The 71,839-nt window shown below is 42.7% G+C and overlaps 2 protein-coding genes across 4 annotated transcripts in view; one reads left to right on the forward strand and one right to left on the reverse strand.

The window, feature by feature from the left end:
- The first annotated feature begins 13,617 nt into the window (after positions 1–13,617).
- On the forward strand, positions 13,618–33,608 carry LOC111159744 (chromosome unknown C12orf66 homolog). 2 transcript variants are annotated; one of them, XM_022522326.1, is made up of 3 exons: positions 13,618–14,353; positions 20,112–20,397; positions 32,363–33,608. In XM_022522326.1, the coding sequence occupies exons 1-3, from the start codon at positions 14,119–14,121 to the stop codon at positions 33,177–33,179; spliced, it is 1,338 nt and encodes a 445-aa protein (XP_022378034.1). In that variant the 5' UTR covers positions 13,618–14,118; the 3' UTR covers positions 33,180–33,608. The 2 variants fall into 2 exon arrangements, with proteins under 2 accessions (XP_022378034.1, XP_022378035.1); XM_022522327.1 differs by having other exon boundaries at positions 13,618–14,194.
- Positions 33,609–67,056: 33,448 nt separating this feature from the next.
- LOC111159733 (SLIT-ROBO Rho GTPase activating protein 1) overlaps positions 67,057–71,839 on the reverse strand; it is a 274,927-nt gene continuing 270,144 nt past the window's right edge. For both annotated transcript variants that reach the window (XM_022522308.1, XM_022522307.1), the window contains exon 22: positions 67,057–71,761. In XM_022522308.1, the coding sequence (XP_022378016.1) occupies positions 71,384–71,761 (378 nt within the window). In that variant the 3' untranslated portion in view covers positions 67,057–71,383. The remainder of the gene's footprint in view (positions 71,762–71,839) is intronic.

The following is a 71,839-nucleotide window of genomic DNA, read 5'->3' on the forward strand; positions in this document are numbered from 1 at the left end:
CTAGTTGTTATTATTATTTTTAAATATGTAGTTTATTCACTCGGATGAATGGTTCTTAATGGTGGTCTCCAATTTTGTCTTCCAATTTTGTCTTCTCTCTGAGTCTTTCTTTCCCTTCTGGTCTATATTCTTTCCTTGAAGAAAACCAAACCAAAAGCACATGGACCCATCTGTGCTGACCCTGCCCAGTTTGGGAGCTGTCCACCTGCTCTGGATCAGGCTTCAATTCTTCCTGCATTGTTTGCAAGGACCTCAAGTGTCCCAGGTTTCTAAATTCATCCAATCTGCTAATATCAGGAATATTCCCCAAGGTTAAGGAAAAAATCCTTGATCACAGTTCCTGTCTTCTCTGTGTCACACTTCATCCTAGCTGTGCCACTGTCCCCTCCTCTCATTTATTCCCCAAGCACCATTATACACACGCGATTGTTTATTACAGACTTTTAATGAAAGCTGAGGAATAACAGAGGAGGTAGTATAATACAGCATAGGACAGGAAATATAAGTACCTGAAAGTTCTTTGGCCATTTTCAATACAAGGAATTTCTTTGTTTTTTTCTTCTCAGGGCCTGCTTGCTGCCATTTTCCTCAGACTTCCTTCTCCATCGCTTTCCTGAGCTCTTCAGGTCCAACCTCTGAAATTCTATTATTCTGAGCAATGTAATTCTCATTGTCAAACCTCCTTCCATATGAATCGACCACACCAAAAGGCCAACCTTTTATATTCTTTCTCAAGCAAAAGCTCCATTTACCCAAGAAGTGAATTTTGCCCTTCCCCTAGAATGTAAAATAACAGCTTAAAAGAACTATTTTAAAAGTCACTTATTATTTTTCCCTGTTCACATGCTTTTTGGCTTAACTTTCCCATTTGATCTATATTTAAGGTACTGTTTTTCTTGAGACTATCTGAAGGACAGATGTAAAGTCAAAGTTTCAGAATCATTTTTGCATTATGCATAAGCCATCCATAGGTTTGGGAGAACTCTAGTTCTTTTTTCTTTGTCTTTTTTTTTTTTTTTTACTTCATTTTCTAATAAGTAATTCCTCAAAGATTCAGAAAAGCTATGGAATGACTTGTGAGTTTCTGATAGTCCTATAAGAGATAAGATAAAGAATAAAAATGGCCTCCCTGTTGAAAACACCCTACCATATCTGGCATTATCCACAGACCGGGAATGAGGCACCCAGCACAATTTTCATAAAAGAAATCTTTCTATATTCGGTCACAGGAAGAGATGCTTAGGCAGTGACCACAACTTTGCTTAAGGATAAGAATCTTATCTCTGACTACAGAAAAGTTTCCAAAGGTGCTCACTACGGGTATCTCTGAGGTAGCCCCAAGTTACGGCTGAATGGTATCTCCAAAGGAAGGTAACATACAACAATAAGTTCAACTTCTTGTGAAGATAGATAGTTCCCTTTGGACAGATCTCAATTTATGTATCTCCATATACACCTCCATGAGGCTGTTATGTTTTATGCTGAGCACTGGATTAGGTACCTTGAAGATGTGAGAAAACAATAAAACAAAATCAAGATCCTATAGGAACTTAGAATTCAGAGAGTGAGAAAAGTCTTACTATACAGAAGTGAAAATTATGGAATGAAAAACAAAGTAGAATTGATTCAGAGTTTTAGAATTTTAGAACTAGAACTGTTTTAAAAATCATTCACTGATTTGCAGAAAAGAAAACTAGAGCTCAGAAGGGCTTGTAGTTTGCCTGAAGGCACACAATGAATTAGTGGCAGAGCCCACAGATATTAAGAGGTTTGTCTACCTCACCACATGCAACAAATAGTAAGCATCAATTCGATGCAAGGAAATATAGTGCTTAAGATAACACATGTAAAATGCCTAACACAGAGGTGCCAAGGTGGCTCATACAGGTGAGTGTCCGACTCCTGATTTCAGCTCAGGTCATGATCTCAGGGTCGTGGGACTGAGCCTTGCATCAAGCTCTGCGCTTGGTGGAGTCTGCCTGAGATTCTTTCCCTCTGCCCCTCCCCCCACTCATGCTTGTGTGCTCTCTCTCTCTCTAAAAACCAATAAATAAAAATCTTAAATGCCTACCACAATGTCTGGGACCATCAGCTGTCACTGTTAAAATAATCATCATCTCATCACCATCATCATCATGGCTAAGAGCACAGTTTCTGGTATTAGCCAGACCCTGATTTGAGTCTCAGTTCTGTCACTTGGTGTAAATGTAAATAACCTACTCACCTTACCTAAGCCACAGTTTCTTAATCTATAAAATGGGAATAAAAATAGTGTCTACCTAATAGGACACATACTTCAGTGTATACACTTAAACACATATGCTGCAACTGTTCAAATATTAGCTGTTCCATGGTATTCATTAACCTATATAAGTACACTGAGTCAATTAAGAATATAGACAGGGGTGCCTAGGTGGCTCAGTGGGTTAAGCCTCTGCCTTTGGCTCAGGTCATGATCTCAGGGTCCTGGGATCGAGCCCCGCATTGGGCTCTCTGCTCAGCAGGGAGCCTGCTTCCCCCTTTCTCTCTGCCTGCCTCTCTGCCTACTTGTGATCTCTCTCTGTGTCAAATAAATTTTTTAAATCTTAAAAAAAAAAAAAAAAGAATACAGACACATAGAGCATTGGTGAAATTTCTCTTTGCTTCACCTAAATGAAAGCCAGAAAGTTAACAAGTACTGAGCTTTCACTGTATACAGATATCAGCACAAAGGAAGATGGAACGACAAAAACAGAAGAGATGCTATTTGCAATGTTATAACACACAAACTATTACTCTCAACAAGTATACACCAATTATTTACACAATAATGAGTAAGACTGTTTGTGCTTTCAAGGAGCTTGCAATCTAGTGGAGGAAGAAAGCAGGCTGTTCCGATATGGAGTGGCACAGATGGAGCAGAGCCAGAGCTTAGAGCTATGGCGGCTCGCAGGACGGCACCCTATCTGGCAATGGTGGAGGTAGGGAAGGGAGTGTCAGAGAAGGTTTCTCAAATAAAAGAATAAGAAGTTGGCTAAAGATGAGAAGAGTCGGAACGAGCCTGAAGCCACCAACCAGCTGTGGTGGGTACTCTGAACTGGTTCTCAGCATCCACTCTAATCCTCTAGGTGTGTCTTTGGATCCTGCAGGGGTTAAAGAAGGGAAAAGCACATTTCCTCCATCTCCCTGCAGCGAGGATTCTGCTTTAGCCAATGAGAAACACTCGAAAGATGGACCCAAGGCTGGAGCCATGCGCTTTGTTTCTGCTGTAAACTCCCCTGTGGACCCATCGGGCTTTCCTGTAGCCATTATTTCAGTGTCCAGATACTAACTTCCTAGGCGTTGAGAGGTCGTCCCAGGGCCAGCGGGGCTTCCTGACCTTGGATCACAGCTACAGGGGCATGTCTTTGAACTCTACATCACCACCTTTCTGCTTACTGCTGAGGTAGCAGCTCCCCCCGGTAGGCCAGAACAGCAGTCTTATCCTGGGAATCATTCCTGGAGACCCCATAAGGGACCCAACCACCCTATCCAATGATTTGCTAAGCTCCTGATTTCCTGTATTAAATCCCCTTTTGTTTAAAATGGTATGAGTGGTTCCCACTTCTTGCACCTAACATATCAACGAAACACGAAAATGTACAACGGGCCACGAGTAATAGAGCTTGTGGGGGCTAGTAAACTTCTGTAGTGGGCCAAGATAGTAAATACGTTAAGCGTTGTGGGCCGCTCGTGATCTTCACCTCCCCTCCCTTCCCCTCCTCCATGTTAAGTGTATTCACATGCTGTGCAGCCACCTCCAGACATTCCCATTTTGCAAAACTAAAACTCTATGCTTCTCAAATAGTCAGTCCCTATTCTTCTCCCCTTCCCCTCCTCTCCTGGCCCCTGACAACCACCATTCTATTCTCTGTCCCTATAAATCTGACTACTCTGGATACCTCAAATAAGTGGAATCACACAGGATTTGATTTTTTGTGACTAGCTCGTGTCATCTAACATAATGTCCTCAAAATCCACACTGTAGCATGTGACAGGATTTCCTTCCTTCCTTCCTTTCTAAGGCTGAATAATATTCCATTGTATGGATATGACACATTTTGTTTATCCATTCCTGTTTATGGATATCTGGGTTGCTCCCACCTCTTGGCTATTGTGAATAGTGCTGTTATAAACATGGGTACATAAATATCTCTTCAAGTCTTGCTTTCAATTCTTTTGGATATACACCCAGAAGTGGGATTGCTGGGTCATATGGTAATTCTAATTCTTAACTTTCTGAAGAACCACCACACTGTTTTCCATAGGGGATGCACTACTTTATATTCCTACCAGCAATGCAAAAGGATTCTAGTTTCTCCATATCCTTTATAACACTTGTTATTTTCTAGCTTTTGTTTGGAGCTATCCTAATGAGTACAAGGTAACATTTCACTGTGGTTTTTATCAGTGACACTGAACATTGTTTCATACGCTTGTTGCCCATTTGTATATGTTCATTGCCCATTGTGAAATTGGGATATATGTGGTGCCTGGCTGGCTCAGTTGGTAGAGTATATCATTCTTGATCTCAAGGTCATGAGTTCAAGCCCCACGCTGGGTGTGGAGCCTACCTAAAACTAAAAAAAGGAAAAAAATAAAATGGGGATATATGTTTTTTTGTTGCTGTGTCATACGACTTCTTTATATAATATGGATATTACAACCTTATTCGATATATGATATCCTTGGGTTGCTTTTTCACTCTGCTGCTTATGCAAGTTCAGTTTTAGTCTATGCTCATGAATGGCAGTGTAGTCTGGAGCAACTTGCAAGCAGTCTGGCCAGACCTGGAGCTCTCTTCCATCCTAAGCACACTAATAAGAATGAGCCAGGACATCTTTAACTTGGGACACTTCAGGTCTTAGATACTCTGATTCATTACGATACCAAAAAATCATCCCCATGCCTTTACTTTGAACCAGAACCAGCCAACTTGAGGTTTCTGGGCTGCAGAATTAGAAACGGTGTCAAGACTGCATGAGTAAGTGGGAGTCATGGAAATAGATTCACCAAATTCAGGTTTTGAATTGTCTAGTGCCTGCCACTAGAAAACAGAAATCAAACACAATTTCAGTATCTATTTTGCAATCGACACTGCTCTTTTCCACTTCAAATGGTAGTTCAGTTCAGCTTCTTTGAATCTCCATGTTTATTCTGAGAGGATAAAATATCCCAACTCTAGAGATACTAATGATTTCCAGTCAAATGTATGGAGAGTTAGTTAATTCATGACTTAGTCTAAAATGCACACAATACTTGCTCTGAAAACCCTTGCTGATTCTGTATTAGTGGATGTAAACACCATGGCTCAGTGTATTTGCTAAAATATCCTATGTGAAGAGATAACTTTCTGATGTATAGAAGGTCTATGTCCTCTCCCAAATATTACTGTCTTTTGGAAAAATTTAGGAAGCCTATGTATGCTATTTTTCTGGTCTTCACAAAAAGAAAGTGGTTAAGTTAAGGACAGAGCTGCATCTGGTCAAGGAGGAGAAACGTTGTAAATGCAAGATCCTAATTCTCTTCCTGATTTTTATGTTAAGTTGTTGCTATTCAAGTATTTACCCACAATGTTCATCACTGTGTTACTTCTAATCATGAATGTCAGGAACAGTGATGTTTATAAATGATCTCAGCTGTAAATAACAGGAAATCCAAACACAAGTACGTTAAAAAAAAAAAAAGTTCTTTCTCATCATAGCAAGAAATCCAAAGATAGGTCATTGCTGGCAATGGTTTAAACGTTCTATTTTCTCAAGGTCAAAAGCCTTGAATTTTCTCGACTTCTCCCTCATGGATGAAAGATGGCTACTATAGCTCTAGACATCTCACTGCTCACAAAGCAGAAAGAACAAGCAAGAAATGGTACCAGTTTGGGCTATCCCATTTTATCTGGAAGGCAATATATGTACACCTCACTTTCCTGGAACTTCCCCCTCAACCTCAGTAATCTACACCTTACTTCCTGATGATTAAAATTGATATTAGCCCTAGTTGTAAGAAAGATGAGGAAAACAAACTATATGGGAATATTTGGTTTTCCTATCCTATAGGCAGGTGAGTAGGAGGAAAATTGGGAATGGGTGTTGACCTGCTGAGATCCAGGGTCTGCCAGAGTAAAAACCAAGAAACACCAAAATGTCTGAGAACACAAGCTTAACCGACTATGATATGCCAAATGAATTCCAGGTGGCTGTTAAAAATTGTGGTACAAGGGTGCCTGGACAGTTCATTCGGAAGAGCCTGTGACTCTTAATCTTGGGGTTGTGAGTTTGAGCCCCACTTTGTATAGAGATTAAATAAATAAAACTTAAGAAAAATTGTAGTACAGAAAAAGACTTAGGTGTGTGCAAAATTAATCATGAAATCTTAAGAACCAGAAAATTAACATATAAAGCAATAAATAAGAAAACATCAAATTTGTTGGGGTAAAATTTAGACAGATATTAAAAACTTAAACAGAGGGCGCCTGGGTGGCTCAGTTGGTTAAGCAGTTGTCTTCGGCTCGGGTCATGGTTCCAGGGTCCTGGGATTGAGCCCCACATCCAGCTTCCTGCTCAGCAGAGAGCCTGCTTCTCTCTCCGTCTGCCTGCTGTTCTGCTTACTTGTGATCTCTATCTTTCTGTCAAATAAATAAATAAAATCTTTAAAAAAAAAAAAAAAACAACTTAAACAGAGATCTGCAAAAAGAAAAAAAAAAAAAAAAACACTAGAACTCACCTTCTGAAAATATTGACTGAGGCCGGGATTTGCATGTAGGTGGTTTACTCAAGACCACTCTCAGGAGCAGGGCCTGTGAGGGAAGCAGGACTGGGCAGGGGAAGGTGAACTGCAGGGCACTTGCCACAGTGGCTTTAACTGGTCCCATGGGAAATTCCAAGGCTGAATGTGCCAGACTGTTACAGTTGACGGCCTGTGCCTTGCACCTCCACAACTGACCAGTCATTGGACTTCAGCTGCCCCAAGGGAGTGAACATGACCTAGGATGAGGCAGTTTTCTTCACAGAAGGCAGTTTTGGAGAGAAATGCAAGTGTGAGTCGTCAGCAGCCAAGACTCCTGGCCTCTGTATCTTGGGATCTGGGCAGCTCACTACAGCATCTACTAGAAATCACTACAGCATCCACTAGAAATGTCAACAACGATTATCTCTGGGTTGGGGATTAAGGTTGGTTTTCTCTTTCTCTTTTTTATGTTTTCTAAATTTCCCACAACAAACATAGTATTGTCCTAAGGATTAAATGAGTTAATTCAAATGAAGCACTTAGCACAATTCCTGGAATACATTAAGTACTGAAATTTAGTTATAATTATTTTTTATGTAGAAATATATACACATAAAACATTATAAAGAAAAAGTATAAATGTGAATATTGCCAAGAAGAAAGTATGAAATAGAATTAAAATAATTATAGACCTTGCCATTCGTTCTGGCTTATTTTGTTTCATCCATGAAATTCTTTCTTATGCTATTGCTTCTTTCCAGCACTATCCCACTGAACTTCTTATTTTTTTTTAAGATTTTATTTATTTATTTGACAGAAAGAGATCACAAGTAGGCAGAGAGGCAGGCAGAGAGAAAGGGGGAAGCAGGCTCCCTGCTGAGCAGAGAACCCGATGCGGGGCTCGATCCCAGGACCCTGAGATCATGACCTGAGCCAAAGGCAGAGGCTTAACCCACTGAACCACCCAGGCGCCCCACCCACTGAACTTTTTCTAATGCTGGAAATTCTGGTATAGGGCCATCCAGGATAGTAGCCACTAGCCATGGGTGGCTACTGAGCATTTGAAATGTGGCTAATGCAAATGAAGAACTGAATTCCAAATTTTATTTACTTTCAACTCCTTTAAATGTAAATAGCCACATATTGCTAGTGGCTACCAAATATTGGACAATGCAGCTCTGTACCAATACTAGCCAATGGTTACTTAGAGAACAGATCCGAAATATTCTTTCTCTCTTTAAGCTTGGATTAGTTTCTTAACTCATCATCCTAATATATATATAATATATACATATATGTATAAATAATTATATATGTATAAATGTATTATACATATACATATATACATTTATACACACATATATACATACATATTATATATGTATACATTTATATATTTATACATATCATACACACATATATTTATATATAAATATATATAATATATATGTATAATCTCCTAATCTTTATTTCAAAGTCATGTTATATTAATATGTGCAGAAAAACAAAATGGGAAGTTAATTAATTGTAACAAAAAGTGGCATGTGTTTTTTTGTGTGTGTGGGAGATGGTTTGCTTTTTTTTTTTTTTGTCAGACTTTTTTTTTTAAGTAATCTCTCCACCCAACATGGGGCTCGAATTCACAACCCTGAGATCAAGAATAGCATACTCTTCCAAATGAGACAGCCAGGGGTCCCTGGTCAGACTAGTTTTTATTTTTTTTTACATACAACAAGGAAGGTAATTTAGCTGAAAGTTAGGTGCTGAAGAGCTATATAATGTATCACTACTTGTCTGGTATTTTTTAGTAAATAATCTGAAAAGAAAATGAAGGAAGTTGTCCCATATCAGATATCTGGTTCCTCTTGGTAAGCCGAAAAAGACTTCTCCCTGAAATCATAACTTTCAACCATTCTGTCAACACAGGAAGGAAGATACCTACAGAAAAAATTTGAAAATGCCTGAATAACAATGTGGACGTCTCTGACCTCTCAGGTGGGAGGCATTCGTATGGGGGATAAGTCACTAACATCATCCATGCTCAAGGCAGGAAAGAGACCCAGATCTTGGTTTACATCCCAGCCCTGTCAGTTACTGCGTGTATTCTGGACACATTACTTATTTACTACACAAAGGGTGATAACCACACCTCTGAAAGTTTGTTGGAAGATCACTGAGATGTGCAGCACCTGGCACATAGTAACTGCTAAATCAATGAGCTTTATTATTATGTCAATATTATGTCAAGAAAATAGAACAGCAAAAGGGAAATGAGCCCAAATAATATAAAATCTATGCAATAATTCAATGGCATAATCATTAAGTTGTAAAATTATTGCTGGTGTATGTTACTGTATGTGTCTATTGACCACACATAAAATTTAGTCCACTCTTTATCAGATAAATGACAAGAACAGATGCTTGAATAAAGGAATGAATCATCACCTTGCCCTCTTGCTAATGTTCTTTTGCCCCCAAAATGCGTTGTTACCACTAAAATGGTTTTGTCACTGGTACTGTCACTAGGGAAATTTTCAAAGAAGTTGTAAAGAGCAGTATCAAATCAATAGTCTTGAACAGAATTGTTTTTCTAGACTTAAGAGGAGAGATCATGGCTGAAACTAAGATACAACTTTTTTTTAAAGATTTTTTTTTTTTTAAGATTTTACTTATTTATTTGAGAGGGAGAGAAAGGGCGAGCACACACAAGTGAGAGAGCACAAGGGGCAGGGAGAGGCAGAAGGAGAGAAGGGAGAGGGAGAGGGAGAAGCAGATTCCCCACTGAGCAGGGAGCATGATGCAGGGATCCATCCCAGGGCTATGAGATCATGGCCTGAGGTAAGGGCAGACACTTAATTGAGCCACCCAGGCAATCCTTAAGATTTTATTTTATTTTATTTATTTATTTCACAGAGACCACAAGTAGGCAGAGAGGCAGGCAGAGACAGAGAGAGGGGGAAGCAGGCTCCCTGCTGAGCAGAGAGCCCGATGCGGGGCTCGATCCCAGGACCCTGGGATCATGACCTGAGCCGAAGGCAGAGGCTTTAACCCACTGAGCCACCCAGGTGCCCCAAGATTTTATTTTTTAAGCAATCACTACACCCAATGAGGGACTCAAACTTACAACCCTGAGATCAAGAGTCACACGCATTTCCAAATGAGCCAGACAGGGGCCCCAAGAAACAACTTCTTGAGCAATATTATAAAGGAACACATAAGGGCTTCCATCCTTAGACACTTTTAAGCAGACAATGCTCCAGCTGAAAACGTCATCTTCATCTGTGGTAACCAGCCCTCAGGATAGCCTCTACTGACCCTTACTCCCCAGCACATGCCCTTCATTACTCTCCTGCCCAAATTCAATCAAGGCTGGCCCTGAACATGGCTGACGTGATGTTTGAGTTCCAAGGTTGTGTTATAAAAGGCACTTCAGCTTGTGTTTCAGTCTTTCAGATCGATCACTTGCTCGAGAAGAAGCCAGTTGCCATGCTGTGGCAACACTCAAGCTGTCTGTGGGAAAACCCATGTGGCCAACAGTCTAAGCCAACTTGCCAGACATGTGAGAGAACTGCCTTGGAAGTGGATTCTCCACTCCAGATAAGTCTTCAGACAACCACAGCCCTAGCCTACATCTGACTGCAATCTTATGAGTCTGAAACAGAAATGCCCGGTTGAAACCCACCTGAATTCCTGACTCCAAAATTGAGTGAGAAATAATACATGACTTCCATTGTTTTAAGCCACTAAGTTTTTTTGTTTTTGTTTTGTTTTTTTAATATTCTCCAAGCCCAATGTGGGGCTCAAACTCATGCAGCAGGCTCTACTGACTGAGCCAGTCAGGCTCCCCAAATACTTTTTTTTTTAAAGACCTTATTTATTTGAGAGAGACAGAGCATGAGCAGAGGGAGGGGGAAAAGGAGAGGGAAAGACTCCCCTCTGAGCGCGGAGCCAGACGTGGGCTCAATTCTAGGACCCTGAGATCATGACCTGAGCTGAAGGTACACATTTAGCCAACTGAGCCACCCAAATACTTTTTTTTCTTTTTTAAAGTAAACTCTACCCCAATGTGGGGTTTGAACTCATCACCCCAAGATCAAAAATCACATGCTCTACCGATTAAACCCACCTAGCCTGCTTGGTGTGTACTTCTGGGTTATTTGATATGCAGCAAAAGATAGCTAACATATCATCCATAACAGTTGTTTTTTTACTACTGTACAAAGTATCCTGCTTATAGGCTGAACCACATGATCATTCCAGATAACTTCTTTATAGCTTTAATTTTTAACAGGTTGACATGTCATTAACTCTATGTATTTTCCTATAAAATTCTTTTTTTTTTTTAAGATTTTATTTATTTGACAGAGAGAGAGGTCACAAGTAGGCAGAGGCAGGCAGAGAGAGAGGGGGAAGCAGGCTCCCCGCTGAGCAGAGAGCCCGATGTGGGGCTCGATCCCAGGACCCTGAGATCATGTCCTGAGCCGAAGGCAGAGGCTTAACCCACTGAGCCACCCAGGCACCCTCCTATAACATTCTTATGTGATGGGGCGCCTGGGTGGCTCACTGAGTTAAAGCCTCTGCCTTCGGCTCAGGTCATGATCTCAGGGTCCTGGGATCAAGCCCCGCATCAGGCTCTCTGCTCAGTGAGGAGCCTGTTTCCCCCTTTCTCTCTCTGCCTGCCTCTCTGCCTACATGTGATCTCTGCCGAATAAATAAATAAAATCTTTGAAAAAAAATCTTATGTGACAAGGACAATTAGCCAATCAAATATTTAATGAACATCCACTAAGTTAAGGTATTATTCTAGGCACTGTGCTGATTAAAAGGTATGATAATGTTATTGATAATAAAAACAATAGTAAAAATAATGACAGGCACGAAAACTAAAAATGTATTGTCTTGGTGTTCTAGACACTGTACATATATACTCTCACTTAACTTAAATGTATATTGCCAAATGTTTTGCAATTTTTTATGCAATGTTTTTATGACCAGAAAGGTCATACTAAGTTACACTCCATCTGCAATGTTTAAGAACAAACTCACTGCAGATGTTTATCCACCAGCACTTAAAAGTTTTCAAAAAAACCTGATAGGTGAAAAATAGAAGTTTAATCTGCATTTCTAGGATTACCAGGTCTTAAAATGTTAAGCACCTTAAAGTTCTGTCTGACATATGTTACAATGTTGGCACTGTGTTTTCTTGACATTTTTATAGTCAAGTCAACCTCTTCCTTTGTACTTTCTTCCAACCCTTTCATAATTAAAAGGCTCTTTCCTATCCCTGGATCAATTAAATTTTCGCTTGCATTTGTTTCCTAGTTTACAGTTTTATTTTTTATACATGTAGTTGTATTTTGTGGCAGGACATAGGAATTTTTCCCCCCCATAATCACATCTTCTTCACTATTAAGTTTTTCTTTGCCCACTGATTTATGATGCTACCTTTATTATCTTAGTAATTCTTATATTACTTGGGTATGGTTGTGAGCTTTATAATCCTTTCTCATTGGCTGTTGGTTTCAATGTTAGTACTGTGCTTTTAAAAAAAAAAAAGATTAATTATTTATGAGAGAGACAGCGGGGAGAGAGGCAGAGAGACAGAGAGAGAGAGAGAAAATCCAGTAGACTCCCTGCTGAGCACAGAGCCCACTAAGGGGCTTGTCTCACAACCCTGAGATCATGACCTGAGCCAAAATCAAGTATGGTTTAACTGAGTCACTCAGGGGCCCCCATACTACATTTTTTTTTTATTACTAACTTCTACTCATTCATTAAAAACCATCACATTCTCCTCTAGAAGCCTCCCTGATTCTTCCAAAAAGATATGAATGCTGCTTCCTTTTTCACCTTCATAACATAAAGTTTTCTCTTGTATCACAGTTAACAGGGTTGATTTTATCCAATTATGTTTTTTATTTTATCCAATTATATTTTTATTTTTGTATAAATTATATTTATACAGTCATTAAAATTTGATTACTGGATTTGCATTAAAAGGTAGTGATGGCGGGGCGCCTGGGTGGCTCAGTGGATTAAAGCCTCTGCCTTCAGCTCAGGTCATGATCCCAGGGTCCTGGGATCGAGTCCCGCATCGGGCTCTCTGCTCAGCAGGGAGCCTGCTTCCTCCTCTCTCCTCTCTCTCTGCCTGCCTCTCTGCCTACTTGTGATCTCTGTCTGTCAAATAAATAAATAAAATCTTTAAAAAAAAAAAAAAAGGTAGTGATGGCAAAACAGGTCTAGCTTGGCGATAAAAATTGAAAACACACAGTTCCTTCATTTCAACAAACATTATTGTGCTACCCCTTATGAAAAGATTATAAAGGTGAGTGAACCCCAGATTCTGCCTTAGGGAGTTCACCATTGGGCAAAGAGACATGCGAATATCCATGATTAAATAGTGTGACTAGTGTAAAATAATCACACACAAAAAAGGAGAAAAGAAAAAACTAACTGAGCAGGTAGTGGGCAGAGTTTCAGAATAGTAGACACAACTATGAGCTGGCTTTATGGTGCTTCTTAAATGTCAAAGGAATTTGTAATTAATTTGAACGACAGTGCATCAGTTCAGAACCTTTAACAGAATTTACATTAATTTAACATTCTTCGGTGCTCGCTTCGGCAGCACATATACTAAAATTGATCCTTCTCTGTAGAACTTTTTAAGGAACCCTAACGTAGTTTGGGTAGCATGGCCAAGCTGAAGAGCTCTGCTTGGAAGCTGTTTCCTTAGCGCGAACGTGAGATGCTTTGCATAGGATACAGGTGCGAATAAATGCAAAGTGTGTGACTGCGTGAAAATCAGACATAGGGATAAGATATAAACCTTTACCAGTATCAGGTACTATAATCCACTCACCTGCGTTAGTTTAAAAGCTATCAGAACTGATTCCTTGTGAAAGGGCACAATTCCAGCCACTAGCTTCACCGCTCAGCGCCCCGGAGGCCCAAGGCAGGCTTAAGGCAAACCCAGGCCAGATGTCAGAGCACGAACTACTGACGTCATGTAAGCGTGACGTCACCAGCACTGACGCAGTCTCACAGGGAGGGGCCTCTCAGCTCACCTCAGAACGCAGTCTGGTCCGAGGAGCTGCGAGTTGACGGTCTTGCATTCTGCCCCAAAGGTCCGAATGGTCAGCGCTGCGGGAACCGAAGAGCCGAAGCCGCTCCGGAGCTGAAAACGGGCCACTTCCCTCCTTCCTCGGCCCTTACGGGCCTCCTCTCTAAGGCCCCGGCGCGGTCCAGGCAGCGGCGCGCTCACGAGCCCGTCGCTTGCGGCGGTCACGCGCACGCACGCTGGTGCGCACGTTCCCTGAGAACCCGGAAGTGCGAGGGAGAGGAGAGCCACGTGGGTGGAGCTGGATCGCGGCTCGCATGGGGGAGTCTATCCCGCTGGCCGCCCCGGTCCCGGTGGAACAGGCGGTGCTGGAGACGTTCTTCTCTCACCTGGGTATCTTCTCTTACGACAAGGCCAAGGACAATGTGGACAAGGAACGAGAGGCCAACAAGAGCGCGGGGGGCAGCTGGCTGTCGCTGCTGGCGGCCTTGGCCCACCTGGCCGCGGCCGAGAAGGTCTATCACAGCCTCGCCTACCTGGGGCAAAAACTAGGTACCTCCGCCCCGCCCCCAGTGCCCTTTTGAGGAGGAAGGAAAGGGGGTATATTCCCCGATCGGCCGTGGCTTGGGTTCCTTGTCTCACTCCTAGCCTCAGGCTCAACTTGGCACTCCCAGATCTCCTCCCACCGTTCCCTTCCTCCCCTCGGCTTCCACAAACCCCGCCCACCGGCCTCTGCTGCTGATAGATTGGCCGCCGGGTTGGATGCTCTTTTCAAGGCTGTGTCTCAAATCGAAGGGTGTATCCATTTTGCTCAGTGCATGGATTGGTGCCATAAATGAAAAGTTAAGCAGACTGTGTGTCTTCGCTCTTCTGACCAGTGACAACTGTGGCCACAAGAGCAAAACTTGGCAATACAACCTAGTTAGAATTAATGAACACTTTTGTCTGGCCTCTTTTAACACTTTTGTTAAGGCCCCTGCGAGTTACAGATAGAGTCCTACCCCTTCTAGGCAGTCAATAAATATTTAATGGATGAGGAAATAAATGAATACTGGAGAGGAAAGGCAAGAAATATGCCTAACACTAGTAAGAGGGGACTTAAGGGGAAAATGGTAAACACTCCTATCATTCCATCATAAATCTTGGCCCTGAAAATAAGATGCAAGAGCTGATTCAACCGATTTTCACTAGTAGAAACAATTAGTATGAGTAGATCAGAAGGAAATAAAATATGTGAAAGCCAAGGGTATGCATATAAAGTATTACTACTTACAATTACCAACAATCAATATGAATCCCAGAGCTTTCAAAGTTAGTATTTTGGCCCATTTTTAGACCCTTTAATTATCAGAAGCACAGAATCTGGTATGAATGAAGAACACATATATGCAATAAAGAATAGAAAGGTAAAGTTGAGTGCAGATTCCATTTTGATTTTTAGGGCCCCATTTCTTTGTATGGCCTGAAGGTGGCCATGTGCATATTGCTTTCAGTAAACACCCAAAGGGCAGGGCTTTCTGAAATCTTAACTTCTGCCTTAGCTGTTTAAATAATTTGTTTAGTACGTTGACTTACCGGCAAAGTGCTTAGACAGAATCACCGTGTGTATTTTTTCCACCCCTTTTTACAGTGGCAGTTCTCACAAATTTGCAATTGCTGTTGAAATGTTATTATTCCCCTTTCTACAGATTAGCAAATTGTTTATGCGCACTTGTGTGGGTAGGTGACAGGTCTCAAACCAGAATACCTGCCTTTGAACTGTCAGATTGTGTTTTTATACGTATGATTTATTCTTAAAAATTGCTGTATTATAATTTAAAAATACGTTGTATATACAGTTGACACTTGAACGATAGGGGTTTGAATTGCATGGATCCACTAATACACGGATTTTTTTTTATAAATACAATACAGTACAGTAAATGTATTTTTTATCCTTCATGATTATCTTAACATTTTCTTTTCTCTAGCTTACCTTACTATAAGAATATAATATATAATACATATAACATATAGCGTATGTGTTAATCTGTTGTTTATGTTATCATTAAGGCCTCAAGTTGACAATAAGCTATTAGTAATTAAGTTTTGGGGGAGTCAAAAGTTGTACTCGGATTTTTGACTGCTGGGGTAGGTCAGCTCCCTAACACCCCCTCCACCACTCCTGGCATTGTTCAGGGGCCAGCTGTATTTGGAAATGGGGAGAATTCTAGCTGTAAAATTGAAGGTGGGTAATTTTCTGGCAGTTTTAGTTGTTTTTAGATCCCGTCACCTCATGAAGAATGGTGATTGGTCCCCGTCCCATGATCTTAAGTTTGTTTAGGTTCATGTATGAGAATTTGATGAAGCCCATGGACATATATGGAATATATATGGGAAATACAATTTTGCATTTAATCTGCAAGGGTTCAGCTGGATTTCCTAAAGCCTATTGATGGACCCCAATTTAAAAATCTGCTATGCCAGTTTAAGGTGTATGTGTCTGGTTTCAGGAAAACAGAACTGCCCTGTGTGTAAGAGCACGTGTGAGATCATCACTGTTTCTGCCTTGGGTTCTGTGAAATGGCCCTCTGTTGCTGCTGAAGCGAGCACTAGCCCTCATTATGTAAAGTCATTAGTTCTGCATAGACCCCTAGGTTGCATGGATGAGCCTGAAGGCTGCACCTTGAAATTGACCCAGGAGCAATTTATACTATGAAACATGCCCAGGCGTGGTTCTGTTCCCAGGTGATCTGTGATTTCTAAGTGAATGTTCCTAAGCATGGCATGTTTAATGCCTCATTAACTTATTCACATGTATAGTAAATGTAGGTTCCAGATTTTAAATTTTAACTTTGCATCTTACAGTTTTTTGATACTGGAATGTTTGTGATATTAACATGCTTATGACTTTGTGACTTTTTTATTGAAAACTTGTGAAAAAATTTTTGTGTTGCCACTTAAGACATTTCCACGTTCTTCAAATACTTTGTTAATTAGAATTTTTTTTTTTTTTAGGCAAAACAAAAAGTTTTATGTGTATTTTTAAACATTTAAAACATGGTCCAAGAAAGTGAGTCTCTCTGACTCACTCTTATGACTGGTTGTTGATCAGAGACCTTGGCAGTGAATCCTGATTATAGATGCCTGTATGGGCAAACACTTTAGGCAAAGGACAGATCTGACAGGGAGCCTTCTGCTCCTGTATTGGCTCAGTTCTGAAAAACTCTGGGTGGGCCCCTTATCTTAGAGCTTTCTCTTTCCTTTGAGGGGAGAATATACCTGTTTGGGGAAGGATCAGTGATAAAAATATGCCATCTCAATGCTTTTGCAGTCAAATGCTCTACCCCTGCCATCTCAATGCTTTTGGAGGTTTTTAGGTCATACTTTCTCCCTTCTTGTTTAATTACTGGAGAGTTTTCTCAATCTCTGGTTGCTAGAATTTAGCATAGTAGAAAATGACTTGAGAACCGGTGTTTATAAATTATCATTAACAATAAGTTGTGGGATAAAATACTCAATTAGACATTTTACATACTCCTTTAGTATATTTATTACTTGAAATTTCATTATGTGAGATGGACTCCTGAAATCTTGAGAAATAATGAGGATTCAATACATAGAACCTTCTGGAAATAATTTAAAATAATCGTACTTTATAAATCCATAAAATTGTAGAGAGGGAGATGTCTGGTGTCTCTGCTTCCTTGTTTCCCAGTAAGAAGGAAAGCCAGTCTCCATTGGATATTCCTAACCAGGGTAGTCAACAAGTAGGACTGTGCTCCTTAGAGCTTTGAGAAAAGAGACCTGTTAGAAGAAATTCATCAGTGGTCTCTCCCATCCTCGTAGTGTCACTTGGTTTCACTACTAGTGATCGATGTTTACTGATAAGCTTTTCAGGGTATTCTTTGTGTTTCCACTCCCTCAGATAAGGGTTATCTGATGGAAAGGTATTCCTTTTTCACCCAGAGTTAAAATTGTCACCAAGGCCACCCTATTAACAGCAGAGTTGAGTACCCGGTTGAGGTCACCTAGCTAGCTAGCTATGAAGTAGGTAGCTATTCTTTTTTACAGTACATGAAGCTCCCAATTTACCATAGAGTTTTAGAAGTCCAATTAGTAGTAGTTAGAATTTTCTTACATCAGTTATAAATGGAAGGAAAAGGGATTAGTGATGGAATACTCACTTTGCTCCAGGCACATTACATACCAAATGGTATTTTATTTTGTCTTCTTGGCTCTATTACTTGTTTCATGTTAAAAACAACTAAGGCTCAGAGTGGCTAAGTCATTGGCACATTCCACAGCTTCTAAGTTCAGAACTGGAATTTGGAACTAAGTTGGTCAGACTTCCAGACCTTTTAGGTTTTTGGGTTGTTGTTTTTTTGTTTTGTTTTGTTTTGTTTTTTAAGATTTTATTTTTTAAGTAATCTGTACACCCAATGTGTGGCTCAAACTCACAACCCTGAGATTAAGAGTTGCATACTCTGCTGACTGAGCCAGCCAGGCGCCCCATAGATTTTGCATGGTACTCTCGTCTTGTTACCTACCTAACCTAAGAGAATTTTTTCCTAAACTTGGGCACAGAGGTCTATTTATTCCATACTGTTGCCCCACAAAATCTGTAAGGTTAGACTGAAGATAGACAGGGAGGGAGGGCAAACCCTTCAGGGTACAGTCCTGGGTGGGATGTGACTGTTGGGGTCAATCCAGCTGCACCACGTGGCTTTTGCGGCTCTTAGTAGGAGAAATGATTTGAATGCAGGTTACTTTGTTTAGGCAGTATATTGAAGGAAACATTTTTTAAAGTAATAACACTTTGTGGAATAAGTAGTAAGTAGGGTGACCAACCTTCTAGGTTTGCCCGGTGCTGGGGGCGTTCCCAGAACATGGGACTAAGTCTGGTTTTCCAAGATGCCAGGTTTTCAGTGCTAAAACCTAGAAAGCCCTGGGTAGACTGGGACAAGGTGGTCACAGTAGTAGGAAAGTTTGAAATACAAACTGGGCCGTGAACTAGAAAAGAACATTGTGAAATGATTCATTTGTTAAGGGGATATTTTACAAATGCCTTGATGTATTTAGAATAGTAATAAATTTATTCATGAAAGCATCCTGTGTATATCAAGAGAAAATTTAAACTGTCATCCATCTCTTAGGTTTTAACTTATATATTTCTAATATATAAATATTAGATACTAGATAATATTAGATAAATATATATAACATGTATTTCTATATAAATATTTTTATTTATATATTTCTAATTTATATATCTCTAAGAATTACTGTTTTAAACCTGCCCTGTTTCTTTTCATTCTTCTAATGTCTTGCCTGTGACCCTTTCTTTAGTGGGGTGCAGAATTGCTTAAGAAAACATGTACGAACCTGGCTATATAATTATTAGAAATAGAGTTGATCATGTATTAATACAAAGCAAGAAAATGATGTCTCTGCCACTTGATCCTTTTTAACTGTTGAAAGGGATGTATTTGGTCTTTTTTATTTTATTTTTTCCTGATTTCCTTTGGAACCCCTGAGTTACAGCAACAGTTATTATAATTGCTTCCTGCTCTTAATCATTCACAAAGTGGTGCTTGCTTTGTTATAACCTATAGTGTCAGCCTTGTCAAGAGTATTAAAGATTTCTGGGTGCCTGGCTGGCTCATTCAGAGGAGCATGCAATTCTTGATCTCAGGGTTGTGAGTTCAAGCCCCATGTTGGGTTTAGAGCTAACTTAAAGACAGAAAAAAAAAAAGTACTACCGATTACCTTTTTTCTGCTAGGATCCCAGTAGTCTGTGTTCTTGTGAAGGGAAATACATGTATGTATATTTTCCATTTTCTGGTATGGCTTAAAAGATAAGATTCAAAGGAAAATGCAACTCTAATGCAGAAATAATATTTTCTGATTTATCAGGAATAACAACAGTGTTTTCCAATTAGGTATTCTCTTTTGTTTTAAATACATGTCTGGGGAAGGAGAGCTATTTAGCTCCAGGTAGATGGTACCTGCTAGGTCAATTAATCTCTGAAATAAATATGAATCCTCATTGAAATGGGATAAGGGAGAGTTGATACTTGGGTAAGGAAATCATACACAGGTCTGTTGTTACACTAATGAGTTGCACCAGACATTCATTTCTTATTCCTCTGTGAAATTATGAATCACAAAATATTTAAATTCCAATCACAGGAGTCAGAGAATGTGGTAGATGATATTAACTCCCTGAGCTCAACAGACTCCACTCCTTCCTTTTTGGATGCTGGGATATGTTTGGTCCTTCTGGGGTCTCTTCCTCACTTGTCATGTGCTAATGTCATTTGCCTCCCAGGGGGCCAGTCCTTCTTCAGCCGGAAGGATTCCATCCGAACCATCTACACGTCCCTGCACAATGAGCTCAAGAAGGTGGTGACTGGCCGGGGTGCCCTTGGTGGGACCGCCCCCCATGTGGAGGAACTACTTTCCCACCTGTCAGAGCAGCTCTGCTTCTTCGTTCAGGCCCGGATGGAGATCGCAGACTTCTATGAGAAGATGTACACCCTCAGCCCGCAGAAGTTCATCAACGCTGAGGAGCTTGTTGGCCTCTTAGACACCATCCTCAAGAAGTACAGCTCCAGGTGAGTGTAGGTGAGGAGGGAGGAAAGGACACACAGAGCAGTCACACACACACACACACACACACACACACACACACACACGAGCTCCCTCCCCGCACTCTTATAAAGAAAATCTATGATGAAATGACTGCAAAGGGAAGAAATAGTCATTTTACTTTTTTTTTTTTAAAGATTTAATTTATTTATTTGACAGAGATCACAAGTAGGCAGAGAGGCAGGCAGAGAAAGAGAAGAAGGGAAGCAGCTCCCTGCTGAGCAGAGAGCCCGATGCGATGCGGTGCGGGGCTCAATCCCAGGACCCCAGGATCATGACCTGAGCCGAAGGCAGAGGCTCTAACCCACGGAGCCACCCAGGCGCCCTATCATTTTACATTTTATACATATTAATTAAGCAACAGGTGAACATTAGTTCCCTTCTTTGCGCTTCATTAACACCATGCTGGGTAGATACTACTTTAAGCAATGGCCAAAGACCAAGAATGAAGTCATCCTTAAAAGATGTATTATAACTGATTTTGCTACTTATGAAAGAGTTCGCACAAAGGGGAGCATTGTATATAAAATAATGGGGTTTTTTTTGTTTTTTGTTTTTTTTTACTAAACCATTATTCAAATCAATATCCCTTTCAAAGTAATCACCTTGGTGAGTTACCCACTTAGTCCTCAGATTACTTACCATGGGTTGGAAACTTCTTTATAATTGCTTTCAGCATCTGTGGCATAGTTCTGGTTTTGTTTTAAACTTTCTCAGTGGAGACAGGTATCTGTGTTTTTGAGGAGAGCATACTTAAATTTTTTGTAATAATCAAAAGGCTATTTGTAGCCAATTTAATTTTTTTTTAAAAGATGTCGATTAGCTGGAAAATTTGTATTTGAAGGAAACTGCTACTTTTACTTGAAAAAAAATGAGCCTAGCTCTTATGTATTCCTCAGTGCCTGAACCAAAAAACAGTACGCAAGAAATTTGAGAAGTACTGCGGGTTATTATTCAGCTGTAGAAAGGAATGAAGTATGGATACAGGCTACAACATGCATGGACCAGTTACAAAAGATATCATATTCTGTCATTACAGTTACAGGAAATGTCCAGAATAGGCAAAGTCATAAATAAACACAGAAAATAGATTATAAATTACAGATTCAGAAAATTTTTGTCAGGAATTAAGGGGGAAGGTGAGAGTGGGGAAGTGACTGTTCATGGGTATAGGGTTCCTTTTTGGGGGGTCATGAGACTATGCTCAAATTAGATAGTGGTGATGGTTGCACAACTCTGACTATACTAAAGTCATTTTTTACTATGGTAAAAAGTATACTTTATGTATACGAGTTAAGTAGTAAAGCTTTCATGAAAAAAGAAATAAAGCTGTGCAAGGAACACACAAACATCCTTCCCCTGGACTCATATTATTAAATGTTGCTATGTTTGCTCTCTTTCTCTCTGTATATAATTTTATCCCCCCCCCCCCGAATTGTTTGGAAGTTAGATGCAAACATCATGACATTCTATGCCCAAATACTTGGATTGTATCTTCTAAGAATTAAAAAAAACTGTAGCATAGTTTCCTACTCAGGAAATTTAGCACTAATATTTTTTTTCTACTATCAGCAGTAAATAGTATTTAGATTTCCCCAATTGTCTCCAAAAAGTCCTCTGTATTATTTTTTATTGTCATATATTTTCTGTTTTTATGATATATTTTGGATTTTTGTTTTATCTATTTTTACTGGGTAGTACATTAATATGGCTCAAAATTTATAAAGTATGAAATAATACATAGTGAAAAGTGCTCCTTTTCTTCATCTACCTAATTCCTTTCCTAAGAGGCAGTGAATGTTGGGTGTTTTTTTTTTTTTTTTTTAAGATTTTATTTATTTACCAGAGAGAGAGAGAGAACAAGCAGGGGGAATAGCAGGCTGAGCACACAGAGGGGGAAGCAGGCTCCCTGCCAAGCGAGGAGCCCAATGAGGGACTCGATCCTAGGACCCTAGGATCATGACCTGAGCTGAATGTGGATGCTTAACCGACTGAGCCACCCAGGCATCCCAGTAAATGTTGTTTTAGCAAGTTCTTCCTATCATTCTTGAGAGATAGTCTGTGCATATGAATATACACGTTTTCTTTTTTTATTTTATTTTTTTTTAAAGATTTTTTTTTTTTTTTTATTTGACAGACAGATCACAAGTAGGCAGAGAGGCAGGCAGAGAGAGACAGGAAGAGGAGGCAGGCTCCCCACTGAGCAGAGAGCCCAATGCGGGACTCGATCCCAGGACCCTGAGATCATGACCTGAGCCGAAGGCAGAGGCTTTTAACCACTGAGCCACCCAGGCGCCCCCGTTTTCTTTTTTTAAAACAAATTTTCCATGTTAACAAATTTTCTGTGTTTGGAACTATTTTACTTCTTCTTCAAACCTAATTGGTACATTTTTTTTTAATAAAATAATTTTTTGAAATGCAAAAACAAAAATGCTGTTGGAGATATGATTCTTACAGAGAATCTCATGTGGTGATTCCCAAATACTAACTTGACAGTAATTTGCTGAATGGTTTGGGAAACTTAAAGAACCAAACCTGCCCCTTGTCACCCTGCCCTCCTTCCCTGAGGGTTAAGAGTTAGTGATTCTCAATTGGGTGCGCAGAAACCTGTATGTTTTAAAAGTTCTGGGGCACCTGGGTGGCTCAGTTGTTGGGCTTCTGCCTTCGGCTCAGGTCATGATCCTGGGGCCCTGGGATCAAGCCCCGCATCGGGCTCCCTGCTCAGCGGGAAACGTGCTTCTCCCTCTCCCACTCTCCCGGCTTGTGTTCCCTCTCTCGCTGTGTATCTCTCTGTTAAATAAATAAATAAAATCTTTAAAAAATAAATAAAATAAAATAAAATAAAAGTTCCCTGTGATATTGAAAATAGTCTCCATGAAAAAAAATTGTTTTGATAAATAAAAGAAAGATACCAACACTGCGATATACTAGGTATTGAACCTTAACTGTGTGTATGCACGTGCGTGTATATGTCTTATAGGAATGATTATGACCATTTAACTATTTTCATTTTCATTTGATTAGGTTTGTGATCTATCCTATTTGCACCTTCTTTGAAACATCCCACTTCCCAGACCTTTGAGAATTTCTTCCATTTTCTGCAAAAGCCCAGTTTTCATTCTTGAAGCTTTTAGGGCAGTACTTGGCTATACCAGGTACTGAGTGGACACTGATGAAATTGATGGAGCCGGGGGGCAGTATCACCCAAGGTCAAGGTATTTTATCTGTCTATATTCTCCACCCATGCTGCCTTTATCTAATTAAAGGGAATTACAGATTATAGATACATCCAACGCTAAAAATTATCTTAATTACAAACCTAAGGTTAATTTGAACAACATAAATTCCTTAGTTAAAAAATTCTGAAAAGTTGAAATTCTGTATAATATGTTGATTTTGGGGGGAGAAGGTGGAATTATTTTAGGTATAAATTAACATACTTTCCTTTTGCCAGGATAATATCCTTTATTTCTATAGACCTTTTTATTTCTTCTTCATAATATCCTTTTTTCTGTAGACCTTTCTTCTCCTCCTCCTCCTCCTCTTTCTCCTTCTCCTTTTCTGTAGACCTTTTGATTTGGCATCTGTGCTATACCAAACATGTTTCTTTCATGGCTCCAGTGTTCTAGAGAAGTAATTCATATTTTGTATTCTCTTCTGTTGAAAGAGTAAATCCTTTTCCCAAATGACCCAGTTTATCTTTCAGGAAATGTTTATTCACCCCAGTATATCTGATCCATGTCAGAACGCTTCTTTATCTCGTAAGTCGTTCATCTTTCAAATGATAAAATGCTTTTGCAGTAAAGAATTAACAAGCATAATGTATATCATGGAGTAGCCCTGATTTGAGATGCAGATTCTGTGTGCATTACTGCAAAGGCCAGTCTGCTTTCAGAGACGAAATGGGAAACACGTTTGTTTTTTCCCTTTGGAAGGCAGTTGTATTCAGAGTAGAACTGTATTAAAGGTTTCCTCCTTTGGCAAACTTATTACATTATTAAGCAAATGTAAATTATTGCTTATGAACCACAGTCATTGAGATGCTTCATTTCAAATCGAATAATTAACGTTAATCATTTTTACAGTTTCCACTGTGTGCCCTTAGAAGGAAAAATATGAATTTAGCTCATACAGGATCAGGATATCTACTATTCCTTGAATACTTTTGAGGAGAGGTAGAACTTGGTGTGTTGTTTTTGTTTTTGTTTTTGTTTTGTTTTCTTTCCAGAGAAAACATCAATGGAACATTTTTTGATTCTGTAGAATTCATTTTTAATTTACTTACCTCTTTTGTACAGTGAGCATAAAAGAAGATTCTGGCAAATTTTTCTATTTCATAGTTAAACAAAGCTGGAAGATGGGTTATAAATGCAAAATATTTACTAAGTCGAGAGTAATTCTTAGTAATTCTTTTAAAGAAGTAATTCTTTTAAAGAAGCAAGTATTTATTCATTCCAGACAGCTTTTAAAAATCCCTTTGATGGGGGCGCCAGGGTGGCGCAGTAGGTTAAACACCAGACTCTTGGTTTCAGCTCTAGTAGTGATCTCTCCACTGGGCTGTAAGATTGCCCCTGCCCCTGCATCAGGCTCTGCGCTCAGCAGGAGACTGCTTACGACTCTTCCCCTCCCTCTGCTCCTCTCTGCCCTGTGCCAGCATGTGCGCTCTCTCTCAAATAAATAAATAAATCTTTAAAAAAAAGAATCCCTCTCAGGTGGCAATAATATACCATTAAGTGACTTATATCCTGTAACCATGATTTTACAGATAGATTTTAAAGAACTTTTTTTTTTTTAAGATTTTATTTATTTATTTGAATGACAAAGATCAAAAGTAGGCAGAGAGAGAGGAAGGGAAGCAGGCACCCCTGCTGGCCTTGATCCCAGGTGAGATCATGACCTGAGCCAAAGGCAGAGGCTTTAACCCACTAAGCCACCCAGGCGCCCCTGAAGAACTTGTTTTTAAAGATTTTACTTTTTTTATTTTAAAAGATTTTACTTATTTGAGAGAGAGCATGCGTGAAATAGAGGGGGAGAGAGAGAGAGGGAGAAAGGAAGAGGGGGAAGCAGAAAGGAAGAGGGGGAAGCAGAGGGAGAGGGAGACTCCCCGCTGAGCAAGAAGCCAGATGTGGGACTTGATCCCAGGACCCTGGGATCATGACCTGAGCTGAAGGCAGCTGCTTAACCCACTGAGCCACCCAGGCATCCTTAAAGATTTTACTTTTAAGTAATGTCTACACCCAGTGTGAGGCTCAGACTTACAATCCTGAGACCAAGAGTTATGCTCTCCACCAACTGAGCCAGCCAGGAATCCCAGAGAACACTTTTAAAAATTGAGTTACATGAAGTTTCTGTTTGCATTTTAGGGAACACAGTTTTTGATCTGAATGCTTCAGATGACAGGATTCTCACCAAGGGCAGAACTGTGATTTATTTAGGCCTTGTGCCCTTTTTCGTTCAAGAAAAGATTTGTGATGATAAGTGAAATTAACTGTTAGTTGTGTGTGTATAGTTCAACAAGGTGACTTTCTGCCCACTGAAAATTTCCTAAGCAAAACCAACCAGAGTGCCATTTCTGTGGGACACGGTCTACGCTAGGCATTCGGCATGTCTGAATCTTAACAGCCTTGCCCCAGCCCATCTTTTCAAATTTATCTAAGGCCCATCAAATGCTTTAAATTGTACCCAACGTCTTAGTAAAAAGAAAGAAGCTTCAAAGAGAAATTTTTGAGGATTTTAAGCAAGAGCCAAAAAAACAATCCATAATCTAATGTGTTCCCCATAAGTATTTGCCATTTCCTACTTTGGTTCATTATTTGTTTTGCCTAGAATGTCCTTGAACTCGGAGGGGAGGAAAAATACCTTTTCTTCTGCCCTTCTAAACTCAATGGGGAGGGGGGAGGCTTTAACAAAAGACCAATTACCAAGAGAAAAACATACCAGTGTATTTAATTTAAGTTTTACACGTTAAGGAAGCCTTCATAAAATAGTGTTTTTATGGTAGGTTTTATTGAAAAACAAAATTCAGCTGAGTCCATTTGAAGATGTAAGAGTTGTGGGAAAATGTGCCAGGATGAAAAAAGGTCTGAGCTAAGTGTCTAAGCTAGGGGAAGCAGCAAGGCCTGTTTTTTCAGATTCCTCTCTGTGTCCCTTGTGTTTGGAGATAAGGATGCTTCCTTCCTTAGAGTAGGGGGAAAGGCACATTTCTCATGAGGGTTTTATGACCTGATTCAGGGAAGGGTCAGGAAATCTTTCCTACACTTATTTCTAAATTCACTCAACTTAAAACAGTCAGTATATAAGATGCCATATTTTGGGGTAGTATGTTCTGAAGCCCATCACATTGTCATATCATATGTCAGTTGCTGTTGCCACAATCATTCTTTTTTTTTTTTTTTTTAAAGATTTTACTTATTTATTTTATAGACAGAGATCACAAGTGGGCAGAGAGGCAGGCAGAGACAGAGAGAGTGGGGGAAGCAGGCTCCCCGTTGAGCAGAGAGCCCGATGTGGGGCTCAATCCCAGGACCCTGAGATCATGACCTGAGCCTAAGGTAGAGGCTTTAACCCACTGAGCCACTCAGGCGCCCCTGCCACAATCATTCTGTATAACAGACCACCGAGCGTGCAGGCTTGCAAGTCTACTGGAAGTTGGCCTGACAGGCCTGGCTTAGCTGAGTAGCTCTGCTTAACACTCTTGGTCTCACTGGGCTTGGCTTAGTACTGTGAGCTCTGGGCTTGGTCTGTTCCTTCCGAGCCCAAGATTAGTGGGGAGCCAGCCACCCAGTGGCTCTGGCCCAAGCGCAAAAGAACAAGCCCAACCAAGCTCATTTTCAGCATCAGATCTGTTAACAACCTCTTGACAAGAGTGAGTCACATGACCCAGTCTGTAGTCCAGGCATGGGAAAGTACTCTTCATCTCAGGGGAAGACCTGCAGAGTCACATGGCAGAGGGTCTGGAATCAGGGGTGATTAAGAATGCAGCCAGAATGGACATCGGGGAGGGTATGTGCTATGGTGAGTGCTGTGAAGTGTGTAAACTTGGCGATTCACAGACTGTACCCCTGGGGCTAATAATACATTATATGTTAATAAAAAATTTAAAAATTAAAAAAAAAATGCAGCCAGAAATTTAAGCTCTCCTCTTTACATGGCCAAGCCCTAGCTGCTTTTGAAGTTGTATGGCTCAATTCAAATTCTGTCTCCCTTATGGCCAGCATAATCTTTCAACCAAAAGAAATTGCTCCTTTTTCTAAAATCTTATTTTATTTTGCACCTCCCATAAGAGATGTGTTAACTTCCAACTTGTATCCATCATAAGTACCTCTTCCTACCTTGGGAAGACTCTGTAAGGCAAACCTTTGGCTAATGCATCTTTATATCTTCAGTGTATTTGTATCTAAAAACTAGTAAAAATTTTAAATGAGAAGAGACTATAGTGTTTTTTTTTTATTGTAGTAAAACATACATAACATAAAATATACCGTTTTGGGGGCGCCTGGGTGGCTCAGTGGGTTAAAGCTTCTGCCTTCGGCTCAGGTCATGATCTCAGGGTCCTGGGATCGAGCCCCACATCAGGCTCTCTGCTCAGCGGGGAGCCTGCTTCCTCCTCCCTCTCTCTGCCTGCCTCTCTGCCTACTTGTGATCTCTGTCTGTCAAATAAATAAAATCTTTTTAAAAAAAAATACCGTTTTAAGTGTATAGTTCTGTGGCATTTAGTACATTCACATTGTGCTACATATTTGGTTGGGTTTTTTTTAAATATTTTGTTTATTTATTTGACAGACAGAGATCACAAGTAGGCAGAGAGGCAGGCAGAGAGAGAGGGAAGCAGGCTCCCCGCTGAGCAGAGAGCCCGAATCGGGGCTCGATCCCAGGACCCTGCAATCATGACCTGAGCTGAAGGCAGAGGCCTTAACCCACTGAGCCACCCAGGCGCCCCTACATATTTGTTTTCAGTTTTTTTTGTTTTTGTTTTTGTTTTTGTTTTTGTTTTCAGTTTTTTTAATCTGACTTCTCACATGCATGGAACCTGGATAATTCTTTTGGAAGGAACTCCTTGATGTAGATTTGTGAAAGAGAGTTCTCTCTCTCTCTCCAGACCCCCCTTTCTTTCTTTTGGCTTTTTTTTTTTTTTTTAGAGCAGATGTTCTCTGCAAATAGTTGTCAATTTATTCTGAATTCAGACTCTTACAAGCTTGCTGCCATAGTTGAGGTGTGTATTTTTGGATTACAACAATTTAACAGATCCCCCTATAGTGTGAGTTGTAAATGGGTATGAGCCACAGAGCATAATGGAAATGGGGAAATGATACATCATAATGCTAATCTCAGAGTCTTGGCAGAATAAAATTAACATGAATTTTTAGCTCTTCTTAAGGATGAAAAATAGCTTCGCATTCACATTCATCCTAATAAATGTTGAACATTTAAACACTTTTGGTATATGTTTATGGAAGAGCTTGTTCAGAATTCTTTCTGGAAATTTGTACAGAGAATTCATGTTCTTTCAAGAAGCTTGGATATAAATGATGATTTCCAGTGAAGCAGAAAAATAACTTAGAGTATTGTTATTTGTGGTAGAATTTTCTTCAATCTTATACCGTTTTCCTGTTATTGAAAGTCTTACTGTGTTCCAAGTTCCTTGGCAGATTTTCTTGATACCCATTATTATAGAATCTTGTGATGCTTTATGGTCGTTAAGTGTCAAAGGGCCTAAAGGCCAAGGAGGTAGAAGCATTTCTTACAATTCAAAGATGTTGAAACGTGCTGTAGTGAAGTTGTGTGTGTACATATGTATTACATATGTATTAGACTTTCTTTTCTCTTTTTTAAAAGATTTTATTTATTTATTCGTCAGAGAGAGAGAGAGAGCGTGCGAGCGAGTGAGCATGAGCAGGGGGAGTGGCAGAGGGAAAGGGAGAAGCAGGCTCCCTGCTGAGTAAGGAGCCCAATGTGGGCCTGGATCCAGGACCCTGGGATCACAACTTGAGTTGAAGGCAGATGCTTAACCAACTGAGCCACCCCGGTGTCCCTGTATTAGACTTTCTTAATGTTTATTTCAAAGCAGGTAATGTTTGAAGGGTCCAAAGTAGTTAATCAACTCAGCACATGAGCTAGAGAGTTTGAAATCTAGTTTATCTTTCTGATTTTTTTTAAAGATTTATTTATTTATTTTGGAGAAGCATAGAGTGTAAGAGACAGAGAGTAGGGGGAGGTATAGAGGGAGAGAAGCTTTAAGCAGACTCTCTTCTGAGCACAGAGTCTGATGTGGGGCTTGATCTCATGACCCTGAGATCATGACCTGAGCTGAAATCAAGAGTTCAACACTTAAGTGACTGAGCCATAAGGGCACCCCTATCTTTCTGATTCTTTGAATGTATTATTAGACTGAGACCCTCCACCCATGTTTTAGCTTTCCCTCTTAAAGAATATTGAAGGTAAAATGCTGGTAATAGAAAAAAATAATGTGTGGTCATGTAACTATATCCTTATCACATGATAATGAGTTTCTGTCTTATAATATCTAACTTAGTATGGGTTCTCTAATTAATGTTTAATAATCTCTCTAATTAATGTTTTTTTTTAAAGATTATTTATTTATTTATTTGTCAGAAAGAGAGAGAGAGAGAGCACAGGCAGACAGAGTGGCAGGCAGAGGCAGAGGGAGAAGCAGGCTCCCCACAGAACAAGGAGCCCGATGTGGGACTCGATCCCAGGACGCTGGGATCATGACCTGAGCCGAAGGCAGCTGCTTAACCAACTGAGCCACCCAGGCGTTCCTCTAATTAATGTTTAAATGGATTTTTTAACTCCAGCTATATTTGCAATGATTTTTTTTTTTTAACTTTTTCATTGATAAACCAACTTTTTCCTTTTCAGCTGGGGCCAGAACAGCCACATGAGAAGATTCTGTCTTGTTGACAGTGAAGCAATTAACTTACATGGGTTCGGGCCTGTAAATAATCTCCCATGGTGCCTGGGGCATAAGATACGCTCAGTAAATGCTAGATCTTGCCCACATATTGAAAATAGGGTCCCTTGCAGATGCTTTGGGTCTTTGGGAAGAGTATAAGGGCTTGGTGTTGGCTCCTTGAGAAGGAGGGTGCACCAGGCCAGGCAGACACTCAAACCGCCCTACCCCCGCCCCGGCATTTCTCAGAAGGAGCAGCCTAAGCAAGAAAGCTCTAAGTGGTCCATACAAGGGCTCTCCTTACCCATTGTTACAGAATTTCATTTAGATCACAAACAACAGAGCAGAAAGTAGGATTCAAATCTTAAATAGTTGGTTGCCATGTTTACTGACTCTCTCTGAATCTCTAGTATGTGCCATATGTTCTAAAGATAAAGGAGCGAAGGGAGTAAGCAGCTTTTCCTTCTCCTCAGGGAGGAGCTCAGACCAAAGGAGACCATATGTCCCATAAATTCTGTGATGAAGCTACTCAAGTGGAAAACAGGTATTAAGAAACTAGAGGATTCGGGGTGCCTGGGTGGCTCAGTGGCTTAAGCCTCTGCCTTCAGCTCAGGTCATGATCTCAGGGTCCTGGGATCAAGTTCCACATCAGGCTCTCTGCTCAGCAGGGAGCCTGCTTCCCCCCACCCCGCCCCTGCCTGCCTCTCTGCCTACTTGTGATCTCTATCAAACAAATAAATAAAATCTTGGGAAAAAAAAACATTAGAGGATATGGTCACCTGACTCAGTCTGGAGAACAGAGAAGACATCTCTAAGGAAATGACTTTGAAGAGGAGACCTGAAACACCAGAAAGAATGTGCTCTCACTTGCCTCAGGTTCTCTGCACTTGGCCTTTCCCTTTTCTTCCTGGGAGATACTCCCACATCCTCTCCCCTCCTGCTACCCGATACTACTGTTAGCAGTGAATTCGAAAAAAATGTTTTACAGATAGCAGGTAGCAATCCATGAGTCATAAAGTTAATTCAGTGAGTAGTAATCCAATTTTAAACATAAATGTTGAAATGTTAGATATTTTTTATTTAGCTCCCATTTTTTTAAGGTTTTATTTATTTATTTGACAGAGACAGAGCACAAGCTGGGGGAACAGCAGGCAGAGGGAGAAGCAGGCTCCCTGCTGAGCTAGGAGCTTGATGTGGGGCTTAATCCCTGGACCCTGGGATCATGACCTGAGTCGAAGGCAGATGCTTAACTGCCTGAGCCACACAGCCCCCCCCCAATCCCATTTTCTTTTTTAAGTGCAACTAAATATGAAGAAAATTTGAAAAACTAGGATTGAATAAGGGCTTACCTTACGGAGTTACCACAATACCTTGTGGACTTACAATGAACGTTAAGTAAGTTTACATGTGTTCCATACACATTTAAGAGAGCTTTTAGTGACTTTTTTTCCCCCTCTGCCTCTTTAGGACCACATCTTGGAAAAGGATGCCTTGTTTTGATGATTATGTTAGTTTTACAATTTCCAGAATAAATAAAATAGGTTCAGAAAAAAGTACAGCTAATTTAATTTCTTTGTATTTGAAAGGAAGGTAGTCCCTGCTCTCATTTTTTGTTTCAATACCAGGCGATTTCCATAGGAAGATGTTATGCTGACATAATTCTGAGATGGTGAAGTTATGTCAGAACTTTTTATTTATTTTTAAATCTATTGTTTATTTTTTAAGATAAATAAATAAGTAATTTATTAATGAGTGATCCACGCAGGACATGGGGCCTACTGTGGGGCTTCAACTCATGACCCTGAGATCAAGACCGAGCTGAGATCAAGAGTCAGATGCTTAACTGACTGGCGCCCCAGACCAGTTTTTCAAATGAATCAACATGGAGCCCTTCAGTCATTCCTTTCCCTGATTCCAAACGTAGTATTATTTGTGTGGCCACAGTGTATTGTTTTGAGGGTTGAAAATTCCACGTGGAGTAACATTTCCACTTATTTCTATTAATTTCCCTTCCCCTCTAGATTTCACCACCCCATCCTCAGTCCTTTGGAAAGCAGTTTCCAGCTGGAAGTGGACGTCCTGAGTCATCTCCTGAAGGCCCAGGCTCAGGTCTCGGAGTGGAAGTTCCTCCCGTCCCTGGTGAACTTGCACAGTGCTCACACCAAGCTGCAGACTTGGGGCCAGATCTTTGAAAAGCAGCGGGAGACCAAGAAACATCTGTTTGGAGGGCAATCTCAGAAGGCCGTTCAGCCCCCACACCTTTTCCTCTGGCTGATGAAACTCAAAAACATGCTTCTTGCCAAGTTTAGCTTTTACTTTCACGAGGCACTGAGCCGGCAAACGACTGCTTCAGAAATGAAAACGTTGACTGCAAAAGCCAACCCAGACTTTTTTGGAAAGATTTCCAGCTTCATCAGGAAGTATGACGCTGCCAATGTGTCCTTAATCTTTGACAACCGAGGTTCTGAGAGCTTTCAGGGTCACGGCTATCACCACCCCCATTCCTACAGAGAGGCCCCTAAGGGTGTGGACCAGTATCCAGCTGTGGTGTCTCTGCCCAGCGACAGGCCCGTCATGCACTGGCCCAATGTCATCATGATCATGACAGACCGCATGTCCGAACTGAACAGCTTGGAGAAGGTGGTCCACTTCTATGATGACAAAGTTCAGAGCACCTACTTCCTAACCCGCCCGGAACCTCACTTTACAATTGTCGTCATCTTTGAATCAAAGAAATCTGAAAGAGACTCCCACTTTATTTCCTTCCTCAATGAGCTCTCACTGGCCCTCAAGAACCCCAAAGTTTTTGCGAGTCTGAAGCCTGGCTCCAAAGGCTAGCAGGTGGTTTGTGTGAAAGGTTCGCAAGACTGGAAGGTGTGTTCCTAATTGCTCTAATGATCTGCTGTGGTCTGTGATTAGAGTTTCCATCCATTCATGCTTCTTTCAGAGCTAAATTAAAGACAAATCCTCCCTAATTGTGTTGCACACTTTCTAAGCAATTAAGGCCAACTGAATTAAGTATCCAAAGAGTAATCCAGGAAGTGATCATGGCTACTGTGTCTCTCCGTGGTACAGCAGAGGACCTGCAGCATTTTCTCCTATTTTCCTGTGTTTCACGTAGACTGAATATTTATTAGCCTTTGGTTTTTCTTTCCACCTGTTTTACATTGTTCTAAACTTTGTTTTAATGCAATTCCAAATGCCTTCTCCTCTCCCCTCCTTGCAGGACCAGTAAATGGGATAAGATATTAAATGGCCTTTTCAGAAGGACTGGATGTTTTCTATCTCATAAATTAGCAAGTTAACATGAAATTAGTTTTATGTTTCTCATCCACTAATTAATATTTTGGATACCAAAATCAGTGTCTTGGTGAGAAATTTCTGTCGGTTACGGAAATTGAAGGTGAATCAGAATGGTCGCATAGCATCAGTTCTAACTGTTCAGAAGGCTCCCATGACTACTTTAACAGTCATGGGTTCTTTGGGGGTGATCTACACACCTAACTGCATTGCATTTACGCTTATAAATCAGAGCAACTTTTTCACTCTGTTTGAAAGTTAGCATAAGCCATAACATGGGGTTTCTTCACTCCTCCCCATGTCATCTACTTGGCTTTCTGTTTTTCACCTTTCTGCTGAGATGTATGTTGATGTTTGGCTCCACTCCCTGCTTATTCTTAGGCTGAAAAAGGATGACTACATCCTTTTTCAGCCACTTTTAGACATTCTTGCAACTTAGTCTGCTTTTCTAATATCAGAATGTTGGTATCAATACCTTGTACTTGCTAAACATCAATTGTGCATTCAAAAGACCTCTTCATAGTTGAGTAATCCATTCAGTACTTAATTTAAGCATCTCTGAACTTGGGTTTCAAGACTGTCTCCTCCAGATTATCCTCAGAAGCAGTGATACATCTTAACACATGCTGCCTTAACACTTTCCTTCGGTGGGTGTTCATCGGGACGTAGATGGACCCGTGAAGGCCTCACGGGCTATGGGGAACTTCACTTCTAGGTTATGATTCAGAATAAAAATAAGCCACAAAGAGTCACCGAGTTTTTACTATTTGTTGGTTCCTTCAGTGCTTGTATGCGATTTAGTGATCGGCTTATCCAGTTTCTCATGACCGCACAGAGCCAAGGTTTCCCCGGGCTGCCCCAGCAGTGGAGCTGGGGCTGGGCAGAGCTGCTCCCAGCCTGCACCGGGAGGCCTGCCCACCTCAGGCGGGACTATGTGCTGGAAGGACCTACTGGCCTATTTTCTATTTCTTTTCTTTTTCTTTTTTTTTTTTATTCACTCAGGTTCCATAAAAATCTGAACAACATCGAACTTACATAAAAAATTGAAAACAACTGGAACTAAAAAGTCAAATCGTTTTTCTTCCCTTTTGCGCTTTGCCAAGAAACTGAAAAGTATTCCTTGGTGTTCATGTATTATTTTTTGTCCTAGGTAAAACCATTAGCCTTAAGGATGTGGTCTCCCATGTACCTAAAAGAAATATGCTTCAGTGGAACATGGAAGAAGACTGTAAATAAAACTTGTATATAATATTTAAATAACCAATCCTTGTCTAGAACATATTTGAAATGTATATTTATTTTTAAACATATTTTGGTTCAAGCCAAGAAACAAAGTGATTCTACGCTGAGATTTGTTCTCTAAAATCAGTAAAGAAATGATCCATAAAGTCTGTATTTTGCTAAATGGAAGAGTAAATCCGCATATTATCTGCAGACTGTTTACTTTGAAATTGTTTCTAAACCACAACTTGATGCGTTTTTACGTGTAACTGGAAGTGTGGGCAACGCTTACTGAGATCGCCAACATGTCCATCAAGGAGGGTTCCTTTCAGGATGCCCTTTGGATGCAGGGTGAACGTTCACAACTCTGTCCCCTTGGGTCCAACCTGGCATCTGATGACGTCATTTTAGGGTGTGTGTGAACATACAGTCGTCTCCCCTTATCTGCCATTTTGCTTACCTCGGTTTCAGTTATCTGCGGTCACCACAGTCTGGAAGCTGAAAGCTGGGGTTCTGCCTCCAGACGAATTATCGGGAGGTCAGTCATAGTGTTTCGCTACATCACAATGCCTGCATCGTTCACGTCCCTTTATCTCGCTGCATCAGCATGCTGTCATCTCATGTCATCCCGAGAAGGGAGAGTACCCTACGGTAAGATTTTCAGAGAGAGACAGACCACACTCACATAACTGGAATTACAGTATAGTGTTATAACTGTTGTATTTTATTATTAGTTGCTGTTACTTCTCACCGTGCCTCATTTACACATTACACTTTATCATAAGTATGTGAGTATAGGAAAGATCATAGTATATTTAGAGCTTGGTACTGTGCAGTTTCAGGCAACTGCCTTGAACGTACTCCTCGCAGGTCAGGCGGGACTCCTGTATAGCTGGATTCTTAACTGAGGAGCCGATACCCTTACATTATTTCTCTGTGCATTGGAACATCTCATAGAAAATTTACTTACAGGAAAGAAAATAGTTGGTAACTCACTGCCCTTCTGCAGAGCCACTCATGGGATCATTAGAAAACGTTCGCCCTTTGATCTAGCAGCAAACTTGCCTTGTGTTTTGGCTTATCAGCCTCTGAGCTTGACTTTCTCATCTGTAAAATGGGAATAAGGAAACGCAGGCTGCTGCTTTCAAAGGCTGTGTAAGAATGGAATGACATCATGCATGTAAAAAAGGCTTTGCAAGCTTACTTGGGTTTGAAAACCGTATAAATAAAAGATGGCTCATTCTTTCCTTAAACTCAACACCTCTCCTGTTCTCGTCTTTCTCTTCAGATCTGGGGCATATGTGTGCTTGCTTCATCACTGTGTTTGAACAGTACTTAACTAATTTAGAAGAGGAGGCAGAGAGATGCCTAAGCCACTCACCCTCCCTTCCCTCTCTCCTTATTTTAGAATCCTTGCGGTTCTTTGTTCCTAAATTTTTATGGCTGGTTGATAGCATCACTTTAGTTCTATAGTCTGACTGATTTTTTTTCTTTTTCTTTATGGGTGGGGTCCAGTTGCTCTTTTAATTCCCAAGTGAGGTGTGTTAAAATCTCTGTGATGGTAGATGTCTTCCTTTATTTCTGTCAGTTTCTTGCATCTTGTATTTTAAAGCCCTTTTCTTAGACCCAGAGACATTTTTTTTTTCTTTCTCACGTATCAGCCATGTTATTGTGATGAAGTTTCCTGCTTTATCTCCATTACTGCTCCTTGCTTCGAAGTGCATTTTGCCTTTTTTTTTTTTTTTTTACAACCCAGCTTACTTATACTTACTGTTCACATGGTGTGTCTTCTCCTATCCTCTCACTATTTGTATCATTATTTTTAAAGCGTCTATGGTAAGAACTAGAGAGAGAAGACTGATTAAAAAGAGCAATGGCCACCTCTGTGTGCTGCATTCTGACCCACTCTGCCTTCTGATTGAAGTGTTTAATGCATTTCATTTCAGACCTGTTAAGTTTTTACAATCAGGACTTCGCTGATGGTATCCCCTCAGCCAGCACTGAGCATGCTTTTTCATCTTTTTTTTTCCTTTTTTTAAAAAAAAAACTATATTTATTTATTTGACAGAGGTCACAAGTAGGCAGAGACAGAGACACAGAAAGAGAGGGAGAAGCAGGCTTGCTGCTGAGCAGAGAGCCTGATTCGGGGCTCCATCCCAGGACCCGAGCTGAAGGCAGAGGCTTAACCCACTAAGCTACCCAGGTGCCTCTCTTTTTTTTTCCTTTTATGTTGGAAGTTAGATTAAGAAGTTTGATCAGGGGGTGCCTGGGTGGCTCAGTGGGTTAAAGCCTCTGCCTTCGGCTCAGGTCATGATCCCAGGGTCCTGGGATTGAGCCCCGCATCGAGCTCTCTGCTGGGCGGGGAGCCTGCTTCCTCCTCTCTCTGCCTGCCTCTCTGCCTACTTGTGATCTCTGTCTGTCAAATAAATAAATAGAATCTTAAAAAAAAAAAAAAGAAGTTTGATCAGATTTCTCTCCTTTTTTTTTTGGTGTGCCTGTTATGTATTTTATTGGGAGATAGCTAATATCTGGCATTATACCGGCCTGGCATCCCCTAACTCATAATTTTAAAAACTGGCAAGTGGGGTGCCTGGCTGGCTTAGTTGGTAGAGCATGTAACTCTTGATCTCAGGGTTTTGAGTTTGAGCCCCACATTGGGTGTGTAGAGCTTACTTTAAAAAAAAAAAAAATCTTAAATAATAATGAATTGTATCTTCCTGAGATACTAGGGAATTTTTAAGGAAATGTTTAAGAATGGGGTGCCTGGGTGGCTCAGTGGGTTAAAGCCTCTACCTTTGGCTCATGTTATGATCCCAGGGTCCTGGGATCGATGCCCCGCATCAGGCTCTCTGCTAGGAGGGGAGCCTGCTTCCCTCTCTGTCTGCCAGTCTCTCTGCCTAGTTGTGATCTCTGTCTGTCAAATAAATAAATAAAATCTTAAAAAAAAAAGTAATGTTTAAGAATATATGAGGATTTCTGCCTTCTGCCTTAAATTTAACCCCAATTTGAAATAAGGCAGCCATTTTTTTCCCCTTATCACAAGATACTTCTGTGTAAATGTTATGATCTTCCTTTATTTCTTCCTCCTGGTTCATTTTCTTCTCTCAATTACTATTGATTATTTTCCTCTGCTTTTCTCCTTCCTCTCTTCCTCCTTCCCTTTGTTTCTACCTTCCTCACCAATTCTACTTAGTCACTTTTCCCCATGCCTCAGGGCTCCAGGACATAGCCCAGGGATCTCTGACCCAGTTTTAGAAAGCCATACTTGAAATTATGCATCTCGATTGTTTTTAAAACTAGTCTTTTTCAGGCAGTGACAAAGGAATACATAGAGGGGAAATAGTACAGACACGAATGGGTGACGACAGTTAAGCCCAGTCACTTCATGAGCCCACAACACATCAGCCAACTACAGCCAAGGAGTGCTGTGTGTATCCAGCAGCTTATGTGGCATTTTTTAATTTTTGGTGTGACAACATACGGTGGTGCAGGACACCCCTTGACCGCACAGCCATCCCTGGGTCTCAGTCACCCCAGGTTAGGCCAGTGTTAGAGCAGTCCTAAAGCAGCAGCCGACAGAGGATATGCATGGCTGCTTTCTAGTAGCCAACATTGATTCATGTAACAACTATCAAGAACCAGCTATGCGAAGGACGGTGATACAGCTGTCGACCATGACCCACACAGGGCCCGCTTGGCTTGGCTGGTAGTGAGGTGAGCTGACTCCAGGCACCCTGCAGGCTTACAGGGCAAGGCCCTGAACCTGTTTTTCTTGCATGCCTTCCAAACTGGTTTTGAAAAACCATGATACCTTGATGGATTTTTTTTTTTTTAATCTGAAATCACCATCATTCTCTATGTAAATAGTCTCAAAAGATTCATTTTATCATATATCGTAGATATTGACATTTAAAATGAAAATGTTAGGGGCGTCTGGATTGGCTCAGTCGTTAAGCATCTGCCTTTGGCGCGAGTCATGATCCCAGGGTTCTGGGATTGAGCCCCACATCGGGCTCCCTGCTCAGCTGGAAGCCTCCTTCTCCCTCACCCACTCCCCCTGCTTGTGTTCGTTCTCTCACTGTGTCTCTCTCTGTCAAATAAATAAAATCTTTAAAAATAAATAAATAAAATGAAAATGTTAATGGTTCTTTTAAATATATCCAGTGAAATCATAGTACAATAGAGACTTGATAGCAACCATTTTCCATATTTAAAAACCTTTTAGGGGCGCCTGGGTGGCTCAGTGCGTTAAGCCCACCGGGTGGCTCAGGTCATGGTCTCAGGGTCCTGGGATCGAGCCTCACATTGGGCTCTCTGCTCAGCAGGGAGCCTGCTTCCTCCTCTCTCTCTGCCTGCCTCTCTGCCTACTTGTGATCTCTGTCTGTCAAATAAATAAATAAAATCTTAAAAAAAAAATAAAAATCTCTTAAGCTTTGTAATATTTTATCACTCTTTTTGTTCCTTGAACTTTGTTCTACCTCTCCCATGGAATTTTATCCTAATATGAATTTTATTTTCTTAAAACTATTATTGAATATTAAGTACTACTAAATACTAGCTCAGCATATTCCATATATAAATATTATGTTACTATGGGGCTCTAAGAGTTTAATGAGCAAATAACGTATATATTAGAACCTTTATTTGAACATTGATCTGAACTATCTCTTTCAATGAAATAAGTATGTGTTTATGATGACCTGGTTAAAGAAACTGATTGTCTAACTGTTCCTTTGCTTGGCGGGCAAAGAGTTTTACACTGTACCATAATAACTCGTGTTAGAACTGTGCAAGGTCTGCGATTTTACAAGTTAGCCTGCCACAGTTTCACGGATGATGGCGGACCATGGGTGACAATTACTCACAGCAGCAGCAATAGCCAGAATATGACCATTTTTGTAGGTTCCCTGAGCCCCAGTTCCCTCAGGGTCAGTGTGGATGGGCCCAGAGGGATGCCTGCTCATCCAATAGGTTGCATTTCAGGAGAAGGATTCTGATCTTAGGAAACCCAAATCTTTTATAGTGGTCAGTAAGCATGCCTTCCATTTGCTCGAGTGAAACATTATTATCCTGGACAGTTAGAGCATTAGTTTCCTAGGCCTGCCATAACAATGGACCACTAATTGGGTGGCATAAAACAGCAGAAACTGTCTCTGTTCTGAAGTCTAAAAGTGTGAAATCAAGGCATTGGCAGGGTTATCTTCCCTCTGAAAACTGCAGGGGGTGGGGGATCTCTTGCCTTCCTAGTTTTGAGTGGTTTGCTGGCCATTTTGGTGTTCCTTGGCTTACAGCTACACAATTCCAGCCTCTGCTTTGTCATCGCAGGGTGGACCCTCTATCTCTGTCTTCACAGGGCTGTCTGCTTATAAGGACACTAGTCATATTGGACTAGGGGCCCACCCTATTCCAGTATGACCTTATCTTAACTAATCACATTTGCAATGACAATATTTCCAAATAAAGTCACATCCTGAGGTACTGGGAGCTAGGACTTCCACATCTTTTGGTGGGGAGGAGACATGATTCAACCTGTAACAGTAACCATGTCTGCACTTTGGTCTCAATAAAGGGAGACACTGTGTCCCAAGAACGCTCACAGGGACACAAACATCCCCGAAAGACATTCCAAATTAAGGACAGCCAGTGCCTCACTCCCGAGACCTGCAGAAACACAAAAAACACATGGAAAACTGACTCTGAATGTCAACTTATGGGTGAGAAGTGAGTTTGTTTTTATGTTGGAGAAGAGCAGGTATTAAAGAAGACAGAAGTAGCTTAACCTACTCCAGGCACCTTCAGAGACTCATTTTGGGAAAGAGTTCAAACGGAAGGTGAAGACCTGAAAAGGATTTCCTAATGATGAGCCCTATTCTTGCATATCTCGAGAGTCACTGCTACATCCTGGGTAGTCGAATCCCAGTCCAAAGGTCAGTATTAGAAGAGATCTGGAGGACTGCCAGCGTGGCTCAGTCAGTGAACTGACTCTTACTTCAGCTCTGGTCGTGAGCTCAGTGTATTAGGCTCCATGGCTCAGTGGGGAGTCTGCCCGAGATTGTCTCCCTCACCCCACTAGCAAGGGGTGCTCACTGTCTCTAAAATAAACAAATCTTTGAAAAAGAGAGAGAGAAAGATTTGGAGATGTATCTGGGCTGCCAGATCCAGTATAACCTGAAGTAAAACACATGGAAAACTGACTCTGAATGTCAACTTATGGGTGAGAAGTGAGTTTGTTTTTATGTTGGAGAAGAGCAGGTATTAAAGAAGACAGAAGTAGCTTAACCTACTCCAGGCACCTTCAGAGACTCATTTTGGGAAAGAGTTCAAACGGAAGGTGAAGACCTGAAAAGGATTTCCTAATGATGAGCCCTATTCTTGCATATCTCGAGAGTCACTGCTACATCCTGGGTAGTCGAATCCCAGTCCAAAGGTCAGTATTAGAAGAGATCTGGAGGACTGCCAGCGTGGCTCAGTCAGTGAACTGACTCTTACTTCAGCTCTGGTCGTGAGCTCAGTGTATTAGGCTCCATGGCTCAGTGGGGAGTCTGCCCGAGATTGTCTCCCTCACCCCACTAGCAAGGGGTGCTCACTGTCTCTAAAATAAACAAATCTTTGAAAAAGAGAGAGAGAAAGATTTGGAGATGTATCTGGGCTGCCAGATCCAGTATAACCTGAAGTTTTCTTTCTTTCTTTCTTTCTTTCTTTCTTTCTTTCTTTCTTTCTTTCTTTCAGTTTGAAGTATTCTTGGTGTTGCAACATCACTTCCATTTTCTTTTATTTTTTTAATAAAATTTTTAAAAAGATTTTATTTATGTGGAAGAGAGAGAATGAGAGAGAGAGAGCATGAGATGGGGGAGGTCAGAGGGAGAAGCAGACTCACCGCTGAGTAGAAGCCCCATAGGGACTCAATCCTGGGACTCCAGGATCATGACCTGAGCCAAAGGCAATCGCTTAACCAACTGAGCCACAGAGGCCCCTCCCCTTCCATGTTCTTGAATTGTCCAAGAAGTCTTTCCTAAAGGCTTCAGTTGGGCTGAGCAGTGTCATCAGAGAATTAAAAGAAGGGTCTCTGCCTTGGCTTGGGTAGAAGCAGAGAAGGAGCGAGTCCAGGAACGGCAGGCGGGAGGTGGGGGGTTGCAGCAGAGAGATGGGGGACAGCCTGTGCAGAGGGAGCGTGGACCAGCCTGGAGACAGACCGATGCTGAGGCAGCAGACAACTGGGCTGGGGTCCTCACAGTTCCAGAAACTGTGAGGAGAAGAATTTGTTGAGATCCCGGAAGTCCTGCAGTTAAGCAGGATGAGGAGTTCAACTTTTCCTAAAATGGGAATAAATTCGTGTGACCTCATTTTATACTGTCATTGGCAAGGTCTGGACATGCAAGCTAAACTTTTTGACCAAATTGCATATAGCTAAACTGATGTGGAATCCTACGATTCCACAGGAAATCACTAATGCAGACACAGTGTCTTATCTGTATAATTTTTAAAAACTTTGCTTTCAATACCAAGGCCACTTTTTTTTTTAAGATTTTATTTATTTATTTGACAGACAGAGATCACAAGTAGGCAGAGAGGCAGGCAGAGAGAGAGGAAGGGAAGCAGGCTCCCTGCTGAGCAGAGAGCCCAATGTGGGACTCGATCTCAGGACCCTGAGATCATGACCTGAGCTGAAGGCAGAGGCTTCAACCACTGAGCCCCCCAGGTGCCCCCCCAAGGCCACTTTCTGAGGCTCATGTTTGTAACTATCTTGCTTAGCAAATACAGCTGTCCTTGGACAGCTGGAGAAGGTGGTTTGTTATGTATTTTTTTAATGTTATTTTTAGTTTTAACACCACCAAGAATCTCTAGGAGCAATACCACTTCATTTTATCAAAAGCTGAGTCTCCGCAGTCTTGTGTACTTTTTAGGAGGATGATGATATTGAGGAAAAGAAGAGAACTTTCTTGTCTGTCTCCTCAAGGAATTAACTCCAACAAAATGGGACCTACAGCAGCTAAAGAATACCTAGCTTCAACAAATTGTATAGATTTGTCAAACTTCAACTACTGACAAGTGAGAACTGTAACAATATTGGAAAATTGTCAACCACTTAGACGCCAATTAACATTCTTCTTGGGGAAAAGTATAAATGTTTGTTAGAAATGCTTTGAGAAGGTGCTTGGAGTAGAATTGGTCTGGCCACCTACAGGGTTTTCCTTTTGCTTCCCTGGAGGAAGAACTGGGGTGAGTAGGGGAGGGGAGAGAAAGGCTCCCTGGGTGTAATGGAGAGAGAAGACCGGAGGCTGTACCCTGCCCAGTGGAATGAAACAGACCCTCAGATAGACCACAGCAAAGCTGGCCAAAAATGCCTAAAGGGGTCCTTTCAGGGGGCTAGTTGAGAGGCTGCAATGTAAACCTCTCCCTTCTTCCCTGTGAAATCTTTAGTAACTTCTTGTGTAGATTTTTCTGGGGACATGGGGAAGGACTTCAAAGGAGAGAAAGGGAGAGTTGACATCTAAGTTACATGTTAGCATAGGCAATATTTTCTTTCATCCTCCTTCTGTTCCTGAAGTTGTAATGAGAAAGGAATGGTGAGGGGGTGCCTAGGTGGCTCAGTCAGTTACGTGTCTGACTCTTAATTTTGGCTCAGGTCAAGATCTCAGGGCCATGAAATTAAGCCCCAGGTTGGGCTCTATGCTCAGTGTGGAGTCTATTTGGGATTCTCTCTCTCCCCCTTCTCCCCACCCCCTGCTTGCACTCTCTCAAATAAATAAATCTTAAAAAAAAAAAAAAATAGTGACAAGTCCTTTCATTATCAATAAAGATCTCTTGAATTGTATATCTGGTCAGAGCTTGTGGATTCATCAGCTGCTGATGGTAACTTATATTTATCATCCATATGTACCGATTACATTAGAAGATAATAATGAAAAGGCAAAATATAATCTTATAATCTTATATTATTTTCCAGCTCTGAGGTATATTTGGACAAATAAAAATACATTTATGAAGCTTACTTGGAAACAACTTTCCACATACTACCTAACAAAGGTAATTAGTTTCAATGAAACAAACAAACAAACAAAAACCCAGCTATTTCCAAGGCCTTTATTTCCTTATTCCAATCTGTGGGCACAACTTTTAAATTTCCTAATATCTTGGCCTCTTCTGCTTATTTATTATCACTTTATATATATAACACTGCAAGTATTCTTTATCTTATTTATCTGGAGTTAACAAATATTTAGCCAGTGGCAAAAATACACTCTATTAGAGCTGTTTGCAACCACGGGGATGGAGCTAGAGAGTGTTGCCCTAAGCAAAATAAGTCAGCTGGGGAAAGATACCATGTGATTCACTCATAGGTAGAATTTAAGGAACGAAATAGATGAACATGGGAAAAAAGAGCGAGGCAAACAGACTCAACTATAGAGAACAAACTGAGGGTTGCTGGAGGGGAGGCGGGTGGGAGATGAGCTAATTGGGCGATGGGCATTAGGGAGGGCACTTCTTGTGTGCTGAGAACTGGGTGTTGTATGGAAGTGATGAATCTCTAAATTCTACTCCTAAAACTAAAAACCAAACAAAAACCAACTTTCTTTCAGCTTAAAAAGAAAAGCCCTCTATTAGAAAATGCTGTAATCTCCTAGCAATGTTATTGACATTCTGATCTTGCTTTATTTTGGTTTTGGAGATGGTAGATTGGTGTTAAAATGTTTTGGACCTCGTTGGGGTCTAACTCTCTAGAGAGCCTCTGTCAGAAGCAGCGTAATTGCAGAAACTCCCATCTGGCCTCGTGAAGCCCGAGAGTGCGAGTAACTGGAACCTGCCAGTAGAGGGCAGGACCAAAGCAAAACAGGACTCTGGAGCGGTGGCTTCCTTTCCCTCTGGGCACAGTCGGTACAGTTTGGCTGCTTTGGACATAGCGGAGAGCCCAGCAGCGCGGGAGTTGTAAAAATGACCATTTTTAGTCTTAAAAGTTGGGGTTCTCATGACTACTCTTGTAGAGACAGGTAGGCAGACAAGATCCGGTTCAAGAGATGAGTCTCTTCTGTCATGTTCACTGAATTTTGACCAAGAAATTCCAAACTCTATCCTCATCCGGTGACTGTGTGGTGAGCTCCCACTGACTCAGAATCATTCACAAATGACTGTGATCTCGCCGCTGCTTCCTTACTGAGACTTCTTGGGCTGGTTCTGAGACTCATGTCTCTTCCCCAAATTATCAGACAACAGGGCTTACCTTGCTTGGAGTGTTTAGAACAATAAATGGAGAGTATTTCTTAACATTTTTGGAGGGAAAGAGGGTCACATACCTTTTGAGTTTGTATGGGAAGGACTTACTTCCTCCCACAAAAATGCCCATGACCACAAACAAAATTCACTTCCAGTATTTCAAGGGTTCATGGAAACCCTTGTGTGTCCATGTGCCCCAGGATAAAAATCTCTGTTGGGGGGGACGCCTGGGTGGCTCAGTTGGTTGGACGACTGCCTTCGGCTCAGGTCATGATCCCGGGGTCCCGGGATCGAGTCCCACATCGGGCTCCCAGCTCCATGGGGAGTCTGCTTCTCCCTCTGACCTTCTCCTCGCTCATGCTCTCTCTCACTGTCTCTCAAATAAATAAATAAAATCTTTTAAAAAAAAAATCTCTGTTGGGGAAAAGCTCTTGCTGAAATCCAAATGAGCTCTTCAGGAGCTGCAATAAATCTTGAAGCTTAGGACCATGCAAGAGTAAGTACTGACTGTCTTCACCTAGACATCCTATAGGCAACGCAACCCTTGCCTTGTCCAGACTTGCTCTGCCTGGCACCTCGGATTTTTTTTTCTTGGTGTGATTCCTGTTCTAGTGACCCTCACTTAAAACTTTGGGGTCACCTGTGATTCCTCTCTCTGTCATGCTCAATGTCACTCTTACAGAACTCCTTATGTTTTCATTCTCGCCCTCTTCACGCCTGGTTTTTATTAGTCAAGCTGGGATTAGAAATTTCAGCTCTTGCCTTCCATTTCTTTGTATTTCAGTTCATCTTTCTGACTTATACTGGGATTTTATTTTATTTTATTTTATTTTATTTTCAAAGATTGATTTTATTCATTGGAGAGAGAGCTTGATCCTAGGGCCCTGGGATCATGACCTGAGCTGAAGGCAGAGGCTTAACTGACTGAGCCACCCTGGCGCCCCTAGCCTACTTTTTTTTTTTTTAAGGATTTACCTATCTATTTGAGAGAGCAAGAGTGAACGCACATGGGGGCAGGGCCAAAGGGAGAAAGAAATTCAAGCAGACTCTGCTACTGAGCCCATTGCAAGGTTTGATCTCACAACCCTGAGATTATAACCTGAGCATGCCCAACCATCTGGGCCACCCAGGCACCTCTATAGCCTTACCAATTACATAAACAATCAACACATATTTTGTATGCTATAGGTATTATACACTGAATCCTTACAATGAAGTAAGCCAGAGGAAAGAAAGTGTTATTACGAAAATCAGAAGGAAGAAAAAAAAAATACATTTACAGGACTGTCCCGCAAAAAGCCCGCATCTAAGCGCTCCTGTGCAGTCCCAACCTGTGTTGTTCAAGAGCCAACTATAAGAGATCTAGTATTGGTCCTAATAATTTCCACAGTAGTTTACTGCTCATATCTGCAATGGAAGAAGATGCTGAGTTTCACTGAGAGACTGGTGAGAATAAAGATGCATTTCTTTCCCCATCCAATTTCATAGACCCCAGCTTGAAATTCTCAAACTCAGATAACTGATTGTCAAAGTAAAGCATGCATCGGAATCACCTGGATGTTGAACACCAACAGCTAGGACTTATTTCTGATTCAGTAGGTCAAAGGTCCACCCTAGAATTTGCACTTCTAACAAGCTCCCAGGTATTGCTGGTATTGCAGGCCTAGGAGCCACACTTGGAAAACCTTTGCTTGAGACTAGATCGTTATGTCCTGGCATCTTAACCTACCCAAATCCTATGCCTCCCTGAACCCAGGAAAAATTCCACCTTCGGAAAGGCTTGAAACAGACCTGCGAGTCCATCCCTGGACTTCACAGGAGCAGGGTGCCAGGTAATTCAGCAGCCACTTTGAACCCCTACCTTCCTGAGAAGGAGCACTGGCTACGGCCACTGTGTTTGCTGAGTGTTAGGTAGTACGCAAAGCACTTCACAGGCTTTATCTGAATCTACTCCTCATCCTATGTGCTAGGAAATGAATAAATCCCATTTTCAGGTGAGGAAACTGAGGTATGGGGTAGTTATGTAGCTTTCCCAAAGTTAAATAGCTCGTAAGGAGAGCAGGAATTAGAATCTGCCTTTACCTGACTCCAGATCCTGAATCCCTTTTCATTTTACTTATTTTTAGTTCATTTTAAGTAAGCTCTACACCCCGTGTGGGGCTCGAACTCACAACCCCAACATCAAGAGTCGCATGCTCCACTGACTGAGCCAGCCAAGTGCCCCCGGAATATGAATTCTTAGCTACCTTATACTGTTCTTATGCTGTTTATATACCTTACACTGTTATACGTCTTTAAACTGTTGAGTAGTCCAGCTTACTTGGATGAGGAAGGCAGGTAACCGCCTTGGGGAGGTTAACCATCTGAAGCCTTCAGCTCCGCCAGATGCAGACGTTCAGCGGGAGATTGCTCCACGTCTGCACCTCTCTCTTTGGTCACTTTCTGAATATTCGAGATGGATTTGTAGAATTCTGCAGGTGCGACTAGACGGTCAGGATCAAGCGGCTGGGTCCACAGCTCTTTTTGCCGTGGCCAGGCATAGAGACTGGGCTTGAGACCTGTTTGTTGAGCTGAAGTCCTCTTTTTTCTCATCCCCAGCCAAACCAAATTCCCATTCTTACAATCCCCGACCTAAACCAAAAGAATCGCTTTCCATGGACAGATTAAAGTAAAATTCTATTAAATTAATTAGGAGCCTAGTCCGACGTATTACATGGTGTCCTGACCTGAAGATTTGTTCGGCCCTCCTGCAGTCTGAGTCTGGTCCGGGCTGTGCAGGCCTGCCCGTTCCCCGGCCGCACCTCACGCACTCCTCCTGAGACAGCCCGCGTTGTTTCCTGCACCGCGACTGCCCTTCCTCACCCCTCACCTTCTGCCACCCCCCCCCCCACCCGCCCCCAAACCTTCACCCTCACTCTTGCTCAGTCCTTCCTCTGGAAGCCCCGCCCCTTTCCCCGAAGCGCCTTGCTAAGTCTCCTGCGGCTGTGGGCTCTTCCAGCCCCTCCGCGCGGCCCTGATCCTTCTTAGAAACCGGTGGCCATCCATTGCTAAGCGACCCTCTCCTTTTCTGTTCTTTCAACTTCCTGGAGCCGGAGGCCAAGCGGCGGGTTGCTAACCTCCGTATTTCCAGCACGGTGGCTGGGGTATGACACGTGCCGTGCTGTGGAGGTGCCTGAGAATGCGGGAGCCCCCCCCATAACATCCATTATCCCGCACAAAAGAATTCTCTTTTGGGGTGTAGACACTTGCCGTTTCCCAGTCTTATATAAAATGTGCAGGTGGGCTCCACGAGGGCAAGCCTTCTTGTTTTCCCACTTGTGTGTCTCAAGCGTCTGGAAGAGGGTCAGCCGGCCTTGGGATGGGGGCGGGGGGCAGTCGCTCTTAATTATCTTTTTGCATGGATAGGCGTCGTCAGAACCTTATATAGTCATCCCTCTGTGCTATTCAGTCCAGCAGGCTCTGCCAACCCATTTGGACAAGTCCCCTCCCTTCCGTCCCCAGCCCCTCACCTTCTAACTCCTTTGCTCTGCCAGCCCTCCCCCCGAGAAACTTCGGTGTTGCCCACGGGAGGTCTCGGTATGTGTGGTGTGGGACCTCGGCGCCGGAACGCACCAAGGAAGGGTCCCGACAGTGCGCGCCTTGGTGTCAGCGGGCGGGAGCGCAGGGAGGAGCGAGGCCGCGAGGGACCTGGGCTTCCCGAGACGGCTGGCTCCCGAGAGCATGCTGGGGTGGTTTGTGGAGACCCGGCCGCTCGCTGGGAGCGAGGACCAAGCGAGAGTCACAGCTGGGAGAGGTGTCGCTTTCCAAAGCTCAGCAACGTTTCGAAAGGACAGTATTTGTTTAAAAACCGTCTTTGCCCAGACGATCCCAGTTCCTGTACAGATAGAAAGAAGGACGCGGCCGCAGGCCCGGCGCGTTCTCTTGCTGTGATTTTAAGGGAGGGCCGCTCCTCACCCTCCGAGTGTCCCCCACCCCCACCCCGGCTCCTCGGGTCAGCGGCCTCATCGGGAAAGGCAGCTTGTTGTCGTCAGCGACCAACATCTGGTTTTCCATGTGGCTAGCGTGCTTTGTGATTGGAACCGAGGCGAGGGCGGGATGAAGCGGCAGGGCTTGGTGAAGGGTGTGGCTGTCGGATATTACCACACTTCTGGAGAATTAGAAGATGAATGGCCCCCAATTCATCACTGACACGGGGGAGGATAATTGTTAACGCACGTCTCGAAATCGTCTCATTCCAAAAACAGTATCTGGTTTAGGGGAAACACAGTGGAGAACTGAAACCTACTGGGAGGCTTAGAAATAGGTCAGTGTGATCCCAGAACAGCATTTCCAGCATTGTTGTGCGGTTCCTCACGGCTGCCGTTGGTCACCCAATCAGAGAGCTTGTCTTTAGACTAATGCTATTCAGCTGGTTACTATGGTAATGATGGAGTACCGGTTGTCATGGCGATGAAATGGAAATTTGGGGGACCAGTTTCTTGAAAGGAGGGGGATTCATGAAGCCCTGGCTTTCCTTCTTTCCTTAAAACTTGGCCATATTGTATATTACTTTAAAAAAGGGTACAATTTCAAACTCTGCATACATTTCAGGATTTGTGTTATTTTTTCTCATTCTTAGATCGCATGGCTTAAATCTTTTCAACTCTGTGATGAGAATAGCCACCCTTCCCACACCCACTCCTAGTCTTTGATGGCTCATATTAAAAAATGACATCGCATAAGCTGCGTTTCTTTTTAATCACTCTATAAGGGTTTCTGCCAGACTCCACTGAATTCCTCCAAAGTTAATCTGGTATGAAATGGTATAAGGTCAAAATGAATTTAATGGATCGTAAATGATAAAACATAGTTCTTTCCCCCTAGCCTCACTGAGGTATAATTGACATAAAAATGTATATATTTGGGGCGCCTGGGTGGCTCAGTGGGTTAAGCCTCTGCCTTCGGCTCAGGTCATGATTCCCAGGGTCCTGGGATCCGGCTCCCCATCAGGCTCTCTGCTCCGCAGGGAGCCTGCTTCCCCCTCTCTCTCTGCCTGCCTCTCTGCCTACTTGTGATCTCTGTCTGTCAAATCAATAAATAAAATCTTTAAAAAATGTATATATTTAAGGTGTACAGTAAATATATGACATATATAAATATATGTACATAAATATATGATGATTTGTTATGTGTATCCATTGTGAAATGAGTACCACAATCAAGCTAATTAACACATCCATCACATCACATAGTTGTTTTTTGTATGTGTTTGGTGAGAACACTCAAGATCTACTCTTCTAGCAAATTTCAAGTATGTGTTACATTATTAGTAACTATAATCACCATTCTGCACATTAGATGCCCAGAACTTACTCCTTATGATTGAAAAATGTATATCCTTCGACCAACATCTCCCCAGTTCCCTACTCCCAGACAACGATGATTCTAGCCTCTGTTTCTGTGTTTGACTTTTTTAGATTGCGTATAATATGAGGGAGACTTACAGTTCAATCCAATCACCTTTTCCTCAGTGATGTGTTTATTAGAATCACACATTGAAGTGAATCCTTTTGAGAAGCAGCCAAAGTCTGGTTCTTTTTTCTTTCCTTGTTCTGATAGAGGTTTCATTCTTCTTTGCTTTGAATCCACTGTGTGGGATCATCAATTGGAAATACATGTTCTTATGTTACGTAGATGTGCCTGACCTTTCCCTTGAATGCTCCCAAGGAACCAATTTAGATGCTCATTTTGGATTTCTGGAAAAGGTAGAGTAGTAATATTAATGGTTTTGTCTCAGTCTGGGGCTCATTAAAGAATTTAGAGAAAATATATTGGAACAAATCTGAATTCACAGACCTTTCAATTTTTCTGAGATAACATTGGTGTATGAACATGAACTCTGTGGAAAAGGCTTCTTGGTGCATTTTTGGGGTGTATTTTTATTTGAATTTGCTACTGTAAAAATTTTACATTATTTATGATAGTGATTCTTAAACTCAGTGGCAGGAAAATCCCCCCGTGAGTGTGTAAAATGCAGGTTGCTGGACCCTATTCAAGTTGACATAGAACATTACATCAGTTTCAGATGTGGAACATAATAATTAAATCTTTGTATACATTGCAAAATGATCACCACAATAAGCATTCCAGCCCTATTGACTCAGATTATTTTTGAATGGACCCTAGGAATTTGTATTTACACAAATATCCCAGATGATTTTGAGAGAGTCTGTGGCCCAAATGACCATTAGCTAATTGCCTTGGGAAGAAAACTCCTCTCTCAGGGGAAGAATGTGGAGGGAATCCTCCTTACCTTTTTGTTGCCTCCATCAGTCCACCCAGGAAGGTGAGAGGACTGGTTCATCTAGCCTGAGGACAGTACCTGAGCTTTTGTGAACACCCGTAGGGCTCCTTCCTCCAGATGATGGATTGAGGTGGTGTCTTTATGGACATTCCTGGTGATACTTTTTCCCCTGATAGATTTGTTTCTTATCGGTTGATTGGAAGCCCGAAACATATCAAGTCTGCCCAACAAAGATAAGTGGTTTTTCACCCCATTTAGTACCTCCTTATTTCCTGCTGGAACCTTCCAGCATGGCATCATACAGCCACCAATGGCTTCACTTCTTTTGTCCAAAGCCATCTGCCATAGATTTTGAAGGCAAAGGAGGCTAGATTGATAAAACCCAAGGACATTACTTAGGATACAGATTCATCCTATAACAGAGGCCAAAAATAACAGTACTCTCACTCATAGGCAAGGCTCTTTCTACCCTGTTGCCCTGCTATCCTCGATACATAGCTTCCATATTATGATGTAAGATCCAGTCCTTCCTTCCTCCCTCCCTTCCTTCCTCAAGTGGCAGTTTTGTGGGGGGAAGTCACAGGTATGGCCTGTGAGGTCTGGGCTCAGGGACAAGAGCGAGGCATGTGTCTTCACATAGTCTTTCCTGTGGCATTACCTGGAGTGGATTCCTAGCTAGAGAGCCATCAAGCCTCCTTCTCTGGCCTTCTGGAGGTCCTCCAAGCTAACTATTTAATCTTTAAGAAAATCCCACTTTTGCTTAAGTTACCCAGAGTCATTTTCTTTCTAGTGATCATGAACTTCAGTACTCTTTATACTTTGCACAGACTTACTGATCACTGGCAAGAAAACCTCAAGGGGCAGGGTGGTGTCAAGGCCCAGGCAAAATGATATCCAGATTTCCAAGGAGACCCAGAGCCTGTTTTAGGGAAACCCAGAGGAGTCAGTCTCAAGATTCATTCCATCACTCTCCTTTGTAACAGCGTAAGCTGGAGTTTTTCCTTCAGGTGAACAACTCCCTCTAGCAGCAAATTCAGCCCATTTCCTTTTGTTCTTTAGAAGTGGAATATGCTCCCATGTTTAAGCTAACTTTAATGGACTTTCCAGATATTGGCATCCAAAGTCTTACCCATAGTATTTTTTCTTCTTCTGTAAGTAAGTATGGAAGTGTTTACTGGAAAGAAAAGAATTTCTCATGTTCTGTCCTTTTTTCCTGCAAAGAAAAATACAGCACCAACATTAGCTTTCACAGAGTACAGTTATGGCCCATGTAGGGATAGAGGTCATTCTGAAAATCACAGGCTTGGCAGAGACTTTCAGAAATCATTAATGCCATTTCTCTATTCCTGGATTTTTTAAAGTGGATTATGTAGGGGTGCCTGGGTGGCTCAGTCGGTTAAGCATCTGCTTTCGGCTTAAGTCATGATCTCAGGATCCTGGGATCAAGCTCTTGCATTGGGCTCCCTGCTCAGCAAGGAGTCTGCTTCTCCCTCTGACCTTCCCCACTCTCATGCCCCTTTTTGCTCTCTCTTTCAAATAAAGCAATAAAATATTTCTTTAAAAAGTGGATTATGGGGCGCCTGGGTGGCTCAGTGGGTTAAAGCCTCTGCTTTCCGCTCAGGTCATGATCCCAGAATCTTGGGATTGAGCCCCACATCGGGTGCTCTGCTCAGCAGGGAGCCTGCTTCCCCTACTGTCTCTCTGCCTGCCTCTTTGCCTACTTATGATCTCTGTCAAATAAATAAATAAAAATCTAAAAAAAAAAAAACAAGCAAACAAACAACAACAACAAAACAAAACAAAACAAAACAAGGAAATGTATTGTCTCACAAAGCTGAGAAATCCAGGGTGTGTTTTGTTTTAGATTCATCTGCATTCAAAGGCTCACACAGTGTCATCAAAATTTGGTTCTTCTGTCACTTTGCATTTCTCTTCTGGTGCCTGTTTTCTCTGTGTTGGCATCATTCTCAGGCAGGCTAGATGATGGTGATAGCCCCCACAGTTCCAGGCCTACAGCCTATTGACTTTGCGTCCTTAGGGTAAAGAGAGAAATGATTTTCCAAAAGTAAAACAGAAGTCCTAGATCCTAATTTGGCCCAGTGTGGGCCCTATACCTACCCTCAAGTTGTTTAATCTTGTGAGAGGGGCAGGATTGAGTCCTGTACCATTTTCCCTTTCAACTTGTCACATGGACTCCCTATCCCCTCTACAAATCTTCCGTCCCCCTTAGAAGAACATCCAAACTCCTCAGTGTGCTCTGAAGGCCTCCATCAGCTAGTCCTTGGCTCACTTTTCTGCTTCATGTTTTACCCTCTTGTCTTTCTTTCTCTCTCTCTCCCTCCCTTCCTACTTTCATTCCTCCCACCTTCCCTTCCTCTCTTCCTCTCTTTCTTTCTCTTATTTATCAGAGACAGAGACCAAGACAGCAAAAGCAGGACAAGGAGGGGGCGGCAGGCAGAGGCTCCTGCAAGAAGCTCACCATGGGACTCGATCCCAGGACCCTGCGATCATGACCTGAGCTGGAAGCAGATGCTTAACTAACTGAGCCACCCAGGCACCTGTACATGCCCTCTTTTCTTTCTCATACTGCTCACTCAAGCTGGGTTCTTGCTGGATCTCCAACATTTCATCTGTAGGTCTGCAAATCTCCCTCTTTCAGTCTCATCTCACAGAAGTACCAAGTGCAATCAATTTCTGAGCCTTTGAGCAGTTTCTTTAGTGCACGTGTTTCCCAGCTTAGAGATTCAACCTTCTCCAGGTGCTAAATGAGTTGCTCTTTGTCTCTTTTCTGTCTTCCAGAACTGTGCTACCATGTTACCTCTCTTACTCTTTTTAACCTGTGAATTTGTCTTTTTTTTTTTTTTAAATAAAAATGCCCTAGGGGCACCTGGCTGGCTCAGTCATTAAAGCGTGCAGCTCTTGATCTTAGGGTCATGAGTTCAAGCTCCACATTAGGTGTGGAGCCTAATTTTTAAAAAAATGCCCTTCAATAGAGAGGTGTTAGGAGGCAGCAGCGGTAAATGTCTGTCTTCAAATTGCCACCTTGAAACAGAAGCTTCTCCTTTAGTCTCTTAAAATCCTTTCTGTTTAAATTAACCAGAGTTGGCTTCTGTTGCTTGCAACTAAAAGATCTGATACATGTATTCAGAAAGAATATTCATCCTAATAAAGGTAAAAGAATTGTTTTGAAGTTAAACAGTACCCTGAAAATTTTTTTTAAGTCTATTTATTTATAATGTCTACCCCCAATGTGGGGCTCGAACTCACAACCCTGAGATCAAAAGTCAAAAACACTCTACTGATTGAGCCAGCCCGGTGCCCCAAACCCTGAATGAATATCACAGAGGTAAGGAACAGTCTAGATCCAGTTACTATTTAACTGAGGAGAATTTCCCAAATTCTGCAGCCACAACAGTTGCAAAATGGTGCCTCTTTACACGAAAGGGACGTGAACATCACATTGTGACCTCAAGAGAGGATGGCGTGGAAAAGACACAGCCAGAACTTACCTGTGCTGGTTTAATCACTCCAGTCGTTAGAAGCAAAATAGTAAGAGAAAGTGTTTCATTTTTTTCTTTGAGGTATTTTAGCTTTTCCTATTTTAACAACAATAAAATGTTGAAGGAAAAAAAACTAAGATGCTCAGAAACAAGGAAAACTTGCTTACCATGGTGTGAAGCAAAGAACACAACCACAAATTCTGACTGAAGAGGTGAACACCTGACCCAAATAAGTAAAATTACCACTCATAATAGCTCATACATTTGCACTTAGAAAAAGAAAATTTATATAGCTTGTTTAGAATGGGAGTGTATTAATGAAGAAAAAATAGTAAGCTTAATGGCCAGAGAACCAAGTGTCTCAGTGATATAAGTGGGCAAGAGGAGGTTCAGATATGTCTGATTATATGAAAAATGTCACCATAGGCTCTGGGAATAATTTACCTTAAATAGAGAAAATTTCAAAATAGGAATTCTTATGTAGGTCAAGTGCAGGTCACGAGTTTAAAAAGTATATGGAATTGAGAAATATATTGAGAATGAAGATACTGTCATTGAGTCTTGACAAGGCAGGACCAAGGGGAAATTTTCTAGAAGACAATCACCAGGAACTTCTGACACAGAAATACTGGTCACAGTAAAGAGAGAAGACTACTGTTAAGCCACCCAGTTGGAAGGTGGAATTCATCCTTAATTTATCCATCTGTATGACAGAGAGCCAAGCACAAGCAGGGGGAGGGGCGCGGCAGGCAGAAGGAGAGGGAGAAGCAGGCCTCTCCTTGAGCAGGGAGTCCAGTGTGGGGCTGGATCCCAGGATCCTGGGATCATGACCTTAGCCCCAAGGCAGATGCTTAAGTGACTGAGCCACCCAGGTGCCCCTCCTTACTCCATTCTTACAGTTGCGTTGCCTGAGGTCCAACCCCCATCTGCCAGACCCAGTAGAATTTCCAAAAGTTTATCTATTCCTTTTCAGGCTCTCATCCCTCCCCGCTGGATAGAATTCCTTCTTACTTCCAAGGACCTGAGGGGATGCGGAAGTTGTCCCGCTGCATCCAGGATCCATATGCTGAGTGTGGCAGACGGGACCCCATAGCTGAGCAGTTGCTGGCCTTTGAGAGCCGGGGGCTGGACAAAGTCCCTGCCATCAGAGCAGGCCTGGGTGCAAAGGCACTGGAGTCCTTTCAAGGAGCAAATCTAAAATGGGCAATGCCAACACAAGCAAACCAAGGTACATGTTGGCAGATGACTAAGGTGTCCAAACAGTGTCACTGAAGGAGTAGAGACGTGCTTCAGTAAAAACAGGCGCTAAAGGCAATGCATCGCAATGCGTACCCCATAATGGGGCCTTGTGGGGGAAGGAAGCACCTTTCCCCTCAGCCTGCATTTGGGGAGACTATTTGCCAATGGTCCAACTGTCAGGACAGATGAAATGATTGTCTCATTTCCAGCTCTTCTAAGGAAAGTCCTAGAGAGTTGACTTGAAATTAAGGGTCATTTTAGCCGTGCAAGATACATGAACTTGTTCACATGTAACTTTTCTGTTTGTCCTTTGGTCATTATATCACAGAGACGGAAAACAAAAGGCAGAACAATGTATGCTCACGTCAGGATCACTGTTCTCGTGGACTAGAGAGTCCTTGTCTTTGTCCTGAGTTAAGGAATCTAGTACCAGGAAATGAATAACAAAAACATTAATGTTGAGTGCCTGCATGCGGCTGGAGGCAAGATTGAGTTCATTCTGGTTCTAGACCTTCATGGTTGACCCGGGTCTCCTTTCCCTTCTGTTGTTTTTAAACTTACACCATAGGGATCTGTAGCGTGACTTAGGTCTTCAGGCCCCTCCGAAGTAGGCTTTTCTTTAATTCCCCGTGTATCTGCCGTTTACTTAGGTCTTTGCTGAGAAGAGGCTTTTAGGATGGAAGTTTACCCCACAACTAAGAATGCGGTCTGCTCTGGTGAGCAAGACGCACAGTTAAAGACATTTTAAAGAAGCAGTCAGTAATCTTCTAAAATGGACCACTCCAGCCCCCTATGATGACTACCTTGCCACTCGGAATAAAATCCCAACTCCCAGCCTGGGTCTCCATGACCCGGCTCCTGCTAGGTCCCTCAGCCTACCTCATTCCTGGTCCCCCTCATTCACTGACAGTTTCCACCACCACGCTGAACTTGGTTCCAACTCAGACTTTGACCCTAGCTCCCTCTACCTGGAATGATCTTCCCATAAGGGTTTCCCATGGATGGCTCCTTGTTGAGATTCAGTTCGCTGCTCAAACGTGAACTCTGCAGAGAACCCATCCCAGCAACCCACTAAGGGTACACCCTGGATACAGGCTGATGGAAATATAAATTTGCTCTCTCCCTTTGCAGGACAATCTGGCAATAGTGACCCAAATCACAACCATGCATGCCCTTCGGCCCAGGGATTCCACCTCTGGAAAGTTATCCTACAGGCACACTTGGATGTGTGGGAAGTGACAGAAGGATAAAGTCATCCATTGCAACATTACCTGAAATAACAAAAGATTGCAAACCCCCTAAGTGTTCCTCAACAGGGGACAGGTTAAATAAATTACAGAATGTTCGTACAATGGACTACTTTCTTAACTTTGCAGCTATAAAGGAGAATGAGGAAGATCTCCAAGTCCTGATATGGGAAACTCTCCAAGATACACAATCAGGTAAAAGGCAAAGTGCAAAACAGCATGGGTGGCATGCTACCATCTGTGTAAGGAGGGGCTAAAATAAGAAGAGTACATGCTTGTATTTGCTTGTTTATGTTAAAACAAAACTAAACAAAACAAAACAGTAGGGATGCACACAAAAGCCTTTAGACAGGTTACCTAGGCAGAATGAATGGGAGATACAGATGAATGGGGGCCCCAGGGTGGGAAGGAGACTTTCCCTGAATACCTTTTAATATGTTTTTGTGTCTGATTCATGTCACCATATTACCTTTTCTAAATTAAATACATTTTAAATGGTTTTTATTCTGCAATAAAATGAAGCAGCACTTCCGAATCCCCCTTTATTCTATTATCTTGCTTTATTTTCTTCAGGTAGGATTTACTACTATGTAACAGGATATAAAAAAATGGAAGCTCCACCAAGGGACAAAAACCTCATATTCTCATGTATGAGGCCAAATCAACATGCGCATTTTCTTTTTTTTTTTTTTTTAAAGATTTTATTTATTTATTTGACAGAGAGAGATCACAAGCAGGCAGAGAGGCAGGCAGAGAGGCAGGCAGAGAGAGAGGAGGAAGCAGGCTTCTTGCTGAGCAGAGAGCCCGATGCAGGGCTCGATCCCAGGACCCTGAGATGACGACCCGAGCCGAAGGCAGTGGCTTAACCCACTGAGCCACCCAGGCGCCCCAACATGCGCATTTTCAAAGGATTTCATTAAAAGCTTGTGAATGCCTCACTTTCCTCTAGTGGCATACAGAAGCTGGATATTGGGGCGCCTGGGCGGCTCAGTGGGTTAAGCCTCTGCCTTTGGCTCAGGTCATGGTCTCAGGGTCCTGGGATAGAGCCCCACGATCGAGCCCCGCATCAGGCTCTCTGCTCAGCTGGGAGCCTTCTTCCCCCTCTCCCTCTGCCTGCCTCTCTGCCTACTTGTGATCTCTCTCTCTCTCTGTCAAATAAATGAATAACATCTTAAAAAAAAAAAAGAAGCTGGATATTTGGAGAATGATTTTTGAAGAGGCGTTTAGAGAGAAGTGTGGGTGTGCTGGGAGTACCCCTCAAAGGAGGAGATTGGGGTGGCTGGTGCTCACTTCCAGCTTAGTGAGAAGGGCATCCACGGGCACCCCTCCGCTCCCCAAATTTTGACTTACATGCCCCACAGTGGAGAGACACAGTGGAGCGGAGTCTGACTTCCCTGTGAGCTCTTTAGGTAAGGTGCCGATGGAGGGGGTGACAGAGAGCTGGGGGTGTGGGCTAGCTGCACTTCTGGAGTCTGCAGGGCGTGGGGGGCATGATGTGAGCTGAGCTCTCTGCAAGAGAAGGTGGAGTTAGTGGCACCTTCGATCTTGGTGGAAGGATCGGCTGGAGGGGGGGACAGAACCTCGCAAGCAGACTGAGAGGGCTTCCTGCCTGCTGAGGACAGAGAGAGATCCCGTAGAGACCAGTGCGGTCAGGGGTCTCTGAAACTCACCAAAGCACTTCTCTAAGGAAAAAGTCCTGGTTCCTTGTCTTCTACGTCTTGGCTTCTCCTCTGTGGCTGACCCCAGCTGGAGGTGGGGAGGAGAATGTTCATTCAAGTGAAATGTGAAGTTTGCATTATTTACATGGCACCAAACATTGCAAATGACTGAGTTAAGATGGTGTTAATAACTTAAAGCGATCATAAGGATTTGTATCGCCTGCTAGCAGGCAGAGTCAGAGTCCTGACAGAGAGCAGGGCAGGAGGCCAGGTGCACTTCTTTAGGTCGGGGGATGCAGGAGAGGCTCTTCAAAGAAGTGACCTTAGCGAGGTGAGAAGACAAGCCACTCTGACATCTCAGGAAATTCTAGGACTTTTCCTAAGCAGAGACAACAAATGCTTCTGGCCCCGAGAATATTACTTAAGGTATTACACTCTCCCAATCTTCCCCTTCCTCCCTTGCTGCTCTATCTCCCCAGCTCACCCCCATTCCACCAAAGCTCTGCACGTTCCCTTAGCAGGAGGTCCTGGTTCTGGGCTCTCATCCTTCCTCTCTCTCTGTGTGTCTAGGCGAGCTCCTCCAGTCTCATACCTTTTAATACCAAACTGACATACCCGCCCTGGGTCAGATCCGGTCACCTCCCAGATGTCTCCACTTGAAAGTCTAACAGCCGCCTTAAGTAAGTCCAAACCTGAATTCTTGGTTGGTCCCTCTTGCTGACCTCTCCTCCCCCGGGGTTTTTCTTAAGTAAATGCCAACATTGTCTACCCAGTTGCTTGAAAACACAAACCTGGGAGTTAGTCTTGCTTCTTCCTTTTTCTCTATCCCCATATCCAACGTATCTGCCAATCTTGTTGATTGAACTCTAAAATTGATTCCCAGTCCGTCCCTTCTTCTCCGTCTATAATGGTCCATGCCCACCCTCCTCTCTCACTGTTGCTTCTTAATTGTGGTCTCCCACTTCACTCTTGCCATTCCCTCCTTACGTCCCAACAGCCAGGTGATTCTCACAGCATCTAGAGTGATCATCTTTCTTATTATTGTAAAAAACACATAAAAATTCACCATCGTACTATTTTCGCATATACATGATAGTAGCTTTAAACTTATGCTCGGTTGTGCAATGGCTCTCTATCTGTGTTTCATTTTGCACAGCTGAAGCCCTCTACCCACTGAGCAACTCCTGTTTGTCCCTCTCCCCACCCCCCCCCCCCAAGCCCCTGGCCACCACCACTCTACTTTCCAAGAGTCTGACTACTCTAGATACCTCACCTAAGTGGACTTGTACAGTATCTGTCTTTTTGTAACTGGCTTATCTCACTTGACCTGATGGCCTCAAGATCCATGCTGGAGCGTGTGACAGGCCTTCCTCCTTCCTTTGTAAGGCCGAACGTGTGCTTCATGTCTTCTTTATCTGCCGGCTTGCTGATGGACATTTCCACAGCTTTCATGGCTATTGTGGATAACGCTGTGGTAACAGGAGTACGCGAAGATCTCTTCACAGCTCTGTGGATAGATACCCAAAAGTGGGATTGCCGGATCATATAGTAGTTCTGTTTTTAATTTTTTGAGGAAACTCCACACTGTTTTCCATAGCAGCTGCGTCATCCTACAATTCTACCAATGTGGATAGAGATTCCAGTTTCTCCATATCCTTGCCAACGCTCATTTTTTTCCCCCTCTCCTCCCTTCCCTCTCTCCCTTCTGGAGAAGAGGTAGAAGGAGTCCTTCCTCCCTCTCTTCCTCCCTTTCTTTCTTTCCACGGCTATTCTAACAGGTGTGAGGTGACACATCCTTATGGTTTTATAAGCATAGCTGATGTCGCGTTCTTGCTTAGATCCTTCCGGGGCTTTCCTTGAACTTGGAATGACATCCAGCTATCTTACTTGCTTTGGCCTCCAAGGTCCTCCAAAACCTGGTCTCTGTCCACTCTCCATCTTCCTCTTTCTCCCTAGTTCTCCTTGGAGCCCTCCAGCCACGATGGCCATCTTTAACTCCCTAACCACGCTGCGTGTGGCTGCGGCCAATGCACAGGGCGCTTGCATGAGCGCGTCCCTCTGCCTGCCCAATCTTTCTCTTCATTTTCACATGCTGGTTTCTTCCCATCATTCAGATCTTAGGTCACATCTGATCACCTCAGAAGTGACTTCCAAGCTGTCCCACCTGGAGTTCCCCTCCCAGGCTCTCTACATCATATCACTCCTTTCTGTTTCTCCTTGGCTTTCTTCAGCAGTTATTAGCATCTGGAATTGTTTTGCCGAAATAGGTGTCAGTTGGTTTGTTTGGTGCTTGTTATCAAACAGGGAATACAGTTCGTGAGACTGGAAGCCTGCACACCTTGTTCACAGTCACACCCTGAGCAGAGGGCGTGAGCAGAGGAAAGTGAACCACATGGAATCAGGTGCAGGAGAAAGCGAGGGGCACCCGCCACCAGATCTGGGGAATGCCTCATGGACCATGTGGCCTTTTAGTTGGGTTTTCAAGGACAACCCTGACTTCGAAGGGCAGATACCCGAGTGAGGTAGGGGACACCTGAGGCTGAGGGATGGCCCAAGTGGGCTGAGGGGGCATGCAGCCAGGCATATTCAGGGGAAAGGAACCGGACTTGGGGGGAAATGGAGGTTCTTGAGAGGAAGTGGGGGCAGTGGGGTTGAAATGGCAGGAGGCAGAGGATGGCAAAGAGTGAGTTCGTTTCAGTTTCACTGATGTGCCAGTTGGTTAGCAGTGTGTGAGGTGAGAAGATGCAAAGATGGAGAAGACAGAGTTCTGGGCCTGCAGCGGGGAGTCCCATGTGGCTTTGAGCAGCGGAAGGATGGGGAGCATCTTACAGGGCCAGCAGCAGCCCCCAGGACCAGGCAGCGTGGAGTGCAATCCCGGCCCTGCCAGTGCCTAGCTCTGTGGCCACAGCAAGGGGTTCTGTTTCTTTTCTTTTTTTTTTTTTTTTAAAGAACATTATCTATGTGCCTATCTATCTACCTATCATCTATCTATCTAGAGCACAAGCAGTGCGGACAGGCAGAGAAAGGGAGAGGGCATCTCAAGCAGATGTGAGCGGAGCATGGAGCCCAGCGCGGGGTTTGATCTAACCACCCTGAGATCATGACTTGAGCCAAAACTGAGGGTCAGACTGTCAACCACCAGAGCCACCCAGGCAGCCTCCACAGCAAGTTCTTAGCTGCTTTGTGACTTAATTTTCTTTTCTGTAAGGATGCTAATCATTGTAGCTCTTTCTCTTGGCTTTCTTGTGAGGATTAAATTGATTCGTACTTGTAGAATGGTCTCTGGGACTTAATACATGTTAGTTATTATTAATATGTTTGAAACAAGGCCTGGTGGGAGGCTGGCTGGCTCAGTCAGTGGAGCAAGCGACTCTTGGATCTTGAGTTCGAGCCCCACGTTGGGGGTTAGATTGTATTTAAAATGGAAATATATATGAGGGCTGCCTGGGTGGCTCAGTTGGTTAAGCAGCTGCCTTCGGCTCAGGTCATGATTCCAGTGTCCTGGGATCGAGTCCCACGGACGCTGGGCTCCTTGCTCAGCAAGGGAGCCTGCTCCTCCCTCTGCCTTTGCTTGCCTGTGCTCGCTCTCTCACTCTCTCTCTCTCATAAATAAATAAATAAAATCTTAAAAAAATATATATATATGAAAAAAAAAACAATGCCTGGTATAAAGTGAAGTTTTGTTTGTCCAATGATTGTTAGGGTTTGTTTGTTTTTTTTTTTTTTTTAAAGAATTTTTTATTAGCGAGAGAGTGTGAGCAGGGTAAAGGGGCAGAGGGAGAAGCAGACTCCCCGCTGAGCAGGGAGCCTGGCCTGGGGCTCGATCCCAGGACCTGAGCTGAAGGCAGATGCTTAACTGACTAGGGATCACCCAGGGGTCCCTAATGATTGTTAGTTTTATGTTTAGTTTTGTATTGAAGAAAGCTGATTAGCAAGAGTATAGGTCAGTGTTGTAAAAAGGAGACAAGGGACCCAAGAAAAGGATGCAGGAGGCTACTGCATAGTTGAGGCAGGAAGGAGTGGGGCACAGAATGGGGTTAAAGTGGAGATAGAAGTCGGTAAAACAGGGGTGCCTGGGTGGCTCAGTGGGTTAAGCCTCTGCCTTCAGCTCGGGTCATGGTCCCAGGGTTCTGGGATCGAGCCCCACATCGGGCTCTCTGCTCAGCCAGGAGCCTGCTTCCCCCTCCACTCCCCCCCGCCTACTTGCAATCTCTCTCTCCGTCGAATAAATAAATAAAATCTTAAAAAAAAAAGTCAGTAAAACAGATTGGAAGTCAACGGTGCCAAATATATTTTGGAATTAAAGAACGTGTTGGTTTTTAGGTCTGCTGAATGTAAGGTGCCTGAGGAAAGTCTGTGATGATGTTCAGATGAAACCACAGTGAGACATCTGATGCTTAGGACGAAGACGTGAATAAGACGGGGAGATTTCCTCTCTGGAAGTGTGGGTGTGCATGTAACAAAGACTGCCAAGAATGTAGATCGAACCTGTCCTTTACCTATTACATCGGCAAAGGCAAAAAATGACAGGATTTTAAACTTGTATGGTGTGTGCCTTCACGTTGCAGGCAGTCGTGTAAGTGTGCGCCCTCTCTCTGGCAGCATCTGTCACGAGTCTTAGAGATGCCGATACCCCCTGAATCAGTTTTTTCACCTTTTGGAGTCGATGCCAAATTCACGTCCCAAAATGCAGACAGTGACTGTGTATGGAGCTGCTCACTACAACATATTATTCAACTGAAAAATCGAAACCTGCAAACAGGGTCACTCAATGATAAAGGAAATGATTAAATAAATGACAGTATGTTCATATGCTAGAATATTATGTAGCCATTAACAAAAATCACGTTCATTGACACTTCCAGTGTGAACTGATGTGAGGGAGAAAAACCCAAGAAGGACACACAGTTATATACAGAGTATGAATTTAACTGTGCTAAAAATAAGAACAGTTTAAGATTAGAAGACAATATATTAAAATCTCACTGTGGATTATTTCTGTTTGGGAAACTGAGGTATGGCTGGTGATTTGATGAAGTCCAGTAACTGAGTTTGAATTAGGACCAGGTAATCAATTTTGTCTTATTTAAAATTTCTTTCCTTCTTCTGGGGTGCCTGGTTGGCTCAGTTGGTTAAGCGTCTGCCTCTGGCTCAGGTCATGATCCCAGGGTCCTGGGATTAAGTCCTGCATTGGGCTCCTGGCTCAATGGGGAACTCAGTGGGGAACTGCTTCTCCCTCTAGCTGCCACTCCCCTTGGTTGTGCTGGCAGATAAATAAATAAAATCTTTATAAAAAATAAAATTTCTTTCCCTCTTTCCCTCTGCTAATATTCAGTTACTAATGTGATAATGATCTTTGGCTCAGAGACGGTAGCTTCTATTATTCATCACGGTCATATTGGCTTTTGTTTTTTTAATGGATGTTGTCCATCAAAGGCCTAGGACCCCAAGTCTCATTTTCAAGTTAGTTAATATCACATCCGTGTACGATCATCCACTTTCATTTAGAGGGACATGATGGTTACACAAGAGATTCCCTGGGTATGTCAAAGACAATGTATTAGGAAGCATTATCCCTGAGAAGGGAATTCAACACTAGTCCTCACTTGAGCTGCCCACCCAGGCAGCAAAAAGAGAGCCATTTACCCCCAGGAGCACACCTGAGAGAGAGCTTATGGATATGAAGAGTGTACCCACCAGTCACCGGATTGGGTTGCAAATATCCTAGAGCTGGAGACGTCCTGGCTCACCTTGTCCCTTCCTTCAAGATACGAATGCTGAACCAAGCATGTTGTTTCACGACTCTAGGAGGAGTGCTCCCTTGTGTTCTCTCTCTTTCTCTCTCTCTCTCTCTCTCTCTCTCTCACACACACACACACACACACACACACACACTTTTTATCTCTCCAATTAGCCCAGTCCTAGCTCTCCAGCTTCTTTTGCTGAGGACTAACATTGATAAAATGACTATTTCATTCTTAATTATAGAAGGCAAGTTTTCTACTATGCAGACACAGATGAAAGGCCACTGAAGAATAAAGAACCTCACCAGGATTATTTAAAAGGCATGTTGACCTTATTTTCCCAAATCGAAATGGAGATATATGGCCCATACAATGGAACTTGCCATTGATTTTGGCTTTCCAGGACCGTTTTGGCACTTTAGATCAAGTGTGGGGAGTTTTCCACGTTAGGAATCCCAACTACCCAAAGGAGAAGCCAGACAATTCCTTCTCTGCCTTGTTAATATTCTTCCAGGGTACTACTGGCATACGAGCAGAGGGAGTTGTCAACCCGACAGGCTCACGTAGGACTCTCACTCTGGAAGGAGGGATGTGAGGAAGTAGGCACACTCAGAGAGAGTTGAGGCAGGCTGGGGCCTTTAGACCTGGGGGTGACATAGGACAATGAGGTCTTTCCCAGAGCAATCCCATAGTCTGATTTGCTCATTCATTCCTGTGGGGACAGCCTCTAAATCTAACTCTGGTCCTAAAGTGGTTCACCCGCTTTCAGGTAGGCCTTCCTGCTAATGGCTTTGTTCAACATCATTCCATCTATTTTAGGAAAGTATTTCCTTTCATGGGAGGCTTTTCCCCATCTACTTATCCATGTTTAAAGATTTCTGTATACAATACCCCATGCTTAGTCAGGAAATATAAAATAAACAACGAGCATATCCATGTAATAGAATTCTATATGCCAGTCACAATGAAGGAAACTAGTTACATGTAACAACATGTTTGTATCGCAAACATACATTTCAACAGAAGGAGCCAGCCACAAGATCTACATACCAGGAGGCCATTTCTAGAAAGTTAAAACGACAGGCCATACAAAACCATGGTATTGTTCCTGAGGATATTAACTTTGGAGAGGCCCAAGGGTAGTTTCTGGGATGCTGACCGTGTGCTGTTTATTGATCTGGGCAGTGGATATGATAGAGTGTTACTTTGTGAAGATTCCTACATTAATGATTTGTGCACTTTCCTGTTTGTAATTTACACTCCAGTAAAAAGGGTTTTCCCTTGATTTGTGCATCATTTAAAAAAATTCCTCAACTCTTATCAATACTCAATCCAGCACATTGCTGATAATTTTTATAAAACTATCTATTTGGTATTGATAGACCACAAGAGTTTGTTTTTGTTTTTATTTTAATGTTTGAAGGAAAATATATCAATACATGGGGAATTCTAAACATAGTCTATACCTAAGGATTGCATTTCAGTGTATTCGAATGAAACCAAAGATCAGCTTGACAAGGTTTACTATGCCAAAGAATCCTTTTCAGGAAAGATTTCAATATGGATGTGTTTAGGAAGCTTCCTTGCCCTCTCCCAATCCCCTTTCCTTACCACACGGGAATCTCCAAATCATCCTCTGAAAAACTCTGGCTTCATGATCAAGGCTCTGTGCATGAGGTCTCATTTTCAAGTTCACAAATAAAAACATTAAAAAAAAAAAAGGTAGTTTCCCACCATCTAATTGCAACTCAGCTCTCTGGGGGAGGGGGTTAACAGTGATTAGAAAAAGAAAGGAAAGGAATGAAAACGCCACCAAGAATCACACCAACTCAGAAGAAGACAAAGCAGCCAGAACTATCTTATTTATTATAAAGATACACCGTGAAGAGCAGACCCGACTGTATACTGAAGCCTGGAGTGGTACATGCCAGAATGTACAGTACTATACATAAAAGTGCATTGTCACAACAGATTAACAAAACATTTCTTTTCTTCCAGAACTGTAACAGCATCCCCCCTATTTCCGCCTCAGAGCCCAGGGACTATAACAGGCGGACAGAACACAGGCGACGCAGGTTGGGCGGCAGCAGCTCAGAGAGGGAGGGGGGATGCGGGGACACTGCGGGCGGGAAAGGCACAGTCACGGCTACCAGCAAAACGAGACAGTCTGATGACCGACAAGGATGCAAGACGGACGATACTGAGCACCGAGGCACAGGAAAGGGCACGGAGAAGCAGGGAGAAGGCAGAGGAAGTTTCCACTCATGTGGGCGGTAGGAATTGGGGCGGAAAGCAGGAGGTGGGGGCGGGGGTGTCAGGGAGCAGGAGCTGGGTGGGGTGGACGGATGGGGGGGGCGGGAGACAGTAAAAAGCAAGGCTAAAACTCCTCTAAAATAGAAAGGCACTTCACATGTACATACTACAGATGTACATCGACACGATTTAGGTAACAGTCACAAGCAGGAAGCTACCAGTACTGTAATTGATCAAACCAACAGAAAAGGACAATACTGATTTAATTAAGTGGGCAGGAGTTACCCTCCAGTCCATAGGTAAATAGCAGTCTCTCCTGTTACACAGCCACTCACTTTACTTTAAACATCTAGAATAACCATCACGCTACACATTGAACTTGGATGAATGCTCTAAAGGGGGCATTCACAAATGCACGGCTTATATATTTTACTAAACAGTTTCTAAGATAAGCATTATGGAACCCAGTACAATTATTTAAACATACAAAAGTCCCTATGTAATTTAAAGATACAGGTACCCATTCGATTATACCACATAGACTATTTATTTTTTTAAAGAAAGTATACTAGGGTAAGTGAAAGCTTGATTTCCAGTTTGTTTTACTGATCTGAACCAGGGGTAGTGGGGGGCAGTGTGTGTGCCAAATGCAGCCTGACACCCCAGCCCAGCTGGAGGCTGGGTTTTCAGCTGGGGTGAGGGGGTCTGGAGTGGGGAGCTCTATTGCATACATGGGTGAGCCTTTACCTCTAAGTCACTCCCCTTCTGCAGAGTCAGTGGTGGGTAACCCAGGGCAAGACTCAGTCCCAAGTGCTTTTCCTGCATTCGTGGCCTCTCACTACTATGGAATAAAATGAATATGATCCCAAATCTGAAGTCTTCTAAACCCTCAACAGATCTCTGGGCTCTTTATTTTCTGAAAGTTTATTTAAATTCCAGTTACCTAATGTCTAGTGTGGGCTCTTTAAATTTTAGAGGCTGTAATTATCATATTAAAGTTTCTTCATTTTATAGACCCAAAGCTGAAGAGACCACTATCCTTCCTACTTGTATCTTTTCCTTAATTAAATTATAAGCCCATTTTGGGAATGGCAAAAGTATCAAGAAAACTCTTGACTGATACAGTGTGACCTGCTCTATCCACTGAGGGCTGTTCACGCTCACCACGGTAGAGTAAGTGGGACCTGCTGTAAATTTTTCTATGGATGGCTCAAGGAGCACCAAAGTCAAATTACGTCGCGTGAAAACGTGCAAAACCGTTGAGCGATAGTGTTGACTGAACATGAATGTAGAGCTCTGCATAGGGCCATTTGACTGGTTCAAAACATTTATAGGACACTCATCAGAAAATCTGTACTAAGTACATTTCTCTCTCCTAATGACCCTCTCCCAACAACCCTGACCCTGACCAAAAGGTCAACTTGGTAAGCCTACTTCAGTGAGTTCTGTGGATGGGACATGAACAGTTGTATCAGCTGTGAGTATCTATTCTTGTGTAAGTGGAGTCTGCTCAGCTCTGTAGAGCCATCAGAATGATCCTTCCCAAACTCTGCATGAAGAAGGATCCGATCCTTGAAACTGGGGACGTAACATCTCCAGATTCTTTTCTTTCTGCCCATCCCTCGCACCTTCCCTCCTCCCCACTGTTACACCTGTAGCTGTACAGAGGGCCACGTGCTGGGTGAAGCCTCCGGCTGCAGAAACTTTTAATGAGCTTACAGGGTGTTATTCTGGATCCTTTGTGAAGTCACCCTGGAATCTGAAGACTCCTTACTAAAACAAAGTAAGAAAAGGTGAGTCCTTACTCACTGTGAGGTCACATCCATGGGAAGGGGGGAGGGGAGATAGGAAAAAAAAGAGAAAAAGAAAAAGAAAGGCTTTGGGATGTCACCAGGAGTATAGGGAGAGAAGAGAGAGAGATGTTAAGGGAGTGATGGGAGAGCATGAGATGTTTCCTGCAAGAAGGCACAGCCTCTGAGGTCCTGAGGCTTTAGAGCAGCATGTCTTCTGCTACCCAAGGGAGCAGAATCCAAATTTGGTGGTTGGAGAGGCAACCCTCGTTTCATCAGAGGTGTAAACACTGAAGAGAGGAGACACTGTGCGGGATTACCAGGGAAAAGTCTGAAGACATAAACTTGCAGGAGTAAGATCTAAGTTATAACTTGTAAAAGATACCTCCTCTCCCCATAATAAATTCAACATGCCTCTGCCCTTTTGATGACCTCTGTTCACATCTTACTCTTCCATCAAAGATGGAAAAATGCTTTAAAGAAATACTTTTTCTTTCAATGTCTAAAAAATATCTAAAGTCTCCTCCCCACTTCATTATTTTTATTTTTGTTCTCTGCTTCTGTTTCCCCATATAGTAGCAGAGAATTAGAGACCAAAGTGGAATCTGAAAAGAACTGAGAGGTTATTCAGGAAAGTTTCAATTTCCTAGGAATTTGGGAAGATGGTTTAAAAGGGTTAGTGCTACTCAGAGCTCAATCCTGGCTGAGTGTCCATGGTGTCTCAAGTTGCTGAGGGACCACTGAGGCTTAAGAGAAATGGTGAGGTGCTGGATAAGATGCCGATGGGGCATCGTTTTCAAAGTGAGCAAAGAGGATGCTTCAGAAAACTCAGATTTGAAAGCTTACCATACCTGGAAATACTTGAAAAAAATTCTCTATTCAATCCATTTGTGAAATTAGGCCACAGACAAGCAACCAGAAGTGTGACTTCGAAAGGTAACCCTATTTCATTAATTTAATCTCTCTCTGCATTAGAATGATTAGATTGGTAAACAGAGGGAGAGATCACAGTAACGATCTTGATTTTTAGTACAGATCCTCATTCTTCCCTGCAGGAGGCATTTGCTAGTGGGTTAACAGAGTCAAGTCCATACTTTGTCACTCTTGGATGGGAAGCCCGGTGGCCTCCAGTTTGAATCCAAACCTAGAAGGAAATAATGGTGGTTAAGAGGGAGAGGGGTTAGTCCGGGCCATCCATTTTTCTTTAAAAAAAAGTCTCTTCATCAGTAAGTTCAGTGACAGAGTAGATAGGATGCCATAAGCTGCTGTTGGTAGGAGCGGTGATTTGTACCTTAGCAAAAACAACTGAATTCAAAACAACTTTTTAAGACAGAGGAAAAACAAAGAGAAAACTGTTTTGGGGGCTCAGATGTCAGAGGAAGAGGGTCCCTCATGGAGCTCACCTGACTATCTGAGTTCTCTTGAGACCATGTGAAAAAAAAAAAAAGGAAAAAGTCAACGGATCCAGGGTGCTAGGTTGGAAGGAAGTCACCCTGGAACCATGAGGTGCCCCTCCCACCTCGGCCAGCATGGCCCGTCCTTGGGTACCGTAGCTAGTTCTTGGCTGGCTCAGAAAGACACACGGAGAGCAGAGCTGGGGATTCCACTTAGGTTCCTCAGGCCTCTGTAGCATGTTTAAAGGACCGAGGTCATTTAGCTGGAAGGGAAAGCTGAGTGAGTGAGGCAAGGACTTGTGTGCCGTGTGCGTGCTCCGTTTCCAGGGGGAGAACACAGCGGTTTAGGGGAGCTAAAAGTATTCCCTAGGCAGTTAGCAACAACAGATCTCTGAAGGAGTCTGGGGAGTAGCGTAACCACAAGTCTTTGAAATTAGACTGTTCTGGTCCTTTGTGAATGCAGGGGATGGACTTGGAAATCTTCGGGGGCCTGAGCAAGTTTGTGGAAGGAGTCATGCTGAGAGCTCTGGAGGATTCTCTCTCTCTCCTTTCTTAGGTTCAGCTCAAGCAGTAACTGCAGGGGTTCTGACCCCATTCTTTTGAGCTCTTAACCTGGACCCGAGGGAAATGGCTCTTATGAAAGAGGCAACCATCCAACTCATTCAGGCGGTGGGCTGCAAGTTCGCCCGGGAACGTCCCACTGCACGGGGCAGAGGCGCTCACGGTCAGCTACCTAACAATGCTGCTGGCAACCTTTCAGCTACTACCCCAAGTGCCATGCAGGCCAACAGTGGTTTCACACTGGGGCCTGGAACTCAGATTCTCATGCTTTCGGATCCAGACGTTTCTGACTCACCTACACTACACTAAGCCCAAAGCACTCTACCATGTGGAGGCCAGAGCGGTGTTGCCTTCATTACAAATGGTGCAGCATTGGATTTTCAAGTAAATCTAAGTGTTTCTATTGTCTTTAAAATGACATAGATATGTCCAGTTATTTAAAAAAAAAAAGGAAAAAAATTACAAAATACAAATGCCCGTGTTAATTTAGCTAGTCTCAGACATTACATTCGAGAACATAGAAAAGCCAAAAATCTCCAGTTATAAGCACAAAACTAAGGAAAGTTATGGATCAGTGACTTTTGTCAGTGACCCGTTTCTTTTAAAATCACCAGCCCGGATGACCTTGCCCGCTTGGTCTTCACATTGTGCAAGACTTGTCTGCTGGACCTTGGGAAGGTGGGGCAGGTCCTACGGTAGGGTTTGTTTTTGGAAGAACAGCAGGTTTTGGCCGGAGGGCTGGTGGCTTCAACTGCACACCCATTCTGGGTGCCACCATAGGCTTGAAAGTACTCATTGTATCACTGGAGGAGCTAGTGCTCCGTCGGATCTGTGGCTCCGAGCTGCGGAGGGCCACGTTGTGCAAAGGGCTGAGAGATTCCGTGGATGTGGCCGGGGTGGGAGCGTTCTTCACTTGTTCTAAGGTGTCCAGCACCACGTCGGGGGCGTGCTTTGCTGTACTCTGTCTCTCCAGTTCGCGCAGTTCATTCAGAGCAGTGTTCATCGTCTCCTCGATATCCTGTTGAAAGATAACCAGAGAGAGAGAGAGACCAATAGACCGGTAATTAGTACTCACGTACGGAAACCCTTACGCTTC

Source organism: Enhydra lutris, unplaced genomic scaffold, assembly GCF_002288905.1.
Source record: "Enhydra lutris kenyoni isolate GAN:26980312 unplaced genomic scaffold, ASM228890v2 scaffoldscaffold69, whole genome shotgun sequence".
In the NCBI taxonomy this organism is placed as follows: Eukaryota; Metazoa; Chordata; class Mammalia; order Carnivora; family Mustelidae; genus Enhydra; species Enhydra lutris.

Excerpts from the sequence above, each read along its gene's own strand:
- LOC111159744 (XM_022522326.1), top strand. The coding sequence starts at position 14,119 with ATGGGGGAGTCTATCCCGCTGGCCGCCCCGGTCCCGGTGGAACAGGCG. Across the intron at positions 14,354-20,111 it reads CTACCTGGGGCAAAAACTAG|GGGGCCAGTCCTTCTTCAGC; the intron begins GTACCTCCGCCC and ends TTTGCCTCCCAG. Across the intron at positions 20,398-32,362 it reads CTCAAGAAGTACAGCTCCAG|ATTTCACCACCCCATCCTCA; the intron begins GTGAGTGTAGGT and ends CTTCCCCTCTAG.